The sequence below is a fragment of the Sesamum indicum genome, linkage group LG9 (assembly GCF_026168435.1).
Source record: "Sesamum indicum cultivar Baizhima isolate 11 linkage group LG9, ASM2616843v1, whole genome shotgun sequence".
Lineage (NCBI taxonomy): Eukaryota > Viridiplantae > Streptophyta > Magnoliopsida > Lamiales > Pedaliaceae > Sesamum > Sesamum indicum.
In genome coordinates, this window is record NC_142665.1 from 16,715,747 (window position 1) to 16,787,835 (window position 72,089).

Here is a 72,089-nt window from a genome sequence, read left to right on the forward strand (position 1 = left end):
ATGTTACCGAAGGTCTAGCACAAAACTACATTCTCAGCAACAAAGAACTTCCACGTCTCTAAAAACCCTAATATGTATAGATCCACTATGATCACTAGCTCATTTTAATATCTACGGTACACGTAAAATCGTAAAATTAGGTCTCCATATAAATATTGGTCCTCCATGTGACGGATAAATTTAAGCACCCACTCTTTCTTAATACCTTCATTATCTTTTCCAGTTATAGACTAACTTAAGCATAAGAGGAACAATGTCTGGACTTCCCCGACATGATTTTAGTAATTGTATATTTTGCAGATCTTATTTTGGAGATTCAAACCATACCCATTTGAGTAGAGGTAGCTATCATTCAAAGATAGGAGGAAATAAACAAAATAAATGAATGTTATCCCTTCTTTATCAATAAAAATTGAATGATAAAGTTCACTTAACTATTTTATTTAAAGAAATGTAAAAAATAATGCACACGAATAAAGTGTCATTTAACTGTTTTGAAAATGCCGAGTATTAGCTCATCAAATTCACAAATATAATATAGGATGGATCTTTTTGGTACGTTTTAAAATTGAAGGGGAAATTTTTGGGCAGAAAGCATATTTCAGGGTGTAAAGTGTAATTAGTCCTAAAATCTACGGACCAAACAAAAAAAAAGTATTCAAATCAGATTTGATCAAATTAAGCTAATCACGCATAGCAAACTTGATATACTTGTATGTGAATTTGGCCACTTTTTCAAATTGTACATTAATCATATAATAAATATATTATACTTACCGTATAAATGTTATTGATTCAAATTTGATTAAGAGAGTGTTTGGCTAAGTTTATAAGCTCCTAAAAATATTTTATATGTTAGAGGGCTTATAAGCTCCAATAAAGTATTTGGCAATTCTTTTTTAAAAAGCTTATAAGATCTCAAAATAAGATGTTTTGGATCTTATAAGCTCATTTAAAAAAAGTTAACTTTCCTAACTTTTTCTGTAAGATCTTATAAGCTATATAAAATTAATATGTCATAAGACAAAAATATTCACATTCATACACTTACACACTCTATCCCTCACTCTCTCTCTCTCTCTCTCTCTCTCTCTCTCTCTCTCTCTCTCTTTCACACACACACACATTCTCTCTCTAGAATTCAAAAAACTATTTTTACTATTTAATTTTTCTAATATTGAAAAAAGTGAAAATACTCAATTGTTTAATAATAAATTATTATAGTTAAATAAAAATAAGATTGGTATTGATATTATATTTACTGAAAAAATATAAATTCAAAACATTATAAGTTATACGACTAAAAATAATCACTGCATTAACAAAGAAAATATAAATTATATATCTATATTAATATTCAACTAGCATGAATGTACATATATATTATTTTTATGCAAAAGTTTAGGTAATTATTCTTCATTTTTTTAATTATAGAAAGATTATCGATTAAACTTTTATTTGGATTAAACTAATGTGTACTATTTATAAAAATATTTTTATTTTTTTTAAAGCAAACGAGAAATAATAATTTATTCGATTCTAATAGTATTATACCCATTTTAGTCATTTTATAAATAAAAGACCTTATTATGCCAAACACCTTAATATATTATAAGATATTTTCACATCTTATAAGTTTTAACATCTTATTATTCAAACACTTTAGAATCTTATTTTTAAAATAAGATCCAACATCTTATAAATTTTTAAAATATTTTATAAAATATAAGAACTTATAAAAAATTTAAAAAAAACTTAGTCAAACAACCTCAAAATCGAATCTCGGCAGGAATTTACAAAGAGACTCCAATCGGTCGGAAGCAGTAACCATTGGCTAGGCAGTATCAATCTAGGATGAGTGCAATGAAGGGGCACTCCTTGCAGGCACGAAAGGGCAAATTACACTGCCAAAAGAGAGGGATTGATAGCTCAGTTTTTGTGTTTTAATTTGTTGAAAGCGACGGAGAAGTGACATATGAGAACAGTTGCTTGAGAGTTTCTATGCTTAAACAGTACGAGAAGAGTCATCTTTTCTTGTATTGACAAACGACTCCTAATGTCCTATATAAGTGTGTAATAACTAGGTCTCCAAACGAGTCGGAAAAATATTTAGGTTCGAACTTGAATTTGATAATCTTGATATTTTTTACTCAAGCTTGTGCTTGAGATCGATTTTGCTCAAACTCGAGCCCGTTTAATAAAATTTAAAATTTTAATTAATATTATAAAACAAATTTAAAAATACTCTTCTGTTCTGAATTAAATTGATGGAAAAGATTTATCTTGCATTAAATAACAAAAATATTCTTTATTTTCTTTATCAGAACTAATAATTTAAGTCATAAAATACGTTGATTGTTAATATGAAATTAAATTTATAATAATAATTTAGATATTTTTATGGATTTATGATTTATAAAATTTGAAGTGTTAAATAATTTATTTAACAAATGATAGCATACATAAGTTTTTAATTATTTTCATTATATTGATAATTAGTTTAGTAATAACATAATTTTTGCAAAGATGTATAGATATATGTATTAAATGATTTTATTATTTATACATAAAATTTAAATATTTCAATATTATATTTGAAAGTATATGAGTGGATATAAAACATTCATTAAATATTGGAAGTATATCATCTTTATAAGAAGTTTCTCTAGCTAGATAAACTCGTTTTTTGAACCCTTTAAGATAAGTCCTTAAATTCTATTTTAATCAAGCTTTTGTAGACCTTTTGGAAAATGAAGCTATTAAAAAAAGAGCTCGCACCATCCTTCTGATCAAAGAGAGGAATAGGGTAAGACGCCACCGATCCTATAGCGGCTGAAGACCAGGTTGCAAGCCTGTCTGTAAGCCAAGATTCAGTCCGACTAGCACTATTCTGACTGAAAGGAAGAATAGAGTAAGCTGGTCTACTTATCTTATCTCCTATGGACTATGAGTTATGAGTTAGATGTTCGAATTACAGGAGTTAGCAGTCTGAGTTTGTAGTTCTGTGTTGATCTATTGACTTATGAGCTTCTTTCTTTTCCTTTTCTCTTCTTTACTCTTCTTTAGCAGGCTTTTAGTTGTCTTACAGACTCTTGAAGAGCTATAAAAGAGTACTAAAGCTCAACCAAATTCGGACCACCATCTGAAGGGGACCTAAGCAGCCGTCAGCAAGGGTCAGGATCTGCTTTGGTTTACCTCCGAAATGGGGCTTCAAACAATAAAAAAAATACTGAAAAAGAAGTTGATACTAAAACAGATTAGCCATGTGTTTCATTAAATAATTATTAAAAAAAAGTACTAAAAATAACTAGATCAATGATTAATCTTTTTTAAATAGATATTAAATAACATAAAATTCATATAAATAAAAAATTGAGATATTAATTGAATATAAATATATAAATACTAAAAAGAATGAGGGCGGGGAACAGCAATATTTGAGCTCGAACTCAACTCATCAGAAACCCCAGCTTCAAATCACTAGCCTGCTTGACTTGTTTTACAGCCTTAGTATGTATACATAGATTTATATGTGTATGTATATGTATATACTTTCCCATTTGAATTTTTCTTTTTCTTTTTTTCAAATATTCTAATAGTTGTTTTATGGAGACATTACTCTAATTCAAGATGCCAGTAAATTGTAAACTATTAATTAAAGAAACAACAGTCTAAAATGAATTAAAAAAAAAAAAAAGTCCATCTTTTTCCAGCCGTCATCATATGAAACCTTCATTACTCTCTCCACTAACTTAACCCTACTTTTAGGAGAAATAATGTGAAATTACATACCAAAAAATATATATATGAATATACCAGATAAAATTTTCACATAAGTCTAACTTTCAAATTTTTTATCTGAGGCTCTGTATCTACAAACACTAGATAAATCAAATTGGAATGGAGCATGTCTGCAATAATTGTTCGAATTAATTTTAATCAAATTGTGAACGTGTGCATTAAACACCAAGAAAAATCTAATTTGCCGGACCCAAAAGTTTACGTGATTCAAAAAATTATTCCACAGCCGCAGTTGCTTAAGATCAGTTTCAAGTAAAAGTCACCAATCAACTAAATTTGGGGGGGGGGGGGGGGGGGGGATGGGGATGGTAGGCAACTTTTCCCTTTTGCTTTGCCTTCTCCATGTTGTGGATGCTTTCCAAAAGTTGAGTTGAAAGGTGAGTGAAGGTAGAAATCTTCATCAACATTCAAGGTGCATAGTTGGTTAGGTTGGTCCATAACTAACACGGAACAGCTTGAAAAAATTCGACCAAAGACTAACCCACTACTATTTATGGGCTATCTTGAGATGGTCCTGAATCTCTGGGCCCCAATTGGGTCCATTTTGAACTAAAACCCAACTCATAAACCGGACCGATTGAGGCCCGAACCAAACCCACATCAGGCCTGAATATGCTTGTTTAATTTTTTTTTTATAATATTGAGATTTTTTTATAAATAATTACTTAAATTTATAATTGTCTTGAGAAATAAATAAATAATAAATTAAATCACAAAAAAAATTATATATAGAAAAATAATAGTTAAGGATATATATAATGAATTTAAAAAAGGCCCAACAGGCCCGTCCCAAGATCAGGTGGTCCTGGGCCACTGGCTAGGCTAGTCCTAGGTATTGATTCCTAGTACCAACCCAATCCCAAACGTGCCCAAGCCGAATGAACCCATTTTTTTAATTAGTTCAATCCAATCCTGAGTTGAATTATCTCAACCCAGCCCATTGTGCGGCTTGAATCAACATTCAACACTTTGCTTTTTCCAACTCCCTTCTTTTGGTTTTTTTATTGCAAGTTTTTTGTCACCTCTTCAGTGATGGAAAAACAGGTGTTTCCTGTTCTAAAAGATGTTTAAATAGATTATCATAAGAACAATAATCAAATGTTTTCATTCAATCAAGAAACTGACATAAACACCAGATTAGAGTTCATCTTCAATTGTTTTAATATATATATATATATAGGCCATCTAAATAAATTTTTCTTTAAATAAAATAAATACTGATTTTTTGTACACATGACATGTATATATAGGAACACGACAGATATCACAGATGCTGATTTTTGTCGACTCAAGAAGCTAATCTCTTGCATTGAAAAGTTAAGAATTCCAACTAGTACTGAATAAAATTTATATATATACACATTTTTATATTAGAATCGGGCATTTTTTCTTTGTCAGGCCTGAATAAAATTGCTATATTTTTCATATATGTGTATATATCAGTAAGCAACAACAATTTTTACCAGTATATTGGAAGAACATCCTGCTTGATCAACTATGTAGAACTCTGGACTGGAGATTTTTGCCGTTAGTCTACCCATTCCAGAAGCCAAGAAAACAATGGACAGTGTTGAGTTTCCTGTGAAGATGAAAGAAACCAGATCATGAGGTGTATTGAAAACCAGTTATGGATTCATTCTGCAAGAATTTAGAGCAAACTACATAGGATTTTGCATGAGTACTTGTCAGCCTATGTTCTTGACAGACATTGTTCAACTAATGCACCTTAATACACATGTATGAAAACAAACAATGTTCGATATTTGTGCTTGAGTTATGTTGTCAACCTCATTTTTGTACAGTTACTGTTATTTAGTAAATATTATTAGAAAAATGCTGATATTCTTCTATGATATTATGTATATATATATACCTAAAGCAGTTCTTCAAAGTTTGATAAATAACAGTACGAATCATCTATTGTAAGTTTGTGTTTAATTCGGATAAGTAGTTGTCAATTCCCCAACAATTATGTTTCTGATTCTCCCAATTATGCAACATGCATAGATCCAGAGCAGCAGCAAAGACTCTCGAAATTTCCGATATTTTTGTTCGTTGATAGAGATTTCTTAACATCCTAAATTATGTTGCAAGAAATATAAGGTATTTGTGAAGCCTATCATTTATAACGATGCATTGCATTGATTGTATTTGAGCGAAAGTAATGAACTTTTCCCTCATTATCCTTCACACCTACCTCAGGCTCCCTAGGTGTAAGGTTAAGGCACATCAGAGTTACGCTCCTTCATAGGTCGATAAAACAATCAACACAAGATATCGAGTTTTTCCCAGAAATACCATGATTCCAATCGACAATTTAATACACAAACGTAATATAAATAACTTTGTTCTTATGCTCCCGGCAGTAATGCTTTATACTATGTAAACAGCACCGAGATTACAAGCGTTTCCAAGTAGCAGCTACTTAATTTTTGTTTGTCTGTTTTGAGCAGAAATATAGAATTTCATTCAGAATGAAGTGAAAAGCAGAGAAATGGATGAAAAATCTAAGTTTTTAACTCTTTTAAATGGATGTCCTTGTTCCTGCTGTGAAAATGTAAAGTCATACTATGAGTTGAACGAGTTCTTATGGTTCATGGACCTAAGATTCATTAGAGAGAACACTCATTATAAATATACGATAGATATCTTATCATATTCGCTTCGGACAATCAATGTATAGAAAAGAACAAAGCAAGAACACTGACCTGCAATTATCGATCTCAATAAAGGCCTAAAATTTTCCACCATGCCGCTCCTACTAATGCCCATATCACAATGTTTATCAAAGCCATTGCTATCCCCAATTTAAAGACATCACGAAGGTCTACATAGCCAGCTGTATACCAAGAAGTATTGAGAATGAAGATGGATATGAGATCATAACTAGATATCCACGAATAATGAATATATATATATATATATGGTTAAAGGTAAATCATGATATCAAATGCATATATATTCTTCCCTACAGATTACATTTGTTGGTTCATAGGAAAAGGAGTGATCTTGCATATATAATTAAGTGCTCTGTAAACAGAAAAGGTTAAAGACCTACGTGTTATTATGAAGTTACGATATCCTTCATCTGGCATTAAGCACATACATAAAAAAAGAAATCACATATTGCAAAGACACGCTTCTAATGGAGCTCATTACATATTAGGAATATTAATGAATTCAAAAATCATAGTTTGTTCTTTGTGCTGATATAGTGCTTATCTTTTATCACTATTTAACATCAAAATATAGCTTGCAGCCATAGAAGAAATTACTAAAATCAATCAAAGCTTCATAAGAACATAAATCAGTTTGTGGAGCAGTTCAAGGGCTTCATTGTCCTTGACTAGAAGCAACATGTACAAACTTTGATGCAGATTGCATCGTCACAGGTGATACTTATCCAACAGGTATGTTTATAAATGAGGAATTTTAAAAATCATTAAATAAAGTAGGTATGTTGATCATCATCCTTTACTACTGATTATGTCAAATCTACTTATCTCATTTATCTGATTATACACTGTTAAAGCATTTGATCAGCAAAAATCTTGCTGTTGTTGGATAAAATAGGAAATGCTCTGGAACACGATCTCTCCAATCATTTTATTCTTAAAATAAACAAGGTAAAGTATATTTCGACTACTAGATCCCGGCCAGAAGATCCGAAAAGACCCAACATGTGAAAATTTTGTAGGCAAGGAAAAAAAACACACCTCCATAGTAGACTGCCGCTTGACCACTGCTATAATGTGTTATTGCACCAAAAAGATTTGTGTTGTATGCCAGAGCCAATGCAGCCAACAAACCAGGAACTTTGGATGCCAAGTGCATACCAAGAAATGCCGAGTAGAGAGCTCCAACATGTGCAGTCTGACTAGCAAATAAATAATGGATGAAGAAGTATGATATCTGAAGGATGCTAAATGCCCCAAACCAGCTAAGTGAAAGAGATTTAAGAAAGTTGGCAACACATTTAGACATCCAGGGTATAACACCAAGAGCCGTTAATTGTGTAGCCATCCCAACTAGAACCCCAAACCAAGCCAAAGTATCCCATGCTTGTTTCTCGCCTAAGCAATCATCCCAATCAAGAACTCCAAACAGCAGAAGAACTGATAAACCTAACATTGCAGCAACAACGCTAGCCATGTCCAGAGCTTCTCTGTGCACAAACTAGAGTTATGTTTATACATAAACAGAATAAGACGTAACTACAAGAGTATGAGTAACTAGTGATTCCTATAATGGCACAAACATATTGATTCAAATTTGATTTCACTTTTCTGGATGATAAAAGATGAAACCACGTCTCCTAGAAATGTATAGATAATGTGAAATGATCTCCAGTGTTTCTCCTCAGTCGAAGTGCATAAAGTTTTCACACTAAATAACCACAGATTCTTTGCCTAATTTCTACTTATTTCAGAGGTAAAGTATGCTGTCCAAATTGTCTTCTTGATTTTATAGTATCTGAAGTTCATTTCAAATATGAATCACCCATTGAATTAATTCCTTGCACCTAACTGATACACAGTGATAAATCTGTTCAGTGATATTGAAGATTGAACCGTTTCTAAAATGATATTATAGGAGCACAATACTAATAATAACTATAATTTATTTCAAATCAGGTATAGTTGGAAATTTCTGCGAAACCCCGATCATTTTGTTATATGTTCAACAGTTCTAATGGTTTATCGAAAAATAGGATTCCGATACCCTCAACTATGGTCATATTACAGAAACCACCCCGTATTATTTGAATGATTGAATTGCCTCCCGTATTAATGGCAACATGACAATAGAGGTATCAGCTTGTTAATTCAAACGATGACATGGTTTTTATAATGTAATTGTTCCTATGGAATGCTTATAACACATATGTAATTAGTTTAAAGCATCTATCAGTGATGAAGATATTTATGCTGATGCTCAAGGACTCAACAACTTAACCTAGTTAATTATGGAGGTTTAACATGATGAACAATCATTAAAATTTAATAAGGATCAGCATTTCCACCTACCCTGCAACCCATAATGCAACTGTTAGAAGCAAGGTTCCTATCATGACCCACTCGTCCCTCTTGATGGGACCCATCTGCTCCAATTTCCTTTTGGCCATGGCTGGAGCATCTGGAGTGGTCTTCATTTCAGGTGGAAATATCTTGTATAAAATAACTGGAGTTGCCAAAACAGATATCAAAGCAGGTAAGCAAGAGACCTTGAGCCAAGTGACCCACTGATTTGGGATTTTGACCCCAAGGCTTTCTGCCAATTTGATACACAACAGGTTCTGAGCTGCAGCCGTCAGAAAGAAAGCACTCGTGCTATTGTTGCACTGGTACACATTAGCAAGTGAAATGATCAACTACAGAGTTTTAGTGAATTACAGGGTGGATTGCTAAATGTGTGTAAAAACAAGAAGGAAACATGAAAGCATGAATAGTCAAATTTCACATGGTTGGACTACGTCCACAACCATTCAAGTTCTCTTTTAGGATAAAATTTCCTACAATTACAGTAGACAATCACCATTTAACTATACAAGAGAACCTGAAAACATTGTAGAAGTTATAATTTTTGCCCCTCGGTGATAAAGCATGCCAAAAGTTAGATCCCCAGCAGCTAAGTGCAAAATGTAATGTTGGCTAACGCTTCTCTCTAAAACTTATAAATACAAAATGGAATTGGTCGACAACAAAACCAAAAAACAATATTCATTTTTGCAATATGATGGATCAAATGTCATAAACTCCCCATCGTAATTTGAAGTGCAGGAATTTGAAGTGCAGGATCAAATGTCATAAACAATATCAAATGCTTGTACTGTAATTTGAAGTGCAGGAATTCAGTTGGGAAGCTTTAGTATTGATTTAGAGTAAAACATGGAGAACCTACCTTGTGAAAAAGTTGATATGAGAAGCATGAAAAAGATGGGATATTTTGCATCCACCTCCCTCTACATTTCAATTTTTAGCATCCACTTCCCTTTAGGTTTTGATATTCGGCAAAGACCTCTACTATTGTACTTTTTCATAAAAAATTCTATCAAAATTTTTTTATATATCAAAATAACCTACCTAATATATATAACAGCAAATGTATTATCTTTTAAGAAATAATCTAGAGTTATTTTTTCAAAATAAAAGTATAAAAAGTGGGAATTTCAAAATTCAAGCTTCGCTACTCTTTTCAATTGCAAACAATATTAATTTAATAGTGACGCTGTCTCACATAATAATTTTAAATAATTAACAATCATAGTACAAGAAAATCAATGAGCAGGTTGGTTAAGAATAATATAAAGCTACAGTTGATATGCTTAAATTGGATGAACAATCTAATGTCTTTTTCATTTTCAATTATTCTACATGCTTCTTTAATTTTATAATTTTTTATAATGTTCTCAAACGTTTCTAACGTCCAATGAATCAAAACATAATTTAAAAATGAAATTTTAGTTACTTCACTAGCTGATAACGTACTTCATTACTTGCAATGAGATACCACCTAGAAGAACTTTAGTAGTATTATCTCATTTATTTGTTTTAGTTAAGGGGATAATTACACACACCCACGAGAAGTTTGATTATATTACAGCATTGTCCCTCAGCTTTACTAACTAGAAGCTAAGGCAATTGCATTCAGTAGACAAGGAAGTGGAAGCCATTTATAGATTCCTAGTCCAGGGCCCAAAAGCACATAAAAGCGTGAGGGTCAAGGACATAACTGAGGGAAGTGGATTCCTCTCCCTAAAGAGAGAAGAGAGCTCAAAGTGAGTGATCTCCCAGTGTGTCAAGGGCCTCCCGTGCACTCCGCGCCCTTGACGTACATTTGGCCACGCAACCGCTCAACAAGGCCGACCAACAACCTTCGCCGATAGACGCTGGACTTCCGCAATCGTAGAGTTTTAGGCGTAGGTCTTTTGTCTTGTACATGTTGTACGCTTGTAAATACTTTTATTTGCTCAGGGGACGTTATGCCTCCTAAGGTGCGATGTTCGATCTTTTTTGTATCTACTGTTGTCAATAGGAAAAATCTTTTTAAGACTATTATAAGGGGAAACGAGTTCTCAAAGCTTGGTGTAATGTTGCATGCTAGTGTCCCCCTCAAGGCGATCCCTTTGCGCTAGTATCGTTTATACAATGTATCTGCAATTTGCTATTTAATGAAATCCACATTCTGAATCCCCCGTTCAATTTATTGCTTTCCTACTGCACCTTGCTTACTGTTGTGTGTTTTTATTCCTGTCACGCACTGTGCTAGTGTCAACGGGAGTTCTGTTGTTGTGTTGCTATTAGAGGAAGTAGTCATTTGCTGTGGACTGCTAGCCACACGGTGTCCCTTTTCCTGCATTGCGGAAGGCACCTCGTGAGATAGTGGGAGGGGGGTGGCTTGAAGCCTCAAGTCAATTACCTATAATCCTTCTTGCTTATCTATACCTATTTCAATCATGATTCATAAAGATATTTAGCTCCTTCTAGTCTTCCTTTATGGAGCCACCTTGATCACCCAATGTACTAATTGGACTCAGATTGACTAACTAGCAGTATTCCTCAAGCCTCCCAATTTTTACTTTCCTAGCCTATTTGATACCAACCATAGCCGTCTCATTTAGTATAGATGTCAGTGTTTACGATTTGTAAATAGGCAACTGGGACTGGCCACGACTTTCCTAAGGTGTTGGCTAATCTAGTTTCTAAGGGTGCAAACAAGCCAAGCTTAGCCAAAATTTCAAGCTCGAGCTTGCAAACCAAGCTCACGAGCTGGAGCTCATTGTTCACAGGACAAGTTCGAGCTCGAGCTCGAGGTGCCTTTTTATTTTTTTTAATAAAGATAATTATTGCAAATATTTAATATTAATTATTAATTATAAAAAGTGTTAAAAAACACATGTTATAATATTTTAATCTAATGTTATGGATATATGACTTCATAATATTCTTTTTATATATCTAATATTAGTTTATTAGTAACTTTAGTAAAAATAGAGAAAATATATATAAAATTATGTAATAACTTACACATACTTTTGTATAGTTATATATTTACAAAATCAAGAAATATTAATAAATTATTAAAAGAATTCAATAATACTTATAGTAGGCCATTTTGAATATATATTTGTCTAAATAAAGATTTTTTTAATTGAATTATATAATATATTAATTTTAATAAAATAGATAAACATAAGCTATTTTGAAAAAGTAAAATGAGGATGGTCATGAAAATATATTTTTAAAATATGGTAATGGAAATTTAAATTTTTATATCTTTCAACTATGCAAAAAAAAAAAAGAGAATTTTTTAAACCAAGAAGTGGTTGATCTCATGTAGATATACATATATATATATATACATCAAGCAATAAGTAAAATTGTTCAACCATCATTGTTATTAAGGATAATTACACTCCTCTCCCCTGAGATTTGGTACAATTACACATAAATCCCTTGTGGTTTGGGAAATTACTTCTAGCACACCTGAAATTTTCTTCCATCTAACAAATGAATCCCGCTGTTAGTAATCGGTGAATTTTGGGTATCGGATGGACTTATTTGTTAAACGAAAGCAAACCTCATGGTGTTAGATGTAATTTTTCGAACCATAAGGGATTTACGTATAATTACACCTAACATCAGGGAAGGGAAGTGTAATTATCCTATTAGATATATAAAAATACATAAAAATAAAATAAAAATAAATAGAGAAAAGCTCGGGAGGCGGAACAAATGCTTGGGCTCAAGCTGCTCCTGTCGAGCCAGCTCGTGTGGCTTATCTTGCATGCCTACTAGTTTCCATGGTCACATATGCAAATAGAACATATGGCAGTTTAAGCTAGCTGCTCTCAAACTCTAGCTTAAATTAGGTTTCTACCAACCTTTGAAGCTTAAAAAACAAACAAGTTGCGCAACGTCCTAAGCCGATCAAAGAGAGAAATAAGGTAAGGCGCCACTGCTTTTATAGCGGTTGTAAGCCGAGGAGGGAGCTAAGAATCAACTCAGCTAGTGAGTTAATAAATGAGCTACCAAGCCCAAGCTTTTATGGTTATAACTGCAGTAAGGGCTCAACAAATCCTAGAGCTATGAGTTATGACTTCTAATGAGTTATTGAGGTATTTCTAAAAGAATATTATATAAGAAGCCCCGTAAGTTTTATCTGTCAAAAAAATAGCTGAAAAGTTGCGCAAGAACATTTCTTCTAGCCCTTTGGAAAACAGCTAAAAAGACAAAAAGCACACCAAGAAATAAAATATTTTATGAAAGAAATATCCCTCACCAAGACCAATCAGTGGATCTTGACCATTATTGTTTTTCACTCAAGCTCAAATGGCAACCTGGACAAGGCTTGATAGATCATATTTTCAGACAAACATGTGTCTTGTTTCCAACCTTCCACGTTTTTCTAGATCAAGCTAAAGAACCCAAATCAGTTCAGACTGTGTTATCGTTTGGTTGAGTAAAATAGGACGTTTTCTACACCATTCAACAACTCAAGAACAATCTCTTTATCATTTGCCTTACTTGCCAATCTGGTTTACGTAGACTCCAATTATACCTATTAAAAGTGCTCCTTAAATATCCATGTCAAAGATAGTACTATATATGAGCATTCTACAATAACATTCTCCTTTAGAAGGAAATACACATTCTATTTTCTGCTGAGTAATTTTTCATATGAAACTTAAGCAACTAATTTAACAGTTTGATAAATCTGATGCATTTACCACAGGTTTTCACCACTAATATGAAGAAAATATTCTTGCTGTTAAGTTGTTGTCAGAGGCATGTGACCATTTAAAAATAAATAATGCTCTTTTTGTCTCAATTCTTGACCGCATATATAGAAATATTTAAAATCTCCATTTCCATGATAAAGTATTTTACTGGAACTCACAGCAGGGTCTGTAAAAACCTTTTTTCTGAATTTATTTATGTCAAATATGTCATACTATATAAAATGCTTCCATCCTATTGCTAAGTGCATCTTCAAATGCTTGAGCTAATAGGGATGAGAAAGGAGCCAAACTACTCGATACTTGAGATTGATCATTCAAAGTTCATTCAGAGATCGGTTTGTTAAGTGTAAAAATTAATTCCAAAAACCCTTTTTAGATTCAATAAGTTTTGAGGCACAGCTCAAACTCAGCTTATTTAGTTAAACAATAAAAACATATATGTAATGACATAAAACTATTCAATTAAAAAGGAGAGTTCAAACTCGATTCTTCTAATAATCAAACCCAACTCTACCCAATTTAAAACTCGATGATAGATTCAACCCGAACTTAAACACTCCCCTGTTTACTAGACTGGTTATACCCTTCGGCTAATAATATTGATGCTGTAATGATTTTCAACGTGAATGGGGACCAAACGGAAGTCACAAATTCCTCGAGTTACTAAGAGATCATCATTCTTTTAAGAAAGAGATCCTGAAACTGTTTATTGGCTCCAATTTCACGCTAATCATTTCATAAACATTAATTTATAGCAATTATTGCATCTTGGCACAGGCGCATACACACAAACAACCCACAAACAATCCAACTTATATGCCAACGTTAGCTGCAGACACTTCAGTGCGACCGCCTGAAACTTTTCACGATCTTCTCCAGTTCAAGATTCAAATTTTTCCATTACATAAATACCCCGCATATAATAGAACATTTCATATTGCAATCACCACATGCTAACCACATAAAACCCACAAAACAGACAAAATTATCTCGATTTGCGTCCAGCAAAAAAATAAAATAGTCAGAAATTAAATTACCTGATTCTGGGATTGAATTAGATAAGCTCCAAGCTTCCTAGACGATGGATCCTTAGGCTTACTTTCAGCACTCAAAGCCAAAGACTTAATAATGGGCACGAAAATCCCACCAGCTCTCGCCGTAGAGCTCGGCATACCTGGAGAAATGGCAAGCTCCCCCAAAACCAGCCCATAAGACAAACCCAATGTACTCTTCCCAAGCCACCTGACAAAAAACATGGCAACCCTATCCCCAAGCCCCGTCTTCACAAACCCTCTGGAGAAGAAGAACGAGACAACGATCAGCCATATAACCTCGTTGGTGAAGGCGGAGAAGGCGGCGGCGAAGGTGAGGGTCTTGGTGACTACGGTGAGCGTAAGGCAGACGAACGCCCAAGCACCGACGGGCAAAGGGCTGAGAATGAGTCCGGCGACGGTAGCAATGAAGATGGCAAGGAGAGACCAAGCATTGGGAGCGACCGCACGGGGTTTCGGGACAGCGAAGCGGAGTATGAGGCCCAGGGTGACGCAGATGAAAAGGGGCAGTGGTCTGACGCCTTTCCATTGAAGAATGCGGCGGAGATTGGTGGTGGTGGTGGCATGGGGGGAGATGTGGATATGGTGGGAGGGGGACGTGGGGGCGGACATTGCCTTCTTGTCAGTGGTGGAAAGGTGGACACAGCTGTGGAGGGAAAGCATGCATCGTTGAAGCTGTGGGACTGACTCTCGTTTATAAGGAAATGATTAAGACCTTCCCCTTTTTCTTGTCTTTTTCCTTTTTCTATGATAATTGAAATGCTTAAGCCTATGTTTGATTGATACATCAAACCCACATGTTTTAACCACAGATTTCTCTTTCAAAGATTTTCATAATGTTTGGTTTCGTTTTTAACTTGTTTTGGAGTGTTTTGTGGAGATAAAAAGAAAAAAACAAAGATAAATAAATATAAGTTAGAGATAGTATGTATATTTGGATTTGTTTTTAGAGATAATATAAAATAAATATGATATGTTTGATGTTGGATAGTGGGTAGGCAAAAAATAATGTTCATTGTCAAATTATGTCTCTTTTATATATATTTATATGTATATGTATGAAAATACATATAATTAGTTGTATTTTTTGGATAAAAAATTAATCAAAATACTATTTTAAAATAATGCAAAATATACCTAAAACTTGCAAAATAAAACAAGTCAAACATGGTATATGTTTTGGCCCATCTCAAAGATGAGCCAAAATCAAAACCAAACATAATGTTTGTGTCTGATAATTAATAAAGAATACTTGTTTTTACAAGCGAATTTAAAACATTACTCATAATTAAATCATAACAAATATCTTTTTGGGCATAGCAAAAATATAATATATATATATATATATAATTAATTAGTTATGGTCAAAATTTTATCATTTATTTTATTTGACTATAGTATCGATTTACTATTATTTTAAATTATAATCATTTCGAGTATAGAAAACTTTATATTCTTCGTAGAGTATTATATGTAAATGTACATATATTATAATTGTTACAAAATTTTGTATATTTTATATGTATATAACTACTATAGCATTCAAAAACATTTATTTACTTTTGAACTCATTAAAATATTTTATGTGATATGTCTTATCATAGTGGTTAAATTTGTGGTTTGTGAACTAATTTGAAGTGATGAGTTTAAGTCCCACTAAATGCGTAGGTAATTATTTAGTTTGATGTAATTTTATTATAATTTATTTTATTATTCTTAGTTATAGAGGATAATTATATCGTTTTATTTTAAGATTTTGGTGTGATTATACATAAATTCTTATAGTGTGAAAAATTATATTTGATATCTTTGACGTTTTTCTCTAACAAATATATCCCTTCATTAATCAAGATTCACCAAATTTATGATATTTGAAAAAAAAAAAGAATGAAAAAATTATATTTACCCCCAATTAACTATTATTGACAGATTGTAGATCAAATAAATCTATGTTGACCAAACTATCCTTACAAGAGTAAAAACATATCTCCTCACATGCATTAGTGTGAGAAAATATATAAGGGTGGTTTAATCAGAAAAAAAAAAAAACGTTTGACCACAAGTCAGTCAATTGCGGGTAAATATGAATTTTCATTCAATTTTTTTGTTAATATAAAAAAAATTCGGTGAATTTTGAGTTACGAGGATATCTATTAATTATTAGAAGGAAATAGACGTTAGGGGTACTAGATGTGATTTTTCAAACCACATGGAGCCGACGTGTAATTACACCAAATCTCATTAAAAAGTGGTGTAATTATCCCTAATTATATTAATGTATTAATCGAATCAACGTATTATTCAATTTATTAATATATTGATATCAAATTTACAAAATGCATATGTACATATGTATTTTTTGTTTGGTAAATTACCTCAACATCCACTGAAATTATATATAATTACACAAGCACCTCATATTCTTTTCAAATTTAAAAATACACCCTTGAGGGCTTGTCGATGTAATTTTATTATTATTATTTTTTTAGAGAATAATGTATTTTTTTCTAGATGGTACTTGTGTAAGTTTTGCACCCGATGGGGTACTAATATAAATTACAATTACAACGGCATGGGGTGACATATAATTTTTCAAAAGGCCTCATGTGTTTGTATAATTAGACCTAATTTCAAATGGTGTTGATGGAATTTACACTTTCGAATATTAACTAATTTTCTATGTCTTTATTTATATTAGTAATTTGTAGCATACTCTTCGTGTGTGCAATTGATTTAAAGCTTAAATAATATAATTTTTATTTTTTGAAAATATATATATTAGTTAAACAAACAAAAAATAATAAAATGATAAAGGTTGCGGTAAGTTGTTCAGAGAATAGTGAGGGAGGAGAGAAAGAAGTTGTAATACGGGTTTATTAAAAAATATTGAAATTGTTATTATAATTAAATTTTATTAAAAAAATTGAAATTAAAGTATAAATTTGAATATTTAGAAGTTGGTATTGCAATAGATTTATCCTTTGTTATAACTAGCCGTTGTGGCACGTTGTTCACGCTTTAAAATATATTATATAAAAATAAAATATAAACTAGTACATTATATTAAAAAAAAACTAATTTATGAGTTTGTGTAAATTTAAAAAATTAATAAGTTAATTATCTTACCAGTTGAAGGACGGTTATGGCATTTCAAAAAAGTTAGTGCGGTGATGTTATTAACTGTCATTTATGAGTGTGGAGGGCATTTTTCTTTACTAGCCATTTTGGCACGCATCCCTGCATGAATATAATAAATAATCTTTTATATACTTTAAAATATTATGCGTAAGAATAAAATGTATAAACCGACATATCGCATTTAAAAAAATAAATAAGTGAATAAAAATATTAACTTATAGATATTATCGACACAAAAGATTTGGTATTACGGTATCACAAATCGTTGTTTGTAAGTGAAAAATATATATATTTTTTTTTGTATTAGTATAGATAAATGGTATAGATATGAGAATAAGAATTTAAGTATGAGTGATTGAAAATTACATAAGGGATATTTTTGGTAATTTGAAAAAATGTATCGCGGTGTAAATAATCGTTCTTTTTGAGTAAAAATAGGATTTTTTTTTATTAATACTAGTGGTTATGACATGTCATCCCTGTTTGCATATAATAAATAACTGTTTACGCTTTAAAATATATTATAAATAAGAATAAGATATATAAACCAATACATCACATTTAAAAATAAAAAATAAACAAATAAATAAAAAATAAAATTAATTTAGAAATATTATCGACATAAAAAATTGGTGTGAATGAAATTTTCATATAGAATAGATAGATAGTTGGAGTGTTTGCATGAGCTTCTAAAAAACGTTTTTTGGCTTATAGCTTCAAAAAAGTATTTTTGAGGTTATTTTGGCATACCAACTTCTGCTTCTAAAACTTCTAAGAAAAGCGATTTTAGGCCAAAAGTTAGAAGCACCCCTACTTTGGCTTTTTTTGTAAAAAAAATTCGATTTTATTTTTGGCCAAATTGCATATTACACTTTTGTGTTTTTAAAAGTCAGCTAAAAATCCCCTTGTAGTTTAAAAATAAACAAAAAAAATCCCTCTATTTTCTTAAGTATAGCACACACACCCCTCACCATTAATTGAAGCTAAAGACGTTAATATTTTTGTCAAAAGACCGTTATGTCCTTATCAATTATATATTATTTTATTTTTTCATGATTGTTTGATTTTTTGTTGCAAAACAACCGTAGAATTTAATTAATACATCTCATCGTTAGATCTAAATTATTAAAAATTAAGATTTAATTAATTTTTAATATATATTATATTTATAATTATAAAATATAAAATATTATTTATAAAAAAATAAAAAATAATAAAATTAACCCCCTCCTCCTCCCCCGCTACCAGGCTCCCCTCCCGCCACCAGTTCCTTTCCACTCGCCGCCACCCCCTCTCACTGCCTAAAGCAAAGGGGCGACATCGCCCCCAACGTAGAGGCTGGGCAATCGCGATGCATCAGTCACCTAGATTCCCATGGGCGGCCGCCCAGGAGAATTTCAAGCGACCACCACGACAGTCGCCTAGGGTACTTTGGGCGACGATAATGCAACCATCGTCGTGGCCCAATTTTTTATTTTTTTAATAAATTTAAAAATTGATTTAATAGAAAGAAAAATTATATATGCTTTTTAGATAATTTCATATACATCTACCAGAATATCGATATTATTGATATCAATTACCCCTATTTTTTAAAAAATTACACATACATCCCCCCAAATCGTCAACATTATTGCACAAACTATCCCTATTTTTCAACTGACAAGAGTGATTTTTGTGACTAAACAGAAGACATGGGGCGATTCGTATAAATAGACCATAGATTAAGAGTATAAATGTAATTATCCCTAACTTTAATTGATCTTTAGGTTGAATTCACGACATTATTGAACTATTGAAGGCTAGGTCTAATTATACAGATACCTCCTTATTATTTATAAAATTACAAATATATCCCTGAAGAGGTCACGATATACTTATTTCAATAGGTGAACATGTATATTTTTACTCTTGAGGAGTTGTCAATATAATATTACAATAATAATTTCAAAGAATATCGAGGTAATTTACCCATAGATAAGCAAAGGACCACAACTTGGATAATTCTACAAGCAAGTGGTATAAAATTAAGTTCAATTATATAAATAGTTTTTTATTTTGTTTAAAATTATAAGTACATCCTCGAGGGAGTCCTAATATATTTATCTCAATGGGTGATCATACAAGATTTTGCTCCTGAGAAATTATTGATGTAAATAACAATTATAACCTTTGAAATTGTACTTAAAATTTTAAAAAAATGTGGAGAATTTATACCATGTATTTTAAAATTATACTTAATTTTATATGTAAATATATATATTTTCCAAATTATTTTATTGCCCCAAATAATCTGGAAATTTAAATTTAATGTATAAATATAATTTTTGGCCCTTTCAAATTTTTACTTCTAGATACGTCCCTGGATGCTACTAATACACTTGGTAAAAGAGCACAATTTGGATAATACAATGGGCACTCTTTTTAAAAATAATAAAAATAATGATGATGATAATAATGTAATGGGCACTTGCTATTGCAAGATGGGCGCATTTTCTCCAAGTGGATGTCGATTTTTGAGTGACTCATCATTTGACTAAGAAATGTCTACGGCCAAATTGCATTTTATCCGATCAAAAAATTACTCGGTGTAGTATTGAATATGTATCAAATACGAACACAATTTAAACACGTGTCGACAGTATTCGAGTGTTCAAAAATATAAAGTAAAAAAGAACATGGCGTGCAACACATTTAGGGTTTTTTTCACAATTTTAAAAAATTTTGAATTGTCGTTAAAAAAAAATTAGACTTAATAAAAAAGAAAAAAATTAATTTACTTCTCTCAAACTAAAAGTTTTAGAATGAAATTGCTAAAAAAATGATAGATGGTCATGATAATTTAATTAATTTGGATATATTTAAAAAAATTATTGTAGATATTTTAAAATAAACTGATTATGTATATAATTTAAGCACGTTTAGTTAAGAATTTATATGTAGGACATGTTTTTTTTATATTTTATTTTGATATTTTTCATATTGCATATTTTAATTTTATGAGAAATTGAGAATATATATAATAAAAAATATATATTATATATAGTTGTGTCAGTGCCATGTCGTGTCTTAATTTTTTTAAATTTTTCGTGTCACCGTATCTATATTGTATCATGACCATGTCTATGCATCATAAATTTTACTCTTGTGTGTTTTTCAAAATGTATAAAAAAACTCGTTGTGTCATAAAAATAAGCTAAAAATCCTCTATAATTTAAAAAATTCTGCGGAAAATCCTCCTTTTATTATAAACTAACGGAAGATAGATTTGACCCATTGTGCGATATATACTATTTCTTTTTTAAGGAATTTGACCCTTTTTTAATTAAAATTGAGTAAAATATCCTTCTTCACATATTAAACTCATTTGTTACTTTTTGTTAAAGTTGATTTGTATTTTTATCTGTCCTAAAAGTTGAATAATTTTATTTTTAAATATATTTATTAGATATCAAAATACAAAATAGCATATCAAATTTGTAATTTAAATTAAATTTTTTTAATTAATATCACATTACAAAATTTAATATACTATAATTCACTTTTTAAATTTAGATATTTATATTAGATATAAATATTAATTATTTATAATAATTGTACTATCGTGGCCCAAATCTATCATAGTCACCTAAATTTCGTCTACCACGATCACAATCACAGTAGCCCAGATTGGGGGCCAATGATAATTTTATTTTTTATAATTATTAATTGTATGTATAATATGTATTTAAAAGGCTAAATTCCTCTTTGCCCTTATGTTTTTCTAAATTAGCTAACAAAATCTCTGTAATTTAAAAATAGGCAAAACCCCCCTCATATTTTGTTAACTCCTGCGGAAAAAATTCTTGTCACTAGGAATTGACGGAACATACATTGCACGTGCGACTGATGTGGTTTAGGAACTGCTTTGACGTCCTTGCATGATTTTTTGTTGCTTTTATAACTAAAATACCCCTATTATGATAATATAATGGTTTTTGGACATTTTTTAAACTTATTTTTAGCTTATTTTGAGTGTTTTTTTTTTCAATTTCATCTTTCTAAAAACTTAAAAAATTCCTTTCAAATATATTTTGTTTAAAAATACAAAAAAATATACGAAATTTTAATATTTAATAATTTAAATTAAAAATTAAATTAAACCATAAATACAAAATTTAAATATCTTAACAAATATGGATATTAATGAATTATAAAAATTATACATTATTAACTAGTTTAAATATTATATAATTAAAAATATTAAATAAATTATATTTGAATTTATTACATTATAAAAATTATACATTATTGGTTTTTTATTTCAAAGTTTTTTAAAAATACAAAAAAATAAAACTACATTTTTTTATACATATTTATATACATTATTATTTTTTATTTCAAAATCTTATAAAAACGTATTTATATTAAATATAAAATTAAGAAAAATAAAAATTACATTATAAAGAATAATATACTAAATTTTATTTTTAAATTTAGATATGTATATGAATATAAATTTTAAGAAATTATAATAATTATAATTTATAAATTAATTTAAATTATTATTTAGGTTAGATATTTTATTAATTATATTATTTTTTATAAATGATATTTATATTTCAAATTATTATTATATGTATTTAAAAGAAAAAAGAATTCTATTAATATATGTCAGACAAAATAATAAATTTAATATTTTAATAATAATTACAAAAATTAATTCAATTATAATAATTAATTTTTTTTAAGACAAAACTGGGGCAATGGTCCTCTTCTTCTCTTTGGGCGACGGCCACGTCACCAGATCGGGAAGCGGGGGTTGGGGTGCTCGAGGGGGGAGGCAACGGCGGTGGGAGTAGGGTTTTTTTTTTAAAAAAAAATTATTTTTATAGTATATATTTAAAATTAATAAATTTAAACTCTTTTTTTCTTATAAATTTAAGATATAATGATTAAAATTAATTGATTAGATTTGACGGCTCTCATCTAATCAATAAGGATCCAACAGTCATTAAAAAAAATTATATATAATATGTAAGGGCATAACGGTTATTTTATCAAAAATTAACATCGTTAGCCATATTTAATGAGTGATTGAGCTAAATTTATAAAATATAAGGGGTTGTTTTGCCTATTTTCAAATTAAAGGGGGATCTTTTACTAATTTTTTAAAACACGAGGATTTTATGCAATTTGGCCTATTTAAAATTGCTTAAATCTAAGTCCTTCATCTTTTATAGATTTAACGTTAGAGATAATTAATTATATCCTACGGCTTTTATATACTTAAAAATGATTCGACAGTCATTAAATTAATTAGAAATAATTACCTTCACACCCCCTTTTCTATTGTCCTTTTACACAAATCACCCTTACCTTTTTAAAAATTATGAAAACCACCCCTGACAGTCTTTATAACCCAAAAATGCCCATATTGATGAGGTCAAACTTTAATTTAATTTTCAACGACACAATTGCCCTCAAGGGTATTTTTGTAATTATTAAAATGGAAAAGGGGTGTTAAATTATTATTTATGCAAATGGATAATATGAACCCTATATCTTGTTTAGCATTTATACCAATTTTTAATTTAAACTTAAATTATTTTATTAACTTTTTTTAATTGAATCTCTATATAAAATTAATTACATGAAACTTAGATACTAGATTATATATATAAATTAACAAATTATCACGGTTGTATAAATTATTTTAAATTTTTAAAATTAAACAATTTATCCTCTATTTTCGTTCATATCTAAATTTTTTAAATTAATGAATTATACATATACGTATGTATATAATTATATTATAAATATGTAGTAATAGGACATATTTAATTGTATATATTTATACATTTATGCATACATTACAAAAAAAGGTGGAATTTGGCACGGTCAGGGAACCCATCCCAAAGCCCGTGCCATCTTGGAACGGTCTTTGGAACACTTGAGGAATGGTTATGGAAAGATAACGTCATGTGGAACATTTTTTTTGGGTTCTAAATTTGGAATAGCCTGATCGTCCCAAGTTAAGTTCCAAACGAACAGTTACTTCCACATTTCGTGCCAAAATGGTAACGAAAAATCATTGGAACTCAATTTGGAACACTGTATTAGATTTAGGAACGAAAACTAACAGTTCGAAAATGTATTCCTAAATGAGGTACAATTTGGAACGGTCATTGAGCACTCTTAATAAAATATGCCAAAAATTATTCCAAAATATGAGGTTTTTTTAAGAAGCAATATATTTGTAAAATCGCTCCAAAATATGGTACAAATTGGAACAGTTCCTTTAAATTATTTCTTATGAGTCCGTTCCGACTTATCATCAATGGCTATATTTCAAAGATCCAAGAAACCTCCAAAAACCGTCTCAATGACCATTCTAGAAGTAGGATTTAAGCGTACTTTTTAATGATTATTTATATGTTTCTATGCCTGTTCATAAAATCGTTACAATTTTTTCTACAGAAATGTGTTCCTCTTGTTCTATTTAATGTCACTATCTTCTTCAATTCTTCTTATTTTCTCTCTAATTTCTAAATTTCTTTCGAAATTTTTTATACTCTCATTGTCCCACTAATATTAATTCTCTCTCGAATTATCATTGATATTTGGAGTTATTTTGATCAGGTAACAACTTTAACCCTTTTTTTGTCAATTGATTATATATTTGTGGTAATTTTGTTATATTTAATTAAAATTAAGTTCGAAAGTTATACTTCTATAAATATGAAAATTAAGTTTAAACTTGTACTATCAACATTATGTTTTGCTACTTTTCTTAATGATCTCTTACATAATTTCTTCTCGACCACTGCTAAATCCTCATCAACTTCGACCATAGTCCCATTTTCATAATTAATATTGTCCAATAACAATTATTACGACGGCGACTGCTGTTGCTGTCTTGATTGAATTTATACTCCATTTATAATTAGAAGAATTTTTTTTCTATTTGTCTTGACGTACACTTAAAAACTTATGTGCGCAGAAACTACGTACTAATGTGGCTGCTACTATTATTATAAAAGAGAACATTTTGTTGTACCAATTTTTTAATACCAAAATTTATTGTTTAATTCATTCTTCATTCAAAAAAAAATTTGATCAAAATAGTAATTTCAATATTTTTTAATGATATCACAATTACAATTTCTTTTTCTCTCAACGCACTACTCCACGTTTCTCTCTCACCTTATTTTCCATATTTTTTTTCACACAAAACTTCTATATGTTTAATAAACCCATAATTATAATTTTTTTTACACTCTACATTTTTTTCGAACTTCTTTATTTCTCATAATCTCATAGCACGATTGTTTTTTTTACATAAATTTTATTTGTTCTCTTCATCTTATATTTTCTTTTTCATATGGTTGACGGGACTGCATGCGACAACTCCTCATTTTACTATAAATAATTACAAATGGTACAAATTTTGGGTTGGGTATGATTTTTAATTCTTAAAAATTATAAATTTGAGTATTCTTGGGACTGTCTTAAAAGAACAATGAAATTAGGAAACTATTGCAGTAGAAGCAACAAGGTGTCGTGGTGTAGTTGGTTATCACGTCAGTCTAACACACTGAAGGTCTCCGGTTCGAGTCCGGGCGACGCCACTCTCTGATACTGATTTTAAATGTAATTTTGGGCATAGCTATTTTTGCAACACTGCTGAGAATGTGAACGGCCGGGATTGACTAGCCCCTCTCGATTTAAATTTTTATTTTTTTTATTAAATAGTATCAATTTAAATTTAGTAATTTATTATAGTTTTTATTTAATCTAAAATAAAATATATAATACAGAGAATAAATTCAGCTAATATTTTTTTAATAAGTAATATCAATTTAGATTTAAATACTTTAACATAATTTTCAATTTAAAATGAATTATATAGGACAAAATATATACTCAACTGACTTTTTGTATTTTAATAAGTAATATCACTTTAAATTTGTTAATTTAACGTAGATTTTGATCTAAAATGAATTATATGATACAAAAAGTATAATCAAGTATTTTTTTCTATTTCAATAAATAATATTATTTTAGATTTAGGTACTTTAACATAATTTTTGATATACAATGAAATATATAATATAAGCAAAACAATCATCTAATTTTTTAATTTCTCAATAAGTAATATCAATTTAAATTAACATAGTTTTTTTCATCTAAAAAATAAATTATATAATATAAATAATACATTCAACTAATTTTTTTTGTATTTCATATATAGAGTCGGATATGTGCAAAATTATTTAAAAATTTACATATAATATCATAATTTTTTGTTAATAATTTATTATATATGAATAAATAAATACAAAATAGACCGGGGCAAAAACCCATAACCCACCCCAGACCCAAAAAACCTAACTCGATTGCTATCCTTAGGTACAATTGGCATGTTTATTCCCGTTAGCTTGCTTTGGTGATGATGCGTCATTTGATGTATAGAATGTGGTCCACATGTTCACTGAGCTAAATGGTCTCTCGATTGGTGAAAATTGAGCTTGAACTGGTTGTTATCTCGCCAACAGAATGGAGGTAGTGTTAGGTCTGCTTCTTTCCCTATTGGTGTTGCATTGATTGGAGCCGACTCTTTAACCTAATTTGAACTGTATTCTGTCATCGGGCTTAAAAAATGATATCCTATGTCTCAAACCCCCACTCCCGCACCTGAATTTTTATTTATAATTTTAAAAATTAAAATTATAATAAATGAGTATTTGGTCAAAATTAGTTTAATTATTGTAAAAGATAGCTAATTTTTTTTTGTCAGCCCCTAATATGTATTTTTTCTGCAAGTGGATCAAAACAAATAAATAAGTTGACTAAAAGACCCTCGCACATTTTTAATGTTATATTACTATAGTAATTGCTGTTTTATTACACAGCACCACATAAATCCTAGGAATTTAATTATGAGTACATAGTTTTCATAATTGGCAGGCAAGTAACTAATTTATGGAGAAATTACACTTGCAGTCCCTGATGTTAAGCCTAATTTGAAAGGCACTCTATTCTCTTTATAAAATTATAAAATAATCTCTGAGGGTTGTTAGTGTAATATACCTCTATTCTTCATAAAATTACAATATATCCCGTAAAAGGGTGTTACTATTATATTTTTTTTATGGGGTATTTGTGAAAAAATTTCATCAAAAAGTTTATTTATAATTTTAAAAAATATACTTATTAAAATATATGAAATATTAATATAATCGAACATAATTTTTCAAAACGTATCAACATAATTTATCCTTAATTTATTAAGTACAACCATACATGCTCTGCTGCCCTGATATAGTATTATATGAATCTGACAGGGGTAGTTTTGTCTTTTTACTTCTTGGAATTGTTTCAATTCCTGTTCATATACATAATCGTCTTGTCTTATATTAATGTTGTTTTGTATGGGTATAATCAAACTTCATCGTACTTGGTGTCTTATCCTCACACTGATTCCATTTCATGTTGTTGGATCTTCTCTTTTTTTTCTTTAGTAGCTGTTGTGGCACATGGTTCCGCATAAATATAATAGATAATCATTTTATGCTTTAAAATATATTATATATGAAAATAAAATATATAAATCGACATATCGCATTTAGAAAATTAAATAAGTAAATAAGAAGAATTAACTTAGAAATATCATCGACATAAAAAATTTGGTATCGCAGTGTCACAAATCGTTGTTTATGAGTCAAAAAAGATATTTCCTTTTTATATTACAGTAGATAGATAGTATAAATAAATAGATTATAATAAGAATTTAAATTGGGGTGGTCGAAAATTACATAAGGGATATTTTTTGTAATTTAAAAAATTGGTGTCGCGGTATAAGTAACCGCTTTTTGTGAATGAAAATCGGGTTTTATTTTTATTTATTATAGATATAGATAAATGGATAATAAAAAAATTCCATCCACGTAGCATGTCTCTAAACTGTCACACGTATTCTAATTAAGATTGAGGTTCGTGAACAAGTTTACGTCTCGTTGGGTATATGAATATTTATTTCATTTTATGTGGATTTTTTGTAATTTTATTTTATTGTTCTTTGTTGTGTTGGTGTATTGATCAAAATGATGTATTGCTCCATTTATTGAAGGGTAAATTACAAGAAATTCTTTTGAGGTTCGGGCATAGTCGCGAATATTCCCTTATTATTTAAAAAATTATAAATACTCTGATGTTTTAATGAAATTATGTTATCCTTGGATTGAAGTTTGAAATTATCGACTTTACCCTTATTGTATTTTTTTATAAAGAAAATCAGATTAGGTGGATGAAAATTTTGAAAAATTATTAAAGAAAATCACCCACTTAGTCCATAAAAAAGTTTTAAAAAATCTTAAAAAATAAATAAAATTATAATTCATAATCCACGATAACATTTTGATCAGTTCACCACAAAATAAAAATAAAAACTTCACGGAAACCAACGCATTGGACTAATTATTAGATGGGCGTTAAAATTAGGGAGGTATTGATAATTTTTCAAACAACGAATGAATATTTATAATTATGTCAAATTTAAAAAATATTCGTTAATAATTTATCGTTTATTGAAATATCGATGTACACATATAATTAAAAAAATAAAATGAAACAATGTGTGACGCATATCTTTATTGTAGTGGAATGTTTGGATTGAGGCATATCTAGAAGTTGAAAAGGAATCAGACAGGCCATATACTTTGTCATAGATACTCAAAGTTTAGCATTTGTCAATTTTATAGATGGTCCACACTCCACACTATTTTGTCTAGTGTATGGTCATAAATACATCATCCTGTAGATCAAAAACACAAATAGATAATGCTATAGTCCATTTAGACCATTTTTACTTGGGCTTATTAGGCTTTATATTTCACTTTATCACTCATTATTTTTTATTTATTTTGTTTTGGATCGATATGGAATTATTAGTCAAGGTCCGTTACTCTCTTTCATTACGGCTCGATCGCAATCAGGCCCTTGAGGCTGATGTTATTAGTGTCATCTGAACCCACCACGTGCTGATTAAAATTTGACTTCTGATTTTGTTCTCAACTTTACGTGTGTTCTCTTATTTATGACCCTTACTTTGAATTAAATTACTCCAAAAAATGCAAGTAAAAATTTTTTGCTTTCATTTTCTGCCTCACTTTTTGGTTGTTGCCGCCATCCCCTCCATGGCCTTTTGAGTCGGCCGCTCCTGTTATCACCACCTCTCCAGGATATGCTTTCCACCCGCGGCTCCTTTCTCTCCACCTCCATCTCGCCAAGCCACCCTCCTCTCCCCTTCATCCCTCGCTTCCCCAATCCCCCCATCGCCCTCACTCCGCCTCCCCGCCACTTTCCGTCCCCAATCCAAGGCTCCACCATCCTCACCTCGCCTTCCCCCATTCTCTCTCTCTATATAATTTTTATATAAAAATATATTATTTAATTTCAAATTATGTTTATAAATTTATTACATTCTTAACAAAAAGAAAAATAACCAATTACGAATAGCGCCAGAAGAAAAGGTCAAGGGTATTTTGGAAAAATTTAAATTAGTCGACAATTCAATTTCAAATTATAGTAAAAAATAAATAATATATTATTTATACCCACTACTTTATTAATACTAATAAACATAAAATAAAGTCATTTAATATAATAATTTAACATACTCCTAATAATTATTCCAAAATTATTTGTACCATTTAAATCAAATCATCCTAAGAAGGGCTACATTTGAAAATTGGGCTAGATAAACTGGGATATCTAACCCAAACTCTAATGTATTTGAACATATTCGTCGGCCAGCCACAAAATCATGAGCCGAATTCTAATGTTGAATAAGGTGGGATAACTTACTCCATCAGGGACGGGATATCCCACTAATTTGAAGCACAAAGTCATTTTTGTCCTATGATTGCAGCCAAATTACTTTTTTTTGCCCCTAAAAGATTATTAAAATTTTAAATAAAGGGTACTTCGAAATTTTGTCTCTTATCAATCATATAATCCCATATAAATTATTTTTCTATTTGTGAAAAAAAGTTGAAAAGTTGTATCAGAATAAAAAGTGTGTAGTGTTTGTAGAAAATGTGAAAAATAGATAAAACATAAATCGGGTAGTGTTTGTGGAAAAAAGTACTTTTCGTTTAATTTTTTATTTGTGGTAATTTCAGAAGTACAAGTTCGCACGTCAAATACCTTAAAAGTGCTTTTCTTAAGTCAAAAAATTGAAAAACGCTTTTTGAATCTCTCCCGAATACTCCCTAAACAAATTATTAATATTTTAATTTTGGGTTGTCATATATCACCCCCATATTCCATACAACAGAGAAATGAGTCCTTAGAAGTCGTTTATTTTTCTGTGTAGGATAATTGGTTAATAGAGCTCAGTTAAATAAAATGTGAGTTAGGATAATTTAATAAATTCAGTGAAATTTCTATCAGAATGGATAATATGATGAATTAAAATTCCTATAAAGATAAAAACTGAATTGCCCAAATTGCCCTTAACGGCTACATTTTTAAATTTTTGTTCCCACACTCTAGTTGCAAGTACATTGCAGTTAAAATACTCTAGTTCAAACCATTAGCTTTGCTCACAAACGTATGTCCAACAAGAAACAAAAAAAGTAGTTGTCATTTGTACCACTGCATGACATCAAAAAGCCACAACTTAAGGCGTATTTGGTCATTTCCTCTTTGATTTTAGGGACAAAACGGACCTTTCACTGATTGGAAGGAAAAGTGGGCTGTGCTGGATTGGGTCATATGACTTTAAGGGCCTATTTACGACGTGGAAATTGGGCTGACATCAGTCCAGCCCAATGTTTACTTTACCAACAGCTGGCCGACATGAACTACCACAAAGCCCATGCTAGGGATTTGCAATGGCCTTTTACCAAAAAGTCCTCATTCCAGACATTTTTTAACTAGGATTTAGAAATTTCACGTTGATTCGAACTTTTAATTCGAATTTTTCTATTATTAACAATTCTCAAATTTGTGAAATTTATACTTTGCTATGTATGGTAATTTTTTTGTCAATTTTTCTTCCAGACACATTGTCTTTAATATGACATGTGCATTACATGTTATATTTTTAAAGAGAAAGTAAACGGATCGGCTCGAAAATGCGCGAGCGAAAGCACCGTATTAAAAATTAAAATAGCCAAGAAAAATACACATAATAAAATTATTTCTACGACCAACTGCCGATGCATGTTCGGCCCATTGTTCACCCTAGACTTATATGTAGAAGCCCTTTAAAGATAATCCACACCATACCATAACAAGATAGTTTTAATCTCTTTGCTAGAAGTAAGTAAAACTGATTGGAAGATGATGAAAGAGAACTAAACTATCAATTAGGTTCGTTTACTTTGGTTGATTAACCTGTATAAGAAAAATAGTATAGGATAGCGCAATGTTTACTTTGCATGATTGGAGTCCGGTATTAATCACTGTAGAAGTTCAGTAACTCATCCCACCAGTCATGGTGAGATAAGTTATCTCGATTTTAGTAGGCCTTGTGCAATATCATTTTTGTCCTAAAAAATTCACTTCAATTTACTATCATACCCCTTTCTTTTGACTTTATGTCCCATTTCAAAGCATCATTTAGCCATTCCTTCTCTCAACACTTGAAAACCAGCTCCTAAGACGTCATTTTTCTACTCATGGAAACAGCTAGACTTCGAGCAAAGATGGTGAGCCTTTTTGTTTTGTTTAAGATGCAATGACAGAGCTTCCAAATCTGGAAAATAGTGTAAGGTTTAAACCATTATTTTTTGTGAATAGAGAGTTTTTCACCTTGTTTGTGCTTGTTTCCTTGTCTATTTCACCCAATAGTGTAAATGAAAAGTCAGTCATTAGATTTTAAGGCGCCAAGAGAGATGGAGGGCATCAACGCAATTGCTGTAAAAAATTGGACAATATGTCAATTTAACCATCTTATTGGGACTGGGTACTGACCTAAATTATTTAACCCACCTCATGAGGTGGGTTGGATAATGCAAGTAACACACTAAATAAACCAGGGCTGTTGCACAAGCCTTGGCCTTTATATTTCAAGTAAACAAGTGATTAAGTTGTATTAATAGTCTTATGCAACATTGTCAACCAAAGTAAATGGCACCTTTAGATAGTAGAACAAAAAAGTATAGGGGTAAGTGAGAAGGGATTTTTGTGTTATTAATGCCAAATTATTTTGTCAAGGGTGTTTTTGTTAAGTTTTATACTTTAGGGATATAAATGAGACAAAATGCATAGTTCAAGGGTACAAAGTGTATAGACCCTTTATTTTATCCGATCCAAATGGGAGCCCTCGTGATTGGACCCGGGCCAATAAATTTTGAGATAAATACAGTGTAAGATGAATTAGTTTCTCGATCCACCTTTATCAGGCCGTGTAAACAGCCTTTCAAGTATTTGACCTTATTTGCAGACAAGCATTCACCTCTCTTCTTGGTTATGCAAATAGACATTAATATGTATTTTATTTTATTTTTTATGTAAAAATTTTGTAACTCTAAAACTAACATCAACAATTAAATAAAAATATAATAAAGTTTATTTAAACTTAAAATTTCTTAAGAATCAGAAAAGAATATGAAAGAAACTATTATGATAAGATATTAATGCCAATATTTGTGATTCAAATATTGGAGCTTAAAAATTCAATTTGTTTCAAAATTTGATTCAAAAAACGACTATTAAAACAAAAGTTGATATCAAGGAAAATGAAACCTAGTAGAGACTACGTTAGTTGTTGGATAATTATTAAAATTAGAGAGTACTACTAATTTTTAAAAAAATGATGAAGTATTGATAATTATGTCAAATCCAAAAAGAACTTGTTGTAATTTACCCTTTTATAAATAACCATATTATTGTCAGTTCTATCACATTGTTAATAAATAGGTGGAAAAAAAGAGTGCAATGCGTGTACCCATTAGCCTTTTCATTTATAAGCTAAATTTAGTTTTGTTTTTGTGTAAATTTAGTCTCGAACATCTCATATTTGATTTTTTTTTTTTATAAATTTAGTCCTGTATTACAATTTTGATTATAACGACTCATAGTTACAGGATCAAAATGATATTTATTGCAGTATGAAGGAACCAAAATTGTCAATACTCTCCTTAAATAAAAAATAATTATATAACACCTAAATATTAATGTGAAAATTATTACTTTACCCTTACTGAAATTTTTTAAAAAATTAAAAAAAATATTTGAAAAATATAAAAAAGTTAAGTGTGGGTAAAATAAATAATTTATAAGGAATATTACTTCATACTCATATATTAATTTTTAAAAAAATATATTAAATTATAATTCATAATTCAAAAAGAGATCTTGATCAGTTCACAACAAAAATTGAATGAAAATATACTAGAGACTAACGAAACGAACTCGTTGTTAGACGAACGTTAATCAAAGATATTTATAGATTTTCAAATAATAAGTAGATATTTATAATTATATCAAAATCTCAAGAGAGATAGCTTGTTAAATTTCAATATTCAAATATGGGAAAATTATCCGGATATTTAAAATTTTTAGTGAAAAAAATTAAGAAGCGAATCCAAGTAAATCCGACCCGATATATGACCCAGTAATGGTATTCGGATCACTAAGTTACACTTGTACGTTGGGAAGACTGTCCTTTAAAGTGGAAATGGGTTCAGATTTTGTCAGATCAAATAAGAAAAATCAAACCCACGTGAATTTATTTTATTATTATTATTTTATTAAAATATAAGAATTAATGCTCCATTAATCCTTACAACGTGCTTTGTAGGACTATTTGATTCTATAATAAATTCTCCTCAACTTTGACATAATTTAAAAATTCTGTTATTTGAGAAATTATCAATATTTTTGAATTTTAATAGTCATCTAATAATTAGTTTAATCCGTTAAACTATGTTATATTTCTATGAATTTCTTGTAATGGACTGATCAACATGCTCTTGTGGACTATCTATTATAATTTTTTTTTTATTTATTTTTAAAATTTTTCTGAATTTTTTCTATGGACTAAATGGACAAATTTTTAAGGTTTTCCATCAGCCCCATTCGATTTTTTTATTTCTTGAAAATAAGAAAAAAAAAAACACAATAAGGGCAAAATTCGTAATTTCAGGCCTCAGTCCAAAGATTATTTAATTTCGTCAAACATGAGGAGTATGAGTAATTTTTCAAATAACGAAATGGATATTCATAATTATATCAAATTTTAGGAAAATTGTCGTAATTTACCATTGATTCTAACAAATAGTAGGAATTAGGAGACATAAGGGTTTGAGGTGAGTAAATTACAACAAACTCTTCTGAAATTTGCTATAATTATAAATACTCTCTCGTTATTTAAAGTATTATAATTACCCTTTTGAAATTATCAATACCGTAATATATACCCCTTTATGACAACTTATTGTAAGGGGTAATTGTTATGACATTTGCTATTTAACAACCAGAATATGTTGTAATTATTACAAATCTTAAGAGACATCTTGTAATTTACAATTAAATTTATTGGATAGAGAAAGATACATGATCGAGTTATTTAAAAAATAATAAAAAAAGAAAAACAATTATTTGTCGATCTACTTGTCAACTTATCGATATTATCAATTGAATTATTTTATCTTATTAATTTGAATTAATTGTAATGTTATACTATTTTATGATATTAAAAAGTTGATATTATTTTTTTATAATATTTTAAAAAAATAAAGTCACATCATACATACAAATTATAATTTATAATAAATATAAAGTTACAAAAAGAAATATGCTTTTAAATATTTTTTTGTTGTCCTTACTTTTCTTCACACGTTTAAATTATAAAAAACTAAGAGAAAACATTCGAGTATCCGCTTTCAAGTACCCAAGTTTATCGGATTGTGTCCGCTAAAAATATATACTTATGATAAAATTATATACAAGACCTAAAAAGGACCTATTTATAAAAGTTGGTATAATTGAATAAATATGCTCAATAACAAAAAAAAAGAAAAAAGAAAAGGCCTTTGAAAGGTCATAATTTTTTTTATCAAAATGGACGTATCATTCACTCAAAGGACATACTATTTTACTCGAATGGACAAATTGTTTCACCCAACAGACACATCATTTCAACCAACAAACACATCTTTTTGATTGATTAGACACGAATGGATGATGATTGTATCCCATCAACATCATCTTCAAATCATGAGATTGTTGTGCGTCACACTTCTGTTGTTGGATTCTTTCTAAAACGAACACATGTTACAGCAATGATGTTCACTTCACTTAAAAATCGTGACGTTGTTAATTAATTACTCTGTGTCGATCATCCCGATACTCGCCAACTCATTAGTGAGATTTATCGGCTGGATCAATTGATTCTTCTTTGTCTACTCTGACAACTTCTGTTGTTCCTTCCAAGCGAATGACTGTACTTGAAATTAGAACGTCAGTCCAAAATCCAGACCGACAACCACCTGCTAGAACAAAAGCGTATCTTGATGACTACTTTATCCTTATCATGGAACAAAAAAATCAATTCAACAAAACAATCTCCTAAAGTTCCGCGATTCTAACAGTTTAAATTGACCGCTCTAATAACGGACGTATTAATTTCAACTTGAGTACGACCGTTGACATTCAGAATAGATTCACAAAATGACCGCTCAATCTGACAACTCATGAAATATCTGATATCATCTCACAGAGTGATCTTTTTCATTTAATAATTCTTAAAATGACGACACTCCATATTTATATTATTAACTATAAATAAAATAAAATAAATCATTACCATATCTCTCAATTTCTGATCTTTTCCTCTCTTCATATTATTTATCAAATTTAAAACTCACGTGGAAAAAGTATGTTCTAAAATAAATTGATTCAAATTACAATTTATTTATTGTTATAATATCCTAATGGAGTATCCTCCGTGGTGTTCATGTCAAAATTTCAAATTTCAATATACCCACGCCCTCAAATTCCCTTTTCTTTTTTTAATTAAAAAAAGAATTATGGAAATAAAGAATTGAGTATAGAAAGTAGAAACCTGGTCTAGATACACATCGTGTAGACATCTACACAGACAAGAATTCTCGTACTCGCCGCCATATTTTCCTTGCATACGAGACTCTCTCTCTCCCCCCACTCCCCCACACCCGCGGCAGGTTCGCTGAGTTATCATCGCGCAACAAACGGACAGTGTAGGTGACAAACTCTTCTCCCCCGCGCTAGGGTTTTTCAGTATATTCAAGATTTGGCAAAACCTCAGGCTGTACAATGTACAAGCCAAACAGTCCTGCCCCTGACGGGCGTAGTCAGCCGACGCCGGAAACCCATCCCCGTCGTGGGTTCCTTCTGCCCCACCAGTACAAGCACCAAACCCCGGCTTTTCGACGCCCTCCGCATCAACAGCACCACTGGAAACCCCAAGGTACTCCTCACTATCGTGATCGACCCCCGGGTCCATCCCCAGCCCGACCAAACTTCGTCGTGCAGCTGCGATCGGACGCGCAACTCGTAGTGAAAGAGGTGGAGGCCGAGGCTGTGATTCAGAAGCTTGAGTTTCAACCGCAGAAAGTATATGTTGCTGCGTCTAATTATATTTCGGCTACGCTGTTTTATGAGCAGTGGAGTGAGGCTCTGGAGACCATGGTTCAGTTGTGGGAAATGAAATTGAATGATGAAGGGCATAATTTTTGGCCTCTAATTGTTTGTAACATTGATGTGCCCTCTGATAAGGCTGAATTGGACGATCGGTTGAAGGTGCTGTTTTTGGAGAAATTGAAGGGGTTGAAAGAGGGGGATTTGGTGGGGAAGTTGCTGAAGAAATTGGGGAGTGTGGTGGATGAGATTAAGAGGATTTCTGATTCGTTGAAGAGACCACTGAGGTTAGGCACTGCTGATGCGCTGTTGAGGAAAAGGAAAGGTCTGGAGGGTGAGAGAGACTTGATCTTGAACAGGATGCAGGAGTTCAAGAGTGGAGTTAAATGTATTGAAAATTATTTGGAGAATGTGGAAAAGAATGAAGAGCCAGATACTCCAGTTTTTCGCTTTTCCGGTGGAGAGATTGACTGGGGGAGGATTTACAGGTTGATGATGAGGGAATGTAGGAGGCTTGATGATGGATTGCCAATTTATGGCTATCGACAGGACATCCTAAAGCAAATTCATAGCCAACAGGTTGCTTTAACTTATGTAATTTTATTTACCTTACATAGTTGTTTTTAACTGTCTAATCATATTTGACTTTCTAAGAAAAATTGAAAGTTTCATCCATTTTTAGTTTGTTGGTCATGTCATTGATAACTTTGAGAAACGAACTCCGGGTTCAACTAAGTAGCTGCTAGGAATTGGCGAGAGAAGTGCCACATAGTTGGGATTATTTAATACTGAGGGAGAAACTATGTCCTGACCTATGTGTGAAAGGATAGGCCAGAATCCTCATGGTGTAAGTTAGAGATTTTAAGTAATCCTCATGGACAGCATCAACCATGTTATGCTGGGACCTCTTATCTCCTATGGGCAGAATGAAAGACAATCGAAAAGGAACATGAAAGTTGCATCCGTCCTTGGAGTTTTGGTATTAGCAAATGTACTCGATCGACTGGATGCCAAGAGAACATCATTGCATAAAGTGCTTATATAGAGAAATGTTAGTTGGAAAAGTGTAGAAAACGGAAGGTGTAAGTTGAGTATGTTTTAAATTTTTATCCGATTTGGCGGTTCCTTTAATTGCGGTAAAGTTTAAGTCGTCATTCCAGTCCCTGCCTTTCAATGAAAAATTTTATATGTGTTTATCCATTTTGTTTAGTCCTGGCACTGGTTCAAGTTTCTCTTGTGTTCATTTTCGATTGTCATTGTAAAGTATATTAACATTCGTGTTAAATTCACTTTCTTATAGTCATCGAACTATAACTTCTCAGAGGAGTTGCCACTTAACTTCTAATGAAGTAATGTAGGGTCTAGAAAAAGTAAAATTCAGTATAAAGGTTCTATGAATTGTACACTAAGTGTCTTGTAATGAAATCTGGAACCACAGATAAATGCCCATCCCCATTCTGATATGTGTATTTCTTATTGCCTTGAACTCTTTAGTTTACATTGTTTGTATCTATCTGAAAATTTGGGTGAAAATTTTCACAGGTCACGGTGCTGATCGGCGAGACTGGTTCGGGAAAGAGCACACAGTTGGTTCAGTTTCTTGCTGATTCTGAAGTTTCTGGCCAGCAGTCTATTATTTGCACGCAGCCAAGGAAACTCGCCGCCATTTCATTGGCAGAAAGGGTTAAAGAGGAAAGCTGGGGCTGTTATAAAAATACTTCAGTCAGCTGTTGCCCATCATATTCATCTGATCAGGAGTTTCATTCGAAGGTGATATTTATGACTGATCATTGCTTATTGCAGCATTACATGAGTGATAAACAACTTTCTGGGATTTCATGCATTATTGTGGATGAGGCTCATGAAAGAAGCTTAAATACAGATCTCCTTCTGGCTTTGGTCAAGAATCTACTGTGTCAGAGGCCATGTCTCAGGCTTATAATTATGTCCGCAACTGCAGATGCAGACCAGTTTGCTGACTACTTTTTTGGTTGTAGAACTTTGCATGTGGCTGGCAGAAACTTCCCTGTTGACATTAGATACATACCTTGTGAATCTGATGGATCTTCAATTTTAAAATTAATGCCTTCATATGTTCTTGATGTTTTGAGGATGGTAACTGAGATCAACAAAACTGAGGGGGAAGGCACTATACTTGCATTCTTGACCTCACAGATGGAAGTAGAATGGGCTTGTGAGAAGTTTCAAGCTATCTCTGCTATTGCATTGCCTTTACATGGAAAACTTTCTTATGAGGACCAACGTCGGGTATTCCTGACCTATCCAGGAAAGAGAAAAGTTATATTTGCCACCAATGTCGCTGAGACATCATTGACAATCCCAGGCGTCAAGTATGTGGTTGATTCTGGAATGGCAAAAGAGAGTAGATATGAACCAGGTACAGGCATGAATGTTCTCAGGGTTTGCAAGATCAGCCAGAGCTCTGCTAATCAACGAGCTGGTCGTGCTGGGAGAACTGAACCAGGAAAATGTTATAGGCTCTACATGGAAAGTGACTTTGAGTCAATGCTGCCTCATCAGGAACCAGAAATTCGTAAGGTGCATCTCGGTGTAGCAGTTTTGAGAATTCTTGCATTGGGCATCAAGGATGTACGGGAATTTGACTTTGTTGATGCACCTAGTGTTAGTTCTATAGATATGGCTATCAGAAATCTTATCCAATTAGGAGCTATTGTAGTGAAAAATGATGTTATCGAGTTAACTGCAGAAGGGTGGCAGATGGTCAAGTTGGGTATTGAGCCTCGGCTTGGTAAAATAATTCTACAATGCTTCTGCCAGCGCTTGGGTAGGGAGGGTCTTGTTCTTGCTGCTGTAATGGCAAATTCTAGTAGCATCTTTTGCAGAGTTGGTACAGAGGAGGATAAGTTGAAATCTGATTGCCTTAAGGTCCAGTTTTGTCATCCTAATGGTGATCTCTTCACATTGCTTGCAGTTTATAAAGAGTGGGAGGCTGTGCCATGGGAAAAGAGAAATATTTGGTGTTGGGAGAATAGCATTAATGCAAAGTCCTTGAGGAGATGCAAGGACACTGTGCTAGAACTGGAAGCTTGCCTTAAAAATGAACTAAATATCATCGTGCCAAACTATTGGTATTGGAATCCCCAAATATGTTCTGAACATGATAAGAATTTGAAAAATATAATACTCTCTGCACTGGCAGAAAATGTGGCTATGTACTCTGGGTATGATCAGCTTGGTTATGAAGTGGCATTAACGAGGAAACATGTTCAATTGCATCCTTCATGTTCTTTGTTAAATTTTGGTCATAGGCCAGCGTGGGTGGTTTTTGGGGAAATTCTTTCAGTATCCAATGAGTATCTGGTCTGTGTCACTGCATGTGACTTTGAATATTTGTCATTACTTTGTCCTCCTCCAATGTTTGATTTCTTGAACATGGCCAGTCAAAAGTTGCAAAAGAGGATTTTGTCCGGGTTTGGAAGTGTACTGCTAAAAAGGTTTTGTGGGAAATCTAACAGCAATTTGCGCCTTGTTGTTTCAAGTATCAGGGACTCATGTGAGGATGAACGGATAGGTGTGGAAGTTAATGTTGACCTAAATGAGGTACTTCTTTATGCTACTTCAGGAGACATGGAGAAAGTATGTGGTTTAGTGAGGGAAGGCTTGGAGTATGAAAAGAAGTTGTTGGAAAATGAATGCTTGGAGAAGTGCTTATACAATGGAGGACCCACGGTCTTACCCTCAATTGCGCTCTTGGGAGCTGGTGCTGAGATAAAACACCTGGAACTTGAGAAGAGATATTTGACTGTTGACATATTCCATTCAAACATTAATGAGCTCGATGACAAGGAGCTCCTGGTTTTTCTGGAGAAATTTACCTTAGCGCCTGTTTGTGCCTTTATCAAGTTCTCGGGTTTTAATCTAGACAACGAAGAGAAGGGCAAGTGGGGGAGGGTGACATTTCTCACACCTGATGCTGCCAAGAAGGCCGTTGCCTTGGATCAGGTTGAGTTCTGTGGTGGGTCATTGAAGGTAGTTCCTTCTAGAAACATTTGTAGTGGTGACCACAAAATGATGTCATTTCCTGCTCTTAGAGCCAAAATCTTATGGCCTCGTAGGTACAGCAAAGGTGTTGCAATTGTGAAATGTGATGCAAAGGATGTTGCTTTTATTGTCAATGATTTCTCTAATCTAGTAATTGGGGGCAGGCTTGTTTGGTGTCACCCAAGTACAAAGTTTACAGACGGTGTGCTAATTACTGGAATTGACAGGGAACTTTCTGAAGCTGATGTATTTCAGGTGGTAAGTGCAGCAACTAATAGGCGGATCCTTGATTTCTTTCTGGTGAGAGGAAATGCAATAGATAATCCTCCACTTGTTGCTTGTGAAGAAGCAATTCTGCGACAAATTTCTCCCTTTATGCCTAGAAGGAATGCACAGGGTAATAGTGTCCGTGTTCAGGTATTCTCACCAGGACCCAAGGACAGTTTCATGAGAGCAGCAATTACTTTTGATGGAAGTTTGCATTTGGAGGCAGCTAAGGCCTTGGAGCAAATTGACGGGGAAGTATTATCTGGATGTCAGCCGTGGCAGAAAGTACAATGTCAGCAATTGTTTCATAGCTTTGTGTCGTGTCCTGCTCCTGTTTATCTTGTTATTAGTAAACAGCTAGATTCTTTGCTTGCAAGGCTCCGGCGACAAAAGGGTAACTTACATTTTCCTTATGAAGTGGTGTTTCATATTAATTTCTTAGTCATTATTTAAACTTAATGCAGAGCAAAGCATCTGTTAATTTCTTAAAAATCGAACCTTCATCAGACTTCACAAAAATGTTCTTCTAGTAGCATGTTATTTCATATTTCTTTATTTAAATTTGCTTTCTTAGTTTTGAGATACTTTTGACAGAGGTGTAAATTTTCTATGGAGCAAATAAATAATTCTGAACACCGGAAGACCTTCCCTATCGGACAGATATATTCTTAGCTAAACTTACGTCTCTTTTGTTGTCAAATTAATGGAATTAGCTTAGATCTGATAAACTAATATGTTCCAGCAGAGAAGTATCAGGTTGAGATGTGTGAGATGCACCTTGGCTATGTTATGACTAGCTGTCTCCCTGCAAATAAGATATTCATAAACATCTTCTTTTATCTTTTTGCCTGTGTAGTATGTCATTGTTGTGATGGTTTAAAATGTAGACATGATGCTTGTTCTTCTTATTTCTGTTTTATCTTTCTCTCGTTTGGTGGTTTTGTTCTATGGGGAGGTGCTTGCTGTAGCGTTGTCAGGGTGGTGTTGACAAGTCAATCGGTACTTTCTGCAACTTCTGACACTATCTTTTCTCCTCTTTGGAGGTTTGTTTTACGTGGTGGTGTTGGCTGTAGCAGGGTGGTCTTAAAGTTAATTGACATTCTGTGCAACTTATGCACAGACATCAAGAGCCTTCTAATAAACTCTTGTGCCATTTATCTGCATAACACGAAGACCAGACAAACCACCATGTGCTATCTAGCTCTTCATCCTTACTGTTTCAACATGCCTTGTGGCCGACTCCACATTCTTTAAACTAAGTAGCATGTAATAAGTAGGCAGAGAACCTCCCCTTTAGGTTAGTTTTGGTTTTCCTGGTTAGTCTTATGTACCATAATAGCCTTTGTCATATTGTGACAGCAGCTGGTTTTTATGTGACTTGGTATGTGGAAATGCATTTCGTATTATGAAGGTTGAGATGCACTAGTTCCGATGGTTTGTATATACGTGGGTAAATTTTCTACTTTTGCAGGTGTAGAATGTAACCTGGAGAGAAACCAGAATGGTTCTTATCGAGTAAAGATATCTGCCACTGCTACGAAAACTGTGGCAGAGTTGAGAAGACCTCTGGAGCAGCTCATGAAAGGGAAGATTATACAACATCCTGATATAACTCCTGCAGTGCTTCAGATTCTTTTTTCACGAGACGGAGTCATGCTTATGAAATCCATTCAGCGAGAGTCAGGGACCCACATTATTTTTGATAAGCATAACATGGTTTTGAGAGTCTTTGGTTCTCCAGAAAAGATTGATGTTGTACAGGAGAGCCTTGTCAAAGCACTTCTTGCTCTATATGAAGGCAAGCAACTTGAGATCCGACTTCGTAATGGAGTTTTTCCTCCAGATATGATGAAGAGAGTTGTTCAGCATTTTGGACCTGATCTTCATGGGCTTAAAGAGAAGGTGCCTGAGGCGGAGTTATCTTTAAAAGCGAGTCGCCACTGCATATCTATTGTAGGCACCAAAGAATCAAAGCAAAAAGTTGAAGACATAATTAATGATCTTGCACAAACAACTGGACTACATAGTCCATGTAATAATAATGATGCTGCATGTCCTATTTGTTTGTGCGAACTGGAGGACCGTTACATGCTTGAAGGCTGTTGTCACATTTTCTGCCGTTTATGCTTGGTTGAGCAGTGTGAGTCTGCAATCAAAAGTCGCGATAGTTTCCCATTGCAGTGTACAAAAGAGGGTTGCGGGACTCCTATTCTGCTTACCGACTTAAGATCTTTGCTGTCTGGTGAGAAATTAGAGGAGCTTTTTCGGGCTTCCTTGGGTGCATATGTCACAGGTAGTCGGGGCACCTATAGGTTTTGCCCTTCACCCGACTGTCCTTCAGTTTACCGGGCAGCGGATCCTGATGGGCCTGGTGGACTCTTCGTCTGTGGTGCATGCTTTGTGGAGACATGTACTAGGTGCCACCTGGAGTATCATCCATACCTGTCATGCGAGAAGTATCGCGAGTTCAAAAATGATCCAGATTCTTCTCTATTGGAGTGGTGTATGGGAAAAGATAATGTGAAGAAGTGTCCAGGTTGTGGGTTCATAATTGAGAAAGGGGAAGGGTGCAACCACATCGAGTGTCCGTGTGGACACCATGTGTGCTGGGTCTGCTTGGATTTCTTTGCGAGCAGCAATGAATGCTACAGCCATTTGAGGTCTGAACATGCGGCATTTATTTGAGTTTTTATCTAGCAATTTATCATGATTATCTGTATATATACCATTTATCATGTTTTTGGCCCTACACGTTTTCACATTAACGTGCACTTGTGCCTGGTAGAGAGTAGAATTGACCTGCAGTAGGTGCCTTTGTACATATTTGTGGAGAGAACTGAAATACTCCTTGCAATATAGATTGACCAATGCATCTGTGAGCATATGGAAGCCATGTTAGTTGAGTCTGTTTCAGTGCTTGCCTGACTATGATCCTGTTTATGCCTTCTTCTGTGTTGATGTAGTGCTTGAGATATTTTGAGGCCTGTTTAATTATGTTTAACTAGAATTGATGCATGATTGATGAGTTGAAGTATAACTTTCTTGGCCGGAATAATTAGGTTACCTTCACTACTTATATATACATATTTTCCTTCTTTTCCTGTGTTTCTCCTCATTTTTTTGCCCCTTCCCTGTTGAAATGCACGGCTGCAGCATACGTCACAACCAAGATGTAGACTGATGAAGCTGCTGATGACAACACTTGGTTGAAGTCGTGGTTTGATATATAACGTTTTTTCTCTTTAGCTTGTTACGTTTCATTTAGTTGAACCAGCACACTTGGCTGCTGACTCGTTAGGAGTGGTTAGCATCCGTTAGGTAGTTAGCTGGATATTTTTCCTTTCCTCTCCAGACCAACCCATTGCCGGTGTGCAAAGAGCCGCAACGACTCTTATACCATCAGGTTCGAGAGCGCCTCCTCGCACACGGCCGTGAATTCCCTGTGTAGTATGTCATTGTAAAGGGTAGTTGCTTACTTTCTCTTGAGATTTTTTCCTTCACAGAAATTAAATTGCTGCTGGGCCTTGGTCAGTTTCTGTACGACTTTATTTGCAGATTCCTTCATTCCCCACAACCCTCTACCACTGCTGCCGCCATTTTGACCGTTGTCCTCCTCCATTTGCCGCCCCAATCCAGAAACTCAACGCCACCTTTACACCACACCCCTAATCATATATAGAGAGAAGAAACAACAGTTATATTTGTCTACCCTTTCATTTGAATAAGGATCCACCACCAAGGAGAATTGTGATTAATGTACCAGGAAAATCATGCACTGTTGTTACTCTAAAACGACAAGTATCAAAAGTTGATTATCTAAGTACAGAGGGTAACGCGGTGGGTTCGGGGCGGTTTGGCCTGACCCAAGATCCGCCCCCGGGTCAGTTTGGTCTAGACAATTAGAACCTTTCCTTAGATTTTTGTTCTGATTATTTAGACCTGATACTAAGCCATTCTAATTGGGTCCAGAATGGGGACCTGAACCCACCCCATGCGGACCTGTCCCAGCCGTTGTCCGTCCCAATTGCCATCCCTATTATCTACTGCGTTCCAGAATGCTATTCAAATTAAGTTATCTTGTATTTCTAGCAAGATATAAGGTTACAGAAAATCAGAAAAGATATCTGCAACCAAATGCCAAACCCATCCCAGCAACAGCCAAACAGAACACTATAACTGCACGCCATTTCTTGCTGCTGCTACCCTCCTCCTCATCTTCCCCTCTCAGCAAATTCTCCCCACGGTTCAACACAGAATCGCCCCTCTTCCTGCCATTCTCTTGCAGCTGTCTTTGCAACTTGGAAACTTGCAACTCCAGCAGACCAACCCATTGCCGGTGTGCAAAGAGCCGCAATGACTCTTGTACCATCAGGTTCGAGAGCGCCTCCTTCTCCTTGCACACGGCCGTGAATTCCCTCTCCGCCTCTCTTGCTCGTGTCTGTGATAACCGCAGCGCCCTCAAAAGCTCCAACTTGTCCTTTTCCAAGCAATCTTGGCCTCCCACCACATTGTAGATTTTGCTTACTGATGAAAGAAATGCATCGTCGGGCGCTGTAAAAAGCTTGACGGGAGGAGGTAAATCGCAGTTCTGCATCAGGTTGAGTACAGGTCTGGGAGAAACAGCACAACCCATATCTCTCTCCATTCTGTCAAGATCCCTGGGCTTAGACCTCTGATTTGCTGGTCTCCAGGCAGCCATTTCCCTGGGATTTGAAGCTGTTCTTGGCTATCTTGGTCTGCCTTGAAAGAGGATATTTTGTCTAAGTTTTCGGAGTCCATGGACGGTGAGAGATAGTAGTTGTTGGATTCGTATATCTATCCTTATCTTACAATTAAAAAAGAAATAAATGGGGATTGCTTGGCTGATTTAGGTGTTTAGAGAAGAAAAGTCCTTTTCTTGAGGGAATAAGCAAAGAGAAATTGGTGCAACTTCTTGCTGCTGGATTTACTTCAAAGGAAAGAAATGGCTTCCGGGGAAGGAATGGAATTTTCGTAAAATAAAAGCGTTAATTATACTTAGATCTCACTAAAAATATGAAGTTATATTTTTTTAATTTTTTTTAAAATTATACTTTCATATCCTTCAAAAATTTTCTATTTCCAATTGTATCATTTGTTTTAGGATTTGGACAAAAGCTACCAGCGTCAACAAAAAAAATTAAATAAACTTTTAATTTTACTTATCATTCAATGTTTTGCATAATTTATTGACAAGTATACTGTACTGATACTTTTATACTAAAGTTAAATGTAATATATAGAAAGTCAAGAAGGTGTAATTGTATAAAATATAGTTCACGAGCTGTTGCTATTGGAGAAAAAGTAGTCGTTGGATGAAAAAACTAGGCACAATGTTAATAATCTATAGGGTTATTGCACTTAGACCCCTTTTGAAAATGCGAAATTACATTTTTCTCAAAGAAGTTTTGAAACTATAATTACACTCCCTTCAAAAATTCTCCGTTACGCCCGACCCTCTTCTGTTGGGGTTCCAACAAAAAATGCTAACATTATCAAAAAGAAGTTACAAACTTTTAATTTTGCCCATCATTTAATAGTTTTAAATATATTTTTGTATTTATAAAAGAATAAATGTAATATATATAGATTGAGGTTAACATCTTTACACTTTTCCTCTTATATGTACAAATATATTACATAGAATGTTAAATGAGGGGTACAATGAAAAATTTATATAATATTTTTGCTAACGTTAGTATTGTCGAAATCCTAACGAAATAGAATCAGGTCTAAACAATGAATTTTTGTATAATTTTAATATTTTTTTTTAAAAAAATATAATTTCACATTTTTAAAGAGTAACTCTAATTTATACGGATTGTTGAGTAAGACATAATGCAAGGGATACGGATATAAACTAAGAATTTTTGGAATTTTGTGCAAATATATTTTAAACTTTTTTTGGGAAAAAGTGTAATTTTATATTTTTATACGGGTGCGACTCTAATTAACCCAATATGAAATTAACGAGTTTTAGAAATGGGAGATTTACAGATAATTTAGAGCAGGCTGCAGATTCTAAGCTGTTGACCTTTGCATCCCGTTTACATGCAATTGAATTTACATTCACTCTATTTCTAAGACTTAAAATGAAAAAAGAATCAAAGGAAGTTTACAAAATACTGTGGTTGCTAGTGATCTCATCTCCGCTCATGTTAGTGAGAAAGAAATGAGATGAAATAGTTTTGACTGAGATGATAATTCCTTCTTTTTGAGTATGTCATTGAATATGGAATAAAAATGCACTGATGATAGTTGACGTGATGTGTAAAATTTTTTAGGGTAAATTAGAATGAGCTCTCTTGCAATTTGATATCATTATAAATATCATCTTGTTGTTTGAAAAAATTACCAATACCCCATAAACTTAATCGCTGTCCAATAATTAGCCCATCCATTAGTCTTTATTAGATTATCATCCATTTCTTGTGGTGAATTGATCGGAATGCCCTTGTGGGTTATGAATTATAGTTTTACTTGATTTTTCTTTAACTGTTCCAGAATCTTTTATCGCCTCTTCTGTTTTCTTTTTAGAATTAGAATTTTTTGATTTTAAAAGGGCAAAATTGACAATTTTAGATCTCAATTCAAGGATTGCATACTTTCATCAAATATTAGGGGAAAATTGGCAATTTTTTAATAACAAAGGGTCATGTCAAGAAAGCTCGTTGTAATTTAACCAAGTTTTTAAGATAATAAAAAGAGAATAATGATTATAATTGTCGCTACATGTTTTTCTTAAGAGAAGTGAATTATTTTTGATATATATATATATATATATATATTTTAATAAAATTCTCATAGACATGGGAAAATATTTTAAGCAGTTGAGATGAGAAAAATCTCACAAAAACAGCATCAAACTTTTCATTTTAATTTGTTGTAAAAGGGTAATAATAAAATAATTACACCTAACTCTCCTCGAAAAATAAAATAACTAAACTTTGAAAAGCGGATCAAAACTCTTTTTAAATATTATTACTCCAATTACAATCGTACTCTTAATATTTTTAGACGAAAAATGCTAATCTAATTTTTTTTTTAATAAACCTTCAAATTTATCTCCCCCAAAAAGTTCTTATATTTTGGGGTTTATTGAGTAAGACCATATTGTAACGAATCAAAATTTTGGTACGCCTAAATAACGTATTGTTTAAGGAATTGAAATTCTTGATTAGGTTCGGTAAATTACTGGAAAACCAATCTTTTTTCCAAAAAAAATAATAAACTCTTATTTTTATTATATTTATATTTAAAAAATAAATCTATATATATATATATATATATAACATTTAAAAAAATTCGATATTCAATTCGATACAATTAACTGATATCCAAAATCAAAATAGAATCAATATCGAATAAATCTTTTTCTTTTTTTTTAAATCAAATATCGAATTGAAATTTCGATTTGAATCGAAATTTTGCACATCCTTACTTATATTTGACTATTGAATATTCGTATATTCTGAAATCCAAACATAGCATCGCATTTTTTGTAGAGGATTTGTTGGAAAAATGAAAGACTGTGCCGTGGAGAACCACTGCCTTGAAGATGAAATTTCGGTATTACCATGGTGCAGTAGTATAAACCGATCGCTCCCCAAGGGTAATACAGCTATAACTCTCTTACAAGCGCACTCGTTAAAGAAAGCTTGGAACAGCGAACAAAAACACTCAGAAGGGAAGGAGAGAAAACAGTGAAAGAAAGCAATTGAATTGTTCTCGAAAATGTTGGTGTGTAAAATGAAATAAGCTCGAGCCTATTTATAGAAGCATACCTTGGTTGCTGGAAAAAATGGGACTCTATCCCATCCACACATTTGCCAACGGATTTATTGATATTAGGAGCAAAAAATTGGATTTTAGGAGTCTAGGTGATTTAGGAGTCCAAAAATTAGTCATTCCCAATATTCCCCCACAAATGACTTATGTAGATGAAGAATATGATTTCTGAGTGAAAGAATAAATATACTTAAGCATTAATATCTTTCGATTGAATTAACGCGTCGTGAAGTCAGGCAATCAAATTGGCTAACGAGAGTGATATGACTCTTGAACCTTCGATAGCTCAAATTGAGACCCCCACGATCACGTATGAATTCCTTAGTGTTTGTTGTTCCGCGATAAAGTTTCAAGTGCTATTAATGGCGTTGCGCTTATACCTTGGCTCCTAATGAGTGCTCTATAAAGAACTTTCATTTTTCTTTCATATAAGACGGCCCACCTCCACATTCTCTAAATAGCTTCATCAAGTCTTATAGACCACTAAGCAAATGAGCTATGAGGCTATCTTCCTGAACAAAGTCAGGGTTCTCCATCAAGTCCTTATTAGGACAACACGAACACAGGGCTATGGATTATATGATCATTACCATATTTCATCAATCAAGGGGTTTTAGCCCCATTGCTCTCAAAGACTAAAAAATAATTCTCCTGGTAAGTCCTTTTGTGAGAGGATCTGACAAGTTCCTCTTGGACCTCACATAATTCAAGGAGATTATCCCAATTCTTAGAAGTTCTTTTACTGCTTCATGTCTGGTACGAATATGTCTCCTTTTGCCATTGTAAGCATAGTTCTTGGTAATTCCAATAACAACTTGGGAGTCACATTGTAGAGACACTGGCACAATTGACCCCCACAAAGGCACATCTCCCAATAAGTTTCTTAGCCACTCTGCTTCTTGACCTGCTAATTCAAGAGCTATAAATTCAGATTCCATAGTAGAGCGAGCTATACAAGTTTGTTTTGCAGATTTCCAGAAAATAGCTCCCCCACCCAAAGTAAAAACGAATATACTAGTTGAGCTTACTTCATCATTATCGGTAACCCTATTTGCATCACAAAATCCTTTTAACACTGTGGAAAAGTTATTAAATTGCAGGCTCAAGTTTATAGTCCCCTTTAGATATCTCAACAAGTAACATAGTGCATTCCAATGTTCATTATTCGGATTATGGGTATACCGACTTAGTCTACTCATAGCGTAAGCTACGTCAGGTCTGGTGTAGTTCATGAGAAACATAGCACTCCTTATAATTTTTGCATTTCAGCTTGTGACACATTATCACCTTTATTCTTTTTGAGACATACACTCGGGTCATAGGGTATTTTGACTGGTATCTCATCTTGACCACCGAACTTGTCCAAAATTTTTTTTATATAGCGGGACTGAAAAAGAGAGAACCCATTTTCAGTTTTTCTAATCTTCATGCCTAGGATTACATCAACTTATCCTAGATCTTTCATGTCAAATTGTGCTGATAAGAATCTTTTGGTTTCCTCAATTATTTTTATGTTGTTACCAAAAATCAGCATATCATCGACATATATGCATATAATAACACATTCTGTCCCAAACAATTTTGAGTATGCACATGTTTCTGATACATTTGTTTTGTATCCATTAGTTTTTAAAGTATGATCAAAGTTTCCATACCATTATTTGGGTGCTTGTTTTAATCCATATAGTGATTTTCTAAGTTTACAAACTTTATTTTTTTGGCTAGGTACCATATACCCTCTAGTTGTTCCCTATATATTTCTTTTTCAAGTCTCCATTCAGGAGGCTGTTTTTACATCTATTTGATGGATTATTAAGCTAAGAATAGCTGATACCCCAACTAGAGTTCTAATGGTTGCAATTTTTGTCACAAGTGAATATGTGTCAAAATAGTCTATGGCTTTCTTTTGTGTAATCCACAACCACTAATCGTGCCTTAAATTTGTCTATTGACCCATCTGGTTTCATTTTTTCTTGAAGACACATTTGCATTTTATAGCTTACTTCCTATAGGCAAATCCACTAAATCCCAAGTATGATTTAACATTATAGAATCTAGTTCATTCTAATGGCTTCCTTCCAGAAACTAGAGTTTATAGAGGTTATTGCTTCCATATATGTCTTAGGATCATCTTCAACTAAAAACATTGAAACAAAGTCTTCATTTATCTTTTCTTGGTCTTCCGTTAGGAAAGCAATTAGAAAGTCTGGTCCAAAACTATGTTCAGTTTTTTGTCTTTTACTTCTTCTAGGTTCATTCACAATAGAATTAGCAGAAGTTAACAAAAGTTTATTGCTTGATAAGGCGTGTCCGTTCTAGAAGTTTTAATTAATGGAAGAGCTAGTTCAAAAAATTCAGCATCTCTTGATTCACAAAGAGAGTTATCATTTAAACACATGAATCTATATGCGGCATTATGTTGGGCATATCCAATAAACACAGTCAAAGGTTTTAGGTCCTATATTTGTTTTGTTAAATTCTGGATATGCTACTTTAACTAGACAACCCCACACCTTAAGAAGTTTAAAGTTAGGAGCAAAGCCTTTTCATAATTCATAAGGGGTTTTATTCAATTTTTTATGTGGAACTCTATTAAGGATATAGCATGCAGATAAAGCTGCTTCCCCCCACATATTATCAGGCATACCTGAGTTTAAAAGTATAGCATTCATTATTTCTTTCAGAGTTCTATTTTTTCGTTCGACTATGCCATTTTGTTGAGGTGTATAAGGTGCAGACATTTCATGGATTATTCCATTAATCTCACAAAATTCTTTTAAGAATTTAGTGTTGTATTCTCCACCTTTATCAGATCTAAGTCTTTTAATCTTCTTATCTAATTGATTTTCAACTTCAACCTTAAATTTCAAAAACATTTAAGCAACCTCATCTTTTGATTTTAATAGATAAATCAGTGTATCTAGAAAAAGCATCAACGAAGGAGATATAATATTTTTTTACCCTTACTTAATGTGTTTTTGAAATCAGCTAGATCCGAGTGGATTAATTCTAGTAATTCAATACTTCTAGATGTGATGGGTTTAAAAGGTTTCTTTACGTATTTTGCCTCTACACAGACTCCACATTTATAACATCCATTTGTGTAAGAAATAATTATAAAATTCATAGTTTTCAACTTTTTAATAGAGGAATAGTTTACATATCCTAATCTACCATGCCAAATATCAACAGATTCCATCAAATCAACAAAACTGGAAGAAATTTTATTAATGGCAGTGGAAACAGTGTTCAGAGCAAATAAACCATCAGATAAGTATCCCTTTCCTACAAAGTCATTATTTCTAGTGATTATAACCTTATCAAATTCTAACACAATTTTCAAGCCAACTTTATTCAATAAACTACCAGAAATTAGATTTCTACGTAAAGAAGGCACATATAGTACGTCATTCAAAGCAAGTGTTTTGCCAGAAGTAAGTTTAAGGAAGATCTTTCCTTTACCCAAGACTCCGGCGGCTGTTGAGTTCCTCATGAAGACACACTCACTGTCTGTTGCGTCACTAAGTTCATGGAATAGGGTTTTGTTGGAGCAGAAATGCCTGGACGCGCCAGTGTCTAGTATCCAGTCTTCTTTGTTCTCTACCAGGTTGGCTTCTACAACTACCGCTGCGATGATCTCATCATTTTCAGCTAGGTTGACTTGTGGAGTAGAATTAGTGGTTGGTTTTTGATTTGCCTTCTGTTGATCCTTTCTTTGGTAGCACTGGTACGCTTTATGTCCTAGTCTCCCATAGCACTAGCACGATATTTTATTCTTTTGGATCTTGTCATCAGGTCCTTTGAACGTCTTGTGTTGATTATTCTTTTGAAATTTTTTTCCTTTATTCTGGTGAAATATATTTTTAGATCCAGCAGACTCAACAACCAACTTTAACTAAAAGAGAAGAGAGAGAAGTTTCCTTATCTTTTAGGCGATTTGCTTCTTCCGTTCTCATATGGCTGATTAATTATTGAAGTGTTAGATCCCTTTTCTTGTGCTTCAAATGGTTGCAATATTCACTCCAAGTAGGAGAGAATTTTTCCAGTAGTACGTTAGCTTGTAAATTCACACATTTTCATGCCCTCACTTAGCACTTAAGTCACCAGGTTCTCGTACTCATGAATTTGGTCCATTGTAGACTTCTCATCGATCATTTGAAATTGAAGCCATTTATTGACGACGTACTTTTTCCTTCCAGTGTCATCACCTCCGTATCTTGCCTCCATTTTAGTCCAGATTTCTTTCGCACTCTAATAGTTGACAAATAAATCGAACAGAGAATTATTTATATGATTAAGCAGGTGACCTCTTACAGTTTTATTGTCTCTGTCGTATTTCAGTTTTGCCTCATCCTCAGATTTTGTGCTTGTCCCTTCTGTGGGGATCGCCTCTGCAGTAATGGCAAGAGTGGAGATTTCTGTTGGAGTTTCTGGTGGATTCTGGAACAACACATAATCCACGTCCAATTGTTCGAAAAATATGAGCAACTTTTGTGACCATCGTTTATAGTTGGTCCCATCAAGTGGCTCTAGTTTGGAAGGTCAGACAGTATTTTAGCAATTGGAACAACCATTATAACAATAATTTCACTTTCAACTGTTTGAAAAATGAAAGACTGTGCTGTGGAGAACCACTGCCTTGAAAGCAAAATTTTGATACTACCGTGGTCCAGATAATATAAATCGATCGCTCCTCAAGGTTAACACAGCTATAACTCTCTTACATATTGCACTCGTGGAAGAGAGTTTGGAACAACGAAAAAAAATTACTCAGAAGAGAAGGAGAGAAAGCAGTGAAAGAAAGCAGACATAATTGTTCTTGAAAATGTCGGTGTGTAAAATAAAATGATCTTGAGCCTATTTATAGAAACATACCTTGGTTGTTGGAAAAAATGGGACTCTATCCCATCCATACATTTGCCAATGGTTTTATTAATATTAGGAGCAAAAAATTGGATTTTAAGAGTCTAGATGATTTAAGAGTTCAAAAATTAGTCATTCCCAACAGGACTCACGGGTTTTTATATAATAATCAGAATATTTATTAACAAGTGCGATTAATATCTAATGTGAAAAGTCGCAATCAATGGTATATCGACTTATTAAGGTAATGGACGCAAACTAACTGAAAAATAAGAAAGAAGAAACTGTTAATCATATTCTCTTCTTGTACGGCTACTTTTTAGCTTGAGCTTTACCATTTTTAATCATCGTCTCCTCCATCTGTTGTTCCGCATCTTTTACCTGCGATTACAATAAACAACAATCTCACGATCTATGATCTATGAATACGGACAAAATATAATATTATTTAAAAAATATAATTTTTTACTATTGTTAATTATTGTAGGTGAATTTAAAAATCGATGGCGGATATCAATTAATTATGACTGCGCAATGGCTATTAGCCGTTGTTTTTGCAAGCGAGGCCGAAAAATATTTGGTACAACTAGAAACTGTGGTAAATATTTTAGCCATAGGAAAAACCATACTGAACTTTGATTAACCGTAGTTAAAACTTAAGTTTTGCCATCAATTTTATCTGATCATGGTAGATACTATTGATTTACTATAATTTTTAAGTTGTCGTGATTTATAAAATAGGAAGTAATTAATTTTTTTGTAATGTATAGAAAATTTTGAAAACTTAAGATACATGATACTGGCTCCATGATGTATAATATATATTATCATTAAATTAAAATATGCAATATGACAATATCAAGATATATAACGAGAAGAAGGAAAGATAAAAATTTAACATTAAGATAAAATATTAAGCATGTCTTATATCTACGTTTTGAATAAAAATATACGACTTAAAATATATACATAATTAGTTCATTTATAAAGTAAATAATTATCGATCTTCAATTAAAATATGCAGTGATAAGTTTTTAATTATCCAAATGAGTTAAAGTATTATGACCATTTCGAGATTCTTTAGTAATTCCATCAATTAATAAAACACACTCCAATTTCTAGTTCATTAAGCTAGAGATTTAAATTGATGGAGAAGAGATTGAATGAAAGAAAGAAATGGAAGAGAAATTGAAGAAAACAAAAAAGAGAAAGCAAGAAGGGGAAAGAAAGAAAAAATTTTATTAAAATAAAATTAAATGAAAATTTATATATTTACTTCCAATTGACGTATTAATAACTTATTACATGTCAAAACTTCAAAAGTACTAAATGTAATTTTACAAACTATAGAGGTCAACATATAATTATACCAAATCTTATTGGACGGTGCTATAACTATCCCTATATTATCTTCTCAAAGTAGTAAATGAAAATTCATAGCATCATATGGAAGGGGCAATTTTTGGTGCTATATATATATATTACGTATCGATTTATTTTTTTAGTTTTATTTTTTTTTATGTATTTTTCTTCATATTGTAAAAGACTTGGATCTTTTATTTCATTTTGATATTTTATGTCATATTTTTGCATAAAAAAATTAGAAATAAAAACCCCGAAAAACGAAAATGAAATTTTTCAACGAGCACATATAGTTGAGATTAATTATAGTACCTTGTGAACAACATCTTGGGCGTTTTTGGCTTCAAGAACTGCCTTCTTAGCTAGATCGTCAAGCGATTCGAGCGCTTCCTTGATCTGGGAATCTCCGGGGAGCTTCTCCTCCACCTCCTCCACGATCTTCTCCGCCTCCTCAGCCACCTCCTCCACCACTTCCGTCACATGCTCCACTGTCTCTATGGCTTTGTCGATCTTGCCTAAAATCGTACGTTAGACAACGTTAAGAACATTAATTTTGAGTGTGTCATATGTATGTAAGCCAAAACGCTTATTGACTCCATTAGAACATGTAACAAGATTGCTGGAAATTGATGTTGTCTTAACTTTTAAGGTTTAAGAAGAGCCCTCCTTTGTACCCAAGTGCTGGTAGAATCACTGTCAGCAGCAATCCCAACAACCATTTTTGCCTGCAAACCATTAACCATTGAATTTTTTTCATTTCTCCGATCAGTTGATTTCATTGGTCAGGCGAACATGTAATTTTAAGTTAAATCGAGGTAAAAAAGAATTTATGACTTTATACTTCTCACACAATATGATTGAAAATAAAATAAATACATGAACTATGTGTATCATTAACATTCTCTTAATCTTTGATTCGAGTTGAAAAGGGTACGCAGTTAAAAATACCATGAAGAGGGGGGATTGTTTGGTGAAGCTGAGGCCTTGATTTTGAAGTTGCCCGATTTAGGTATACCCCTATAACATGGTCGATATCTGTGATCTCAGTGAGCCAAACACACCATTATCAACATAGGAGTAGTATTAGGTCGAAAAGATTGATCAACTTACATAAAAATTCCATATTTGGGCCTGAATGCCAAGAAACATCGAGCTCGATCGATCTTTAGTTCACTTTTAATCATCGTTGAGACGACGTTGGACGTAATCGTTTCTTCTTTCTTGCAACCTTTGCCATGGTAGCTGATCAAGTGGTAGCTTGAGGAGGAATTTGTGGTTTGAGTAGACATCATTGATGATATTGCAAGAAAATTCCGACAGTTGATTCCCTCTCCTTTTGAATGCATGTAATAAAATTATAAAAGTGTTGAAACGAAGGCGAGGAAGTTATTTGTGTTCAATAATTGAGATGGGACATTGTAAGTGTGGAAGAACACTCAGAATTTATTATTTGTATGAGAAGCACACATGTATTTGGTGTGGAGTTTGATTCATTAAGGTGGTTGTCGGGGGACCAATTCTTTCTAGCATTGATCATGTGTAGGGCCTAAATAAGGTCATATGATTAGGTGAAGAAATAAAAAAATTAATGGCCTTGATTATTATAAAACATGATAATAGGTCTGTAAATAGGCGGGGTGTTACTTATATTCAGACTTATTATAATAGTCGATGCTTTGATTTAGACCCATAATTTTATATTAGATTTAGACACGAATTCATACCCACTGAGATAAGTAGGTAAGATCTAGACCCTAAAATACTTGTGGTATGGGTATTAGATGAGTAAAAATCTAATACTCTAAAATTCATAAACATTCGTTAACTTGAAATCATTGAATTGTAATTTTTTTGATAAACTAGTCGACTAGATTTACTTGTCATCTAAAATTCTTAAATTTTGTACATAGCTTATCAATTTTTTTACATTTTGATCTTTTGAAAAAAATTGCCAGAGTTTTTCATCTTTATTTTCGTAGTGACAACTTCGAATTAAATTTTTGATAAAATTAATTTGAACTTAAAGTGATTAGTCAAGTCAGCTAATATATGGAAATAATTAAATTTATTTAAATTTGAATTGTAAAAAAATCATAATGAAAATTGAACACAATTTCAAATCAATAAAAAAATCATTCCAAAGTTAAACTATGGTTTTTTTCCTATCAATTCTTTAATTTTTGTTCCTATCTTGGATATATGTCGATTGTGTAATAGATTAACGACAATCCATTATTTGAACAAAATCAAGATCATTATATATACTTCAATGCTATTCAATTTGCACTTGTTAACATTTCAAATAGCTTTTAATTTAATTTTTATCAATAGTAAATCCATGAAATATTTGTAATAAATTAATTTAGTAATATATTTTGGTGATATCACTATAATAAAATATGTATAATTGTTTCATTCATTTTAGGGTAAATGCTATATTTGATCGTTTAAATTTTCGTTTAGAATAACTTTAGTTCCTAAAGTTCATTTTTTGACTTTAATATCATTAAATTTTAGGCCTCTTTGACCATTTTTTGGTGAACATATGGTCGGATTTTGACTCTTTGAAGGGTAAAATGGTCAATAAATTTAATTTTATCACTTTAGTCCCTTAAGTTTATAAAATTTATCAAATTAGTCCTTTTTTTAAACAAAAAAATAATAATTGTTTTATTATTTTTATACTAGCATATTGTAATTATCTTATGAGAATAATAAAAATTTTGAACTTTTATAAATATAATGATGTATTGCTTAACTTAAAATAAACAATTTTTTTTTTAACAATGGTTAAAAAAACCAAAATGATGAATAAATTTTATAAAACTTATCTAATTTGAAAATAAAATAAAAAAAATTTGTCTATAATTTTTATTTTAAAATTAAAGATAATTTAAAAAAGTTAAACCTAAATAAGATTTATTAAATGTTTGGGTTTTTCGAACAAAATATTGGTAGATTATACTTTTTAATTAGATTACTTGGTGGATTTCATACATGTGTAATTCATTTTTAGAGGTTTTATATTAATATATAGCTCCATTTTATCGAAAACGTTTCTATAAAAATCTTTTAAAATGAATTTTATATATATTTGAAATCCACCAAACAATCTAATTAAAAGTATATCCCACCAACTTTTTTCTTCAAAACCATACCTATTAATATTTAATAAATATTGTTAAAATATAATTTTATTGACTTATATATTTAACTCTTAAGATTAAAAAACAGATTTAGATTTTTTAATTATATTTTCAGATTAGATAATCTTTATAAAATCTATTCATAATTTTAATTTTTTTTGTAACTTTTTTGAAAATATATAAAACAAAAGAGATTATTTAATTTTATGTTAAGCTATGTTATTATGTTTACAAGAGTTCGAAGTTTTTATTTTTTTATACTAGATAATTTCATCATATTTATCATATAAAACTAAATAAAAAATATAGTTTTCTTTCTAAATAAGGATTAATTTGATAATTTTACAAATTTAAGGTGATAAAATCAAACGTAAATTGACAATTTTACCTCCAAAAAGTCAAACTCCAGCCACATTTTTGCCGAAAAATGGTCAGAGGGATCAAATTGAGACAAAAAATTAAAGTTTAAGAATGCTAAAGCCAATAAATGAATTTAACAGACTAAAGTGACTTTAAATAAAAAGTTAAAGGACAAAATATAACATTTATCCTTCACTCTAATGTGTAAGACCCAATTGATACGACCTATATCGAACCCATTTATTTGGGTATAGAATGGGTAAGACCCAATAGGTAGGGTTCGGGTAAATATATAAGTAATAACTATGGGTATATATCGGGTTTGAGTCCTGGTAGAGTAATACACTTTTTGTTCTTTTAATTATTTGTAGGATTCCCATTAATGGTCCCATATTTTATAAAGATTCTCACATTTATTCATTTCTTTTGTCGAATTTTGCTAATATTTTGACGGAAAAGCATTGTGGCAGTTAACTCTTTGGCCTTGTGTATAATAGTCATGTGCTAGGATTTTCGTTAAAATACTAACCGAATCTGATGGAATGACTAAAAGTGAATTTTCTTTTAATTTAAGAGACCGTTAATGAGAATCTCATAACTAGTAGGATCAAAAGTGCACTAATTCTAAAATACGTGATGAAAAATACTATTTTCCCTAATTATTTCATTTACTTTAGTTGTATTTTACTTATAATTTTTTTCATAATTTATTTCCATCATAGAATCGTAAAGACCCTTGTAATCACGGATCTTCTATCATATTTTCGTATCACATATTTGTATCCATATTTTTTTGCAGCATGCATCAAGAGAAAAATAGCAAGATGAAAATCATAAATCAATACTTGAAGTGGTGTTCAAGACTAAAACTTCCACCAATTCCTTTCGCTTGGCGAAGGCTAGGCGGGGACGGCGAAAGAGAGGGAGAAGGAAGAGGGAAAAGGAGAGAAGGGGAGGAAGGTGCTCGATGATGGCAGCGCAGGGACGGTGGAAAAGAGAGAAGAGGAAAAGGAAGAGAGAAAAAGAAAGAAAAGAGAAGGAAAATTGGAAGAAAGAGGAGAAAAAGGTAGAATTCTAATGGACTTGGTTTGTTATCTTAAAACTTAAATATATAAATATATTTTTTTGCATAGTGTCCAAATCGAAGTTTTATAGACATGGGCTTTGTAATGTGAACTTTTGATAATATATGAACTTTGAGCTTGTATAATTTGAATATGAAATTCTTTTAAATAATTAGTTAATTTTATCAAATTGTTACATATAATTTAAAATTTTTAATTATATATTTGACGATGTGGTTCAATTTTTTGCTATTTTATTTTTAATTCTAAATTAAAACCAACCAACAAATACTGTGAGATTTTATTATAAATTTAGAATAGCATTTTGAAAAATAAATTATAAAAAAAAGGTCCAGTTCGGGTGGTTTTAAAATTATTTTTATCACCTTGGCGATATGAAAATTTTAATTGGGTTGAGCAGAAGTGAATGAATAGAAATTCAACTCTAATGTCAATTTGATGTAGGATAATTTAACTGATGAAATTCAAGATTAAGTGCCTATAGAAGTTCTACAGGAGCAACAGTGTTTGCAGACAGAGGAAGGAGAAGAACAGTAGCAACTGAAGTTTTAAAATTGCCTTCGTTTGTATTACAAGAAGAAGTCGTGTTTTTAGAAGCACGTGTTTAACTATATGTTTAAGAGACTTAGCAACTTAGTGGTTGTTTAAGTTAGTTAGCTTTCCCTGTATATAAGGAACTTTACCTCTGTTGTTTTGATATACTGAAAAACTGCAATTCACAATTCTTCTTCCAGCTCGATTTATTAAAATAATTTTGTTAAGATTTCTTATTTACAAAATCATGCCTTCGATTTTCTTTTTCATTACATCATCTTGATGTTAACAATGCCTACTTGAATGGCACACTTGATGAGGACATATATATGGATGCTCCCTGGGGCTATGAGGTTCCACAAGGTAAAGTATGCAAACTGAAAAAAATCATTGTATGGATTGAAACAAACATCTAGAAAGTGGAATGAGGAACTCACTAACAAAGTGAGAGAATTTGGCTTTGTACAATGCAGCCGATCACTGCCTATTTGTAAAAGGCTTAGGTATGAATTTGATTGCATTACTTATGTATGTTGATGATATACTAATAATTTCTGCTTCTGAATATTCTATAATGAATGTAAAGGATTATTTTGGATAAGCTTTTCACTGTGAAACACTTATGGAATGCTAAGTATTCCCTAGGCCTTGAACTGGCTCGTTTTGCAGAGGGATTAGTGGTCACTCAACACATATGCTCAGGACATTATTAAAGATGTTGGGCTGAGTAATGGCAGACATGCCACTACTCCACTGCCTCCAGCCCTAGAACTTACAGCAGAAACATGGGCTGTGCTTACTGACCCATCCAGATATAGAAGGCTTATTGGGAGATTATTATATTTGGGATTTACAAGACTTGATTTATGCTATGCTGTGCAACAATTAAGCCAACATCTTCACCCTTGTGAGAAGCATTGGGATGTTGCAGTTCATGTTGTTAGATACTTGAAAGACAACATCTCCACAGGCTTGTTCTTTGCTTAAAATACTGATTTCTCACTTCGAGTTTTTTGTGATGCAGATTGGGCTGCATGCCAATTGACAAGAAAATCCGGATTCTGCATATTCATGGGAGAGACCCCTATATCTTGAAAAGCCAAGAAACAGACCACAATGGCAAGATCATCAGCTGAAGCTGAATATCGAACCATGGCGACGACCACTTGTGAAGTAATATGGTTAATTTATCTTCTGAAAGATTTGGGAATTGAAATTAAAACACCAATTCCCTTCTATTGTGACAACAAAGCTGCTTTGCATATAACAACAAATTCAGTCTTCCACGAAAGAACAAAACACCTTGAAATAGATTGTCATGTGGTGAGAAACAAGTTTAAGAAAGGGCTGATACAACCAACGTATGTGGTTTCAAAACAGCAAGTTGCAGATGTATTTACAAACCACTATCCTGCAGTTCTTTCCTTCATTTAAGATCCAAGTTATCCTTGGTTACCCTCAGCCCAAGTCTAGCTTGCGAGGGGAGTGATGAAATTCAAGATCAAGTGCCCATAGAAGTTCTACAGCAGCAGCAACAGTGTTTGCAGACAGAGGAAGGAGAAGAACAGTAGCAGCTGAAGTTTTAAAACTGCCTTTGTTTGTATAACAAGAAGAAGTCGGGTTTTTAGAAGCACGTTTTTAACTATATGTTTAACTGACTTAGCAACTTAGTGGTTGTTTAAGTTAGTTAGCCTTCTCTATATATAAGGAACTTTACCTCTGTTGTTTTTTGATATACTGAAAAACTTTCGGTTTTCTTTTTCAACATTAACTAAAAATATTTGTGCTAAATCTAATAAAAAATTGTTTGAATAATCAAAATGTATTGAGTAATGAGTGTATCCCTTATATTTATAAGCAGGCTTAAAATAGAAGAATCTTAATAGAATTAAACTGAAAAATAAATTCTACTCAGTATATAATACTATAATTTTCTTATTTAAATAGATGTTATTTATTATTATAGTGTCTATCCTATTCCTTCTTGACCCCATCAGTGGGACATCAACAAATGCCATTGTGTTGCAACCTATTGTCATGTAAATAAATTTGCCTAGTCCAATTTGACTTGGGCACGTAATTAATTATAATTAGTTAACAAATGAACCCACAAAATGTTCTTGCCCCTACAATATTGGAAAATAGATTTGAACTCTTTTATAATTTTATCTACTAAACCCTTTTGTTTCTCTTGTTGGAAATCATTGGAAATTATGGGTAATTCAAAAATAAATCTCAGCATTACAAATAATAGATCGATGTGTATATTAATTAATTAACACATAGGTATAAAATCGTGAACTGAGTTAATCTGTAGCAGCGGAAGTACTACTATTCACGCATTCGGATCAAGCTCTCCCACAAGCCACGTCTTGATTGGATCATGAAAACAACGTCTTGGAAATCATCTCACAAACATTTTTAATATCATCCCCGTTAGATCTTGCTCCAAATGTTGTGCAAACCATAAACATGTCTTACTCGCCTTGATGGATTACTATCGGATTAACCCACTCATTTGCACACTTTAAATCCAAAGAGTTTATGGTGATGCTTCAATGATTTCTTTTTTTCTCTTTTTTTTTATATGATTGGATACTATTTCTACATATTTCAAAAATATTAAACATTTATAGTATTCAAACTTACAACTTTCTGATTGTTTCCTAATTTATTGACGAAGGACAGATATAATACAATGAAATTGGAGATTAATTTCTTAAGCAATATTATATTATTAGTCCAATAAAGACTCGTTATACGAAGCTGTAAACACGTCATTACGGTATGATTGGTATGAACGAATAGAATTAAGTGGGGATAGAATAAATTTAGAAATGAAATAATAATATATAAAGAATCATATTTGAATAGCATTCTTATAATTGGTACACACAACATATTAGATGAACTATCATTCATTAGTCAATTTTATTGACATAATCGATAATTCGAAAATAGTAATTAGTGATGGAATAAAGTTACTTTTATTACAAATTTTTCCTTTAGTATCTTTTTTTAAAAAAAATTACGTATTTATATTTTATTGAATTTAATTGTATAATAACAGTATTTGCAAAAATGCTTATAGATGGTTATAAACAACTCATAAAATATCTCATATTTCATTGGAAATTAATATTTATTTATATAAGAAATAATTTATTTGACTTAATAAACATATATATAATGTTTTTCTGCCAAAAAATAAAAATAAACAATGATTCGAACAACCAATAGACCAATCTATTCAATCATAATGCATTTATTATTATTTCTTCAATACTTGGTGAAACTAATATTTTTAATTAATAAAAATAATTAAATATCAAACAAGTATTATTTACCATGCATACACAATTATTTCGCAATACTAAATACCGGAAATACATAAATTGAATAACAAGTAAAACTTCATATAAACTAATACAAGAAAAAAAAAAAAACTTTCATTCACAACAAGGAATAGTTAATACCATATCGGAGAAGGGAACGACTAATCTTTTATTTTACGGAATAATAATTCTCAAACCTTAATCATACCATCATAGACGTAGAAATAAACTTGGAATACCGATTTCATTTTTCCTCCATTTCTACGTACCGATCACACCCTTACGTTATTTCCCATCACTTCCTTACAAAATACATGCTTCATATGGGATTAAAGAAATTAGTGAAGTCGTTCACTTTTATTCCGAAAAAAAATTATTAGATAATTTAGAAAATAGTCAAATTGATTGATTAAATATGCTTTGAAAACGTAAATAACACATCCATCAACACGGGTAAAATTTATTTTAATCCTCAATATTTAATTTTAATTTCAAAATAATCTCTATTTTTTCAATTCACTTCAAATTACTCATTTAGTAGGTGTAGGGAGGTACTCCCCTCAGTGGTAACTTAAACAAATGGCCTAGCCAACTATTACAGGTATAAATATAACGGAGTACAAAACTCCTTTAAATATTACAGACCAAAATAAATAACAGATAATATAAACAAATTATATTATAAGATTGAGATAGGTGGCTCAGAATGAACCAGATCCGAGTGAAACAGCACCAAGCTCGGTCATAGAAGACTCAGTATCCACAGTCGCACCCATGGCTACTCCACCTTAACAACTTCTACCGAAAATCACCGAAATCAACAAGTCACAGAGACTGATCAACAGGTCACGGAGACTGATCAACAGGTCACGGAGACTGATAGCAGGTTCACTTAGAACTCGAGGGATATGGAGGTATGTGGGTAGTATTTCTCGTGTGTTTCGGTCAAAGGGAGAGCATCCCTATTTATAAGAGCAGGTGGGGGAAATGGAGAAGGAAAGCTTGGTGGCTTTCCATAAGCCATTAGACTGGCTTAGGAAAACCAGCTCCTTCTCCGGTGAAGAAAGGAGAAGGAGAATCATACCAAAATCCATGGAAGAGTATAGAAGGTAAGAGGAAGAACCGAAGTCAGCGGCGCAGTAGTAAAAGAGGGGGAAACAGACTAACCTTTAGGGTTAGAAATAAGCTTAAGTAGGTATACTAGTGGGTCAGGTGATGGGTACCGAGTATGGGCCAGGTAAAGCCGAAGTGGGTCATGCCAGGTGGGTGGACCTTGTGGGCTTTGCCTTTAGTGGGCCGTGGACATTGGGCTATAATTATCGACATGCTCCACCTTGGACCAATGATCCATAAGGAAACATCGTCCGGAGCTTAGTGCAGATCTGGAACTTTTAATCACAGCCCGGGGACCCTCCTGCGTGTACCTGCAAACGAAAAACAACTAGAAGAGAGCAGGGTTAGTCAAGATTTAATCTAAGAATTTTTAAACACAAATTGAACTTTTCTACCGGTAGGCTTTTGGTCCCCTTATTAGCGGGATTTTCCTCGATTTTGATCTTCTCCAGTTTTATGGCATCCTTACCAACAATGTCACGAATGAAATGAAATCTAACATCTATATGTTTGGTACGATCATGCAAGACAGGATTTTTGCAAAGTTAAATTGAGGACTGATTGTCCGAAAAAACAACTAACTTTTCTTTTGAAAACCCAATTTCTTTGATAAGACCATCAAGCCAAATGGCTTCTTTGAAAGCTTCGATTGTAGCAATGTATTCCGCTTCAGTGGTTGATAAGGCAACTATGTGTTGTAGTTGGGATTTCCAACTAATGCATGCACCGCATAAAGTAAACACATAAGATCTAGTGGACTTACGGCTATCACGATCATTTGCATAATTTGAGTCCACAAATCCAACAAGTTGAGTATAGTCAGAATTTCTAGAAAAAGTAATGCCAATATCAATAGAGCCACGTAAATATCTAAGCAAGTATTTCAAAGCTTCCCAATGAGGTGTACCAGGATTTGACATGTATCTACTAAGACAACTAATTGCGTATGCAATATCAGGTCGTGTGCATATCATGAGATACATAATGGAACCAATAACATTTGAATAGGGAACTTTATCCATCTTTGCTTTTTCAGAATCTTTTTTGGGAGATTGATCTTTTGAAAGTTGAAAATGTGCAGCTAGAGGTACCGAAACAGGTTTTGCATTTTCCATGGAAAACTTTTTCAAAACAGATGAGATGTAAGACTTTTGGTTTAAAAGAATAGAAGATTTTTCTCTATTTCTAGAGATGTTCATGCCAAGAATTTGCTTTGCATTTCCAAGGTCTTTCATTTAAAAAACATTACAAAGCTGTTTTTGTAAATCATTAATGAGATGAGAATTTGGGCTAGCAATAAGCATGTCGTCAACATAAAGAACAAGAAAAATGGGTGAATCATGCACATGCTTAAAGTAAAGACAATGATCATAATGACTTCTATTGAATTTCAAGGAAAGCATGAATGAGTGAAATTTCTTATTCCACTGTCTAGGTGATTGTTTTAAGCCATATAACGATTTTTTCAGTAAGCACACAAATTCAGGCTTGGATTTATCAAAAAAACCAGCAGGTTGACACATACAAATATTCTCATCTAAATCACCATGTAGAAAAGCAGTTTTGACATCCATTTGCTTGAGTTCCCAATTGTAGTGTGCAGTGAGAGCAAGAATAATACGCACAGTTGTGTATTTCACGATAGGAGAAAAATTTTCATTATAATCTATACATTCTTTTTGCGTAAACCCCTTAGCTACTAACCTAGCCTTGTATTTGATAGGGTTTTCTTGCTTGATTTTATAAACCCACTTACAGTCTACTATGGAGGCATTTTGTGGTTTGGGAACTAAAACCCAAGTTTTGTTTTCCTTTAATGACTTCATTTCTTCATTCATAGCACTAAGCCATTGTTTGGATTTCATAGCCTCATCTATGCTAGTAGGTTCAGTTATCTCAATGTTTAGGGCAGTCTCAAAATCTCTAAGTTTAATTGGAGCCCTAATTTGTCTTCTATTTCTGTCCCTACCAAGTTGGTAGTTTTCTAAAGGGTTTGGTTCGAGATTTTTTGTATTTTCAGTCTCATTTTCTAATGTGTTTTCTAATTCTCCCTCCTGTTGGTTATCCCTTAGATTGTTCTCCACCTTATTAAAGGTTTTCTCTTTTTCTAAGGTTTGGGTTTTCTCTAAGCAAGGCATTTCGTTTTCATTGAATGTTACGTCTCTACTAATTAGAACCTTAAATCCGAGTTGACTACGTACCCAAAGGCGATACCCCTTAACCCCCATAGGATAACCAATAAAAACACATTTTATGGCCCTTGGTTCTAACTTATCAACAGATTGATGCACAAAAGCAGAACATTCAAAGACACGTAATGCAGATAAGTCAAGAATTTTACCAGTCCAAACATGTTCAGGAGTTTTACCAAGTAATGGCACAGAAGGAGACACATTAATCAAGTGAGCAGCAGTAAGAACAGCCTTACCCCAAAACGTTTTTGGTAAACCAGAACTTACAAGTAAGCATCTAACTTTATCAAGTAAAGTGCGATTCATTCTTTCAGCGATACCATTTTGTTGGGGGGTATAGGGGTTGGTTTTGTGTCTCTTTATGCCATGTTTATCACACATTTCAGAAAAGCTTTGATTGCAAAATTCCAAACCATTATCAGTACGAGTAGATTTCAACGTTTTTCTAGTTTGGTTTTGAACTAAAACTCTCCATTTTTCAAACTTTTCAAATACTTCAGATTTGTGCTTCATTAAGAAGATGAAAACTTTTCTAGAGAAATTATCAATAATAGATAAGAAATATCGATTACCACCGTGAGTAGGCACATTCGAAGATCCCCAAACATTAGCATGCACATAATCAAGAATGCAAGTAGACATGGAGGGATTTGGGGAGGGTGAAGCAGGGAAATGCACTTTATGATGTTTACCAAGTACACAATCATCACAGAAATCCAATTTTTCAATGTTCTCATTCAAAATGTCATCTTTTCTTAAAAATCAAGACCTTTTTGACTAATATGACCAAGTCTCTTATGCCATAAAGTAGTTGAATCATATTCAGAAACAGAGGCAGCAAGATAATCGTAAGAAACAGTGCATATATAAAGATTACGCTTGCGTTCAGCTTTAAAAACAACTAATGAGCCCTTCATGATTTTCATGAGGCCTTTGCCCCATCTACCCTCAAGACCATCTTCCTCTAAAGCGGCACAAGAAATAAGATTATGGCTCAAATCAGGAATATATCTGAAATTTTTTAAGGTCATTTTATAGCCATCTTTAAAACACATAAAAATGCCACCAAGACCTTCAATTTCACATCTCTTCTATTAGCCATAGAAACAAAACCAGCATGCTCATAACGCAGATTAGTGAAAATATCTTTGAAAGGACTCATATGAAATGTGCAGCCAGAATCAATCAACCATTCATGCATATCAAAGGAATTCACAGAGTTTGCTTCGCACACAACAAAAACTTCACCATTATTCTCATCAGACACATTATTAACCTTTTCTTTTTCATCATATCTATCTCGATTTCTAGGTTTTCTACAATCCTTAATGTAGTGTCCTTTTATACCACAGTTATAACAACGTCTCTCTCTAGTTTTGTCATCATTATTAAAACTATCTTTAGGTTTAGACTTGTTCCATATCCATTTCTACTCTTACTCCTACTTCTGCTTCTGTTATTATATCTGGAGCTTCTAAACTTAGATCTTCCCCTAACCGAATTCACCTCGTGTTGGTTTTGACTAGGTTTATTAGCCCTAAGGTCCATCTCCTTACTCTTAAGTCCACTCACAACAGTTTCAAGATTAACAGAATATCTACCATACTTAATAGCAGATTTAACATCAGAGTATGATTCAGGAATAGCATTCAGTAAAACAATTGGAGAATATTCATCAATGTTCTTGTCACCAGTGAGTTTAATATCTTGTATAAGCTTAGTAAAATCATCCAGGTTTTCATCAATGTTTTTAGACAAGTCAAGTTTATACTTGAAAAATTTTTCCAATAAAAACAGTTTGCTTGGTAAAGATGTCTCAGTATAAAGCTCTTTAAGTTTATTCCATAAATCTTTGGAAGAATTTTGTTTTCCAACCTTACGTAAAACCGTGTCAGATAAATTTAAAATAATTGATGAGTAAACAAATTCATCATTTTCTTGTATTTTCTCTTCAGAAACATTTTCCAAATAATTGCCATCAATGGCTTTAAAAACTCTTTGTTGGATCAAAATTCTCTTCATTTTCTGTTGCCAGATTGAAAAATTACTTTTACCATCGAATGGTTGTAGGTTATAACCGGCCATTTTAAAATAGGTTTTCAGAAAAAATTTTGAGTAAGTTTCAGAAAATGTACCCTTTTAGTGATTAACACAAAAAACAGAAATTCTCAACAAATACGACAGACAATAGTTTATAGAATCAGGGAGTCACAAAGAAACAGAAATTTCAGCAGATGTAACAGGCCGCAATAATCAGTTATTAAAGAAAGAACTAAGTCACAACAGTTTAAGATTTCACAGAGAATATGAGATCACAAAGATCACAGTTATTTCCAAACAGTTGATAAATGACAGACACTCCAGAATATATATACCAACAGTTTTATAAGAAGATCACACAGATCAGTATTATGGAGAAAAAATCACTCAGATTAGTAAGTATCACAGAGATTAAGAGATCACTTGACTACTGTGGTTCAGTCGAGCTATTCTAGAATTCCTTTCCTAACGGTCTAAGGCCAAGGGTAGCAGTCAAGCTAGGATCAAGCCTGTCCTTTGAGACGACTTCCTACTTCGAGGGAGCCCCAAGCCAACCAGTTTCAATCCCATTGGTTAAACAACCGATATGCGACTAACCTAGCTCATTCGTCCAGAATAGGGCTTTTAACACAAACTATATCACATTGGTTAAAGAAGAGAGATGCCCTGCAATCTGTCCTTCTTTCCCACGAGAAAACTGTATTCCAACAAACCATGCCAGTTAGGAATAGGGACTAGTCTCATATTCACTAGCTTAGAGGGCGGGATCTCTTGTTCTAAAGGTCAGTCTTGAGGAAAAGGCTGTAAAGGAAGTTCACGCCTATAATCCTTTGCTATAGTAAGAGCTGGTCCTAGGAAGGAAGTCCCTTCTTTTCAAAAAGGCACGCAACCCACCTTCCTTTAATGAATGAGCCTAGCTAACCCTCCAAGCTATGATGAGGAAGGAGATGCCCTAATCTGATTGAGAGCCTATAGGCATAGCTGCATTCAATCCTAACTCTAGCTAGTCCTTTCTGACTCTAATCTGCCTTTGCTTCAAGCCCTTCTGTACCCACTTCTTTTAGAACTCCAACCGAAAAGAAGGCTTGAACAACGCCAAATCGGAAGTACTTTCAGAAGAAAGGGCTTTCCTGCCTATTGATTCTTGTGATTCTTCAACAGTCTGTCTTATATTACGATCTTTCTAGTTTGCTTGAGGTATTGGTTCACAGATCAAAGTGAAAGTAAAGGAGTCTCGAACCCTAGTACTTTCTATGCAACTCCTTCGGTATTTCCTACGCTTTTTTCATATAAAGAAGAAGTTGCTCGCCTCTGTTTCTTACTATAATATAAGAGTAGGAAAGCTAGCCTTTCAGTAAAAGCCCTGAAGAACCTGCTTCATTGTAGTATGCCAGCCAGTTCCCGGTCACCAAGCCAACAATTTGAATATATACGACTAGGGCAAGATCCGAGCCCTCATACCTCGGAGCAGTAAACGACCTAGGGATTGATATTCCTAAGCAAGCCAAGCAGTTTCAGACTTTGGTGGGAACAACCTATATCTATATGAGGAAAGCAAAGAGTAAGCAATCAAGCCAAGGAGCAAACCTTTCAAGAGATCAAAGCAATCCGGCCAAGCAAGCCAGGCCTGAAAGAAAGAAGGAAAGCAGGGACAACGGTCTTTCTCTTCTATAAAGCGAAGCAAAGCGCATGGCGCTGAAGTGAAGAAAGCTCAATAAACACACGAACACGATGCAGGGCATAGCATAAATGAGACCGCGGATCATTTCATATATATCATATACTCTAGTATGATGGGCCTTTCTCGATGCTTTTGGGTGAAAAAACCAACCGACCCAGCAGTGATCGATGACAGAATGGTACGAACAAATCCAAGTCATTGTATTTGATAGTTCTCCATTGACTTCTCTCTTTACCCCTTTGCATATGTTCCTAAACGGGTGTGCACCTCCAGAGGGGCAGGGGCCAGATTAAGAGAGGGGGGCTAAGGACAGGGAGAAGGAAGGTGTTTTAAGTGTATGGAAACGGGACATCGTTCTTTCGAGTGTCCTCGCCGGAGAAGTTGGCTCGAGCGGTCGAAGACGCTGATGCTTGATAGCGCCCCACAACCTCGGTAATCATACGCCCGGTAGGGGAAATACCCGCAAAAAACAGCAGAGATTAAAAGAACACAAGGTCAACAATATCAGAACCAAAATAATGCGAACCGAGGCTCACCAGCCTAAGTCCCGTCCAGATACCTGACGACCTCGAGGGTCCGACCAAGAGGGATATTAGGGGGTTTAACCGCGGTAAAACAGAAACAGTAATATTTCGGCCGTAATGTAGAACGAGATATCAAAATGACAGTATATCAGCGGAAAATAAGGAGGAGGGGTTTCAGATGTTACCACCATCGGAGACGTTCGGATCAGATACGGCTCTGATACCACTGTAGGGAGGTAATCCCCTCAGTGGTAACTTAAACAAATGGCCTAGCCAACTATTACAGGTATAAATATAACGGAGTACAAAACTCCTTTAAATATTACAGACCAAAATAAATAACAGATAATATAGACAAATTATATTATAAGATTGAGATAGGTGGCTCAGAATGAACCAGATCCGAGTGAAACAGCACCAAGCTCGGTCATAGAAGACTCAGTATCCACAGTCGCACCCATGGCTACTCCACCTTAACAACTTCTACCGAAAATCACCGAAATCAACAAGTCACAGAGACTGATCAACAGGTCATGGAGACTGATAGCAGGTTCACTTAGAACTCGAGGGATATGGAGGTATGTGGGTAGTATTTCTCGTGTGTTTCGGTCAAAGGGAGAGCATCCCTATTTATAAGAGCAGGTGGGGGAAATGGAGAAGGAAAGCTTGGTGGCTTTCCATAAGCCATTAGATTGGTTTAGGAAAGCCACCTCCATCTCCGGTGAAGAAAGGAGAAGGAGAATCATACCAAAATCCATGGAAGAGTATAGAAGGTAAGAGGAAGAACCGAAGTCAGCGGCGTAGTAGTAAAAGAGGGGGAAACAGACTAACCTTTAGGGTTAGAAATAAGCTTAAGTAGGTATACTAGTGGGTCGGGTGATGGGTACCGGGTATGGGCCAGGTAAAGCCGAAGTGGGTCATGCCAGGTGGGTGGACCTTGTGGGCTTTGCCTTTAGTGGGCCGTGAACATTGGGCCATAATTATCGACAGTAGGTAATTTCTCATATTATATTTATAATTTTTTTTTGGTATATAAAGAATTCATTTTAAGCTCTCATTTTCATTTTGCAATTTTCGATTTGGTTCCTCACGCATGAAGTTAGAAAAATATAATATTTTTAGTAGAAGAATTTACCATTGGACAATAATTTAGATGATAACTTGATAAAATGTTGTATAAATATAATTATTGTTAATTTAACGAATTTGCATTTTTTTTAAAATAAAAGAGCACTTGAATAAATAAATCAAACAAAAAGGTTTAAATAATAAAATATAGCACAACTATTTAAACGAAAGATCTCTGAAATTGCAACATAAATAACAAAATGATATGTTTGTTAAAAAAAAAAAATAGGGAAATTTCAAAAGCTTTTTTGTTAAAAAAATTTCACTCTAGTTTTTATTTCAATT

The 72,089-nt window shown here is 32.7% G+C and overlaps 4 protein-coding genes and 1 non-coding gene across 7 annotated transcripts; 2 read left to right on the forward strand and 3 right to left on the reverse strand.

Annotated features, from left to right (window-relative positions):
* Positions 1-5,078: 5,078 nt before the first annotated feature.
* On the reverse strand, positions 5,079-15,285 carry LOC105178279 (dicarboxylate transporter 2.1, chloroplastic). The gene is made up of 5 exons (XM_011101727.3): positions 14,581-15,285; positions 8,829-9,142; positions 7,518-7,966; positions 6,510-6,640; positions 5,079-5,380 (listed from the first exon to the last, which is right to left on the reverse strand). Exons 1-4 carry the CDS (start codon positions 15,256-15,258, stop codon positions 6,525-6,527), a joined length of 1,557 nt encoding a protein of 518 aa, XP_011100029.1. The 5' UTR covers positions 15,259-15,285; the 3' UTR covers positions 5,079-5,380; positions 6,510-6,524.
* Positions 15,286-25,269: 9,984 nt separating this feature from the next.
* Positions 25,270-25,343, forward strand: TRNAV-AAC (transfer RNA valine (anticodon AAC)). Its single transcript has one exon. It is a non-coding gene; the product is annotated as a tRNA-Val (tRNA).
* Positions 25,344-35,794: 10,451 nt separating this feature from the next.
* On the forward strand, positions 35,795-43,517 carry LOC105178277 (ATP-dependent RNA helicase DEAH12, chloroplastic). The gene is made up of 3 exons (XM_011101726.3): positions 35,795-36,924; positions 37,888-41,029; positions 42,107-43,517. Exons 1-3 carry the CDS (start codon positions 36,022-36,024, stop codon positions 43,318-43,320), a joined length of 5,259 nt encoding a protein of 1,752 aa, XP_011100028.1. The 5' UTR covers positions 35,795-36,021; the 3' UTR covers positions 43,321-43,517.
* A 1,229-nt stretch (positions 43,518-44,746) lies between these two features.
* On the reverse strand, positions 44,747-45,334 carry LOC105178420 (uncharacterized). Its single transcript, XM_011101882.1, has one exon. The coding sequence runs from the start codon at positions 45,332-45,334 to the stop codon at positions 44,747-44,749; it is 588 nt and encodes a 195-aa protein (XP_011100184.1).
* Positions 45,335-53,439: 8,105 nt separating this feature from the next.
* Positions 53,440-56,161, reverse strand: LOC105178276 (uncharacterized). 3 transcript variants are annotated; one of them, XM_011101724.3, is made up of 5 exons: positions 55,777-56,158; positions 55,615-55,701; positions 55,309-55,391; positions 54,979-55,181; positions 53,440-53,685 (listed from the first exon to the last, which is right to left on the reverse strand). In XM_011101724.3, exons 1-5 carry the CDS (start codon positions 56,010-56,012, stop codon positions 53,617-53,619), a joined length of 678 nt encoding a protein of 225 aa, XP_011100026.1. In that variant the 5' UTR covers positions 56,013-56,158; the 3' UTR covers positions 53,440-53,616. The 3 variants fall into 3 exon arrangements, with proteins under 3 accessions (XP_011100026.1, XP_011100027.1, XP_088740663.1); XM_011101725.3 differs by having other exon boundaries at positions 55,615-55,683; positions 55,777-56,155; XM_088884537.1 differs by lacking the exon at positions 55,615-55,701 and having other exon boundaries at positions 55,777-56,161.
* Positions 56,162-72,089: the final 15,928 nt, after the last annotated feature.

Bases quoted from the DNA above. Each gene is read 5' to 3' on its own strand.
- LOC105178277 (XM_011101726.3), top strand. From the start codon at position 36,022: ATGTACAAGCCAAACAGTCCTGCCCCTGACGGGCGTAGTCAGCCGACG. The intron at 36,925-37,887 runs GTTGCTTTAACT...AAATTTTCACAG, and splicing joins AGCAAATTCATAGCCAACAG to GTCACGGTGCTGATCGGCGA. The intron at 41,030-42,106 runs GTAACTTACATT...CTACTTTTGCAG, and splicing joins AAGGCTCCGGCGACAAAAGG to GTGTAGAATGTAACCTGGAG.
- LOC105178276 (XM_011101724.3), bottom strand. From the start codon at position 56,012: ATGCATTCAAAAGGAGAGGGAATCAACTGTCGGAATTTTCTTGCAATA. The intron at 55,702-55,776 runs GTAAGTTGATCA...CTGAGATCACAG, and splicing joins CCCAAATATGGAATTTTTAT to ATATCGACCATGTTATAGGG. The intron at 53,686-54,978 runs GTACTATAATTA...TTGTAATCGCAG, and splicing joins CCCAAGATGTTGTTCACAAG to GTAAAAGATGCGGAACAACA.
- LOC105178279 (XM_011101727.3), bottom strand. From the start codon at position 15,258: ATGCTTTCCCTCCACAGCTGTGTCCACCTTTCCACCACTGACAAGAAG. The intron at 7,967-8,828 runs GTAGGTGGAAAT...GTTTGTGCACAG, and splicing joins GTTGCATTATGGGTTGCAGG to AGAAGCTCTGGACATGGCTA. The intron at 6,641-7,517 runs GTGTGTTTTTTT...CTTGGTATACAG, and splicing joins AGCGGCAGTCTACTATGGAG to CTGGCTATGTAGACCTTCGT.
- LOC105178420 (XM_011101882.1), bottom strand. From the start codon at position 45,334: ATGGCTGCCTGGAGACCAGCAAATCAGAGGTCTAAGCCCAGGGATCTT.